This window comes from Macrotis lagotis, chromosome X (assembly GCF_037893015.1).
Source record: "Macrotis lagotis isolate mMagLag1 chromosome X, bilby.v1.9.chrom.fasta, whole genome shotgun sequence".
Classification (NCBI taxonomy): Eukaryota; Metazoa; Chordata; class Mammalia; order Peramelemorphia; family Peramelidae; genus Macrotis; species Macrotis lagotis.
The window spans coordinates 386,670,595-386,742,683 of NC_133666.1; the positions used below are offsets into that span (position 1 = coordinate 386,670,595).

Genomic DNA, 72,089 nt, shown 5'->3' on the forward strand with positions numbered 1-72,089 from the left:
AGATGAGTATAAAGAATTCTCACTCAGGATTTGCATTTGATACCAAAACTTCCAAATTCCTAAATTGGAATTTTTGGCATCAACAAGCACAGAGAAATCATATTGGTAGGGAAAACTTGTCCACTCTTGAAATCATATCCTACCTCACCCCCAGATAAGTAGAAAAAACATTCTATTCCATGGTTACTGAAATGGAGCAGTCTCAAATAGCAAAAGAAAAACAAAACAAAAAAATTTTTAAAGTGTCTCTAAAGCCTCCCTTTCAACCATCTTAAGAAAGGGAAAAGAAATCTTTGAAAGGCAACTTATAAAAGGACACAAATTATTTCTAAAAATGCAGCTCTAGACAGTATACTTCAGGCTTCAAGGTGGCACAGTGAATGGTGTGGGCTTGGCAACCTAATACCTAAGCTGTCTCTTACTTGTATTGACTCTAGGCAAATAACTTAATCTCTTAGCCTTAGTTTTTTCATCTGTAAAATGAGGATAACATTACCATCTACCACTCAGGGGTTGCTGGGAGGATCAAATGAAATTGAAAGTGTAAATGCTTTTCAAACATTTATATAAATGCTAGCCTAGCTATCCTTTGACTACTTAGTTAATAGTTTGAGCTTTTTTGTTTAAACATAAGATTTCATATTGGAAATGAAATTAAAGGACTATATCTTGACAAACTGACCAATAAATAATATAAAATAAATAAATTCAATGAGGTGTAAAGGAGAAATATGACATTATAAAAATGTGGTTAAAACAATGGGTCATTTCTGCTTATTTGGTTAATTCTGAATAATTTTTGTGGTTGATTCTAGGACATAAAGATATCAGCTGCCAAATCTCAGAGAGGAGTTCTGGGTGGGTTTGGGTTATTTTTTTATAGAATCACCTAACATATAATTTGTAACATGGTACAGATGCCACATTACAGTAGAAAAATATACCGTACCAAAACAGCAACCCACAAGCATCACAATTTGGGTTATATTCTTATATATTCTCCAGATGGGCATTCCTAGATTTTATGGGGAAAACAAGGCTATTTCATCAACCATAAGGCTTCATAGTCAACTTTTTTTCAAACTTGTTTCTTTCTTCAACACAAATATTTTTAAGAATTATTAGAATTCAAAAGCAGGTGCACAAGTTCAAATAATCAGAATTTAATCAGGATTATCTTCTAAAAAAAACTATATTGTAAGGACATTTGACCTGAGGTTTGTTGTTTGCTTCTTTCACATTAAATTAACTCTTGGAACATTTATCTCAAGAAGAAATACAAACCTAACAAAGAATTTTACATTAAATTGAACCAAAATATAAAATACAATGTTACAATTACAAATTGTATCTGAGAAAATATTCCAAAACCAGTTCCTATGTTAAAACTCATTTTCAAAGAAAAAGCAGAATATTAAATAAATTTGTAAAATCAAAGAAACACAGTCCTACAGAATCAATAATTCCTTCAAAAAAACAACAAAGTAAATGAATTATAAACATCTGGAGTTAGATAAATGTTCTATTTAGTGTCATTTAATTCTTTTAATAGTGAAAGTGAATTGGGATGATCCAAGAGGATCCTTTTAATACTAAGTTACATCAAGTTAAAATAAAGCGAATATCTAGTAAAGCCAGGAAGAAACCATAACAATTGTTCACCAAATGGCAAGTGTGAAAGTGGAGTGAGATGACTGCACCCCCAAAATTTGTGGGTAGACTATACACATGAATTTCAGGTAATTTTAGCACCAGTTAGCAAAGTAGCACAGTTCTTTCCCTACTCTTCCTCTGAAATAGGATTAGCATCTTGTATCATTGTCCAGAAGTCAACACCTGTGTGCGCGCGCGTGTGTCTTGGGAGAGGAAAAGCCTAGAGCCAATGGATCATTACCTTTATTGGACAAACCCTAGGAGCAGTTTTGCCTGTGAAATACTATGAAGCCTAGGAAAATCACTTTATAAGATCATGCAGAACTCTACACACTGCTTAAATTTATAATATTTGTTTCTAAGTGAATAAATAAAGATGTCTTTTATGACAGGAGTCAAATAAAGCATCAACTACTGATTTAATCATTATAATTGCAAACTACTTTGTCACATATTTTATTAGTTATCCTTGGCCTCTAGACTTTTTAATTTATTTGGTCTGGATTTCATCCCTCCAGAGAATTCCCTCCACCAAATGACAACTGTTTGCAATTCACAGCATGTATAGAGAATAGTCTAGGGCACTGAAAGGTTAAATGACTTGCCCAAGGTTAGAGGCAGGACTTGAACCCAGGTCCTCCTGATAGGATGGAAATTCTACATCCAATAATCCAGGGAAACTCTCTCTGATAGATTCATTTAATATAGTTTGGCTCATGTCCCTTAATGACTAATATATTATCCTTAACAAAAAAAAATTCCAAATATTTCAATCAGCAATTAAGACAAAGGATTTATTTTAAAAAGAAACAGCACCCATATGATACAAATTAAAATACTCTCAATTAATTTGCTAAGCAAACTCACCAGAGTTAGGGTTAATAAAATCCTAACATTAAAGCCACAACATTAAGTTTTTAACTAGAAATTCTTTAAGAAATGTGAGCATTTTGGCTTCCTTGGAAAGATGCATTGTTTGGGATACTTTCTCACCAATAGACATGAAGGTATTTCACAGGCTGAGACAAGATAAACATTTAATGCAGAAGTGTGAATATGTGCCACTGTGGAGTGGGCAAATTATATTTTGCCTTAAAGAACAAAAGTGCTCTTTCCTCAAGAATTAATTCAGGGCTTTAGACCAGTCATGAATGCTTGTGCCCATACACGAAGGATCAAGCAAAGCTTCCAAGTGAATTTCAAGGGAAGGCCTTCTACAGTCCCTTCTGTTCTGGCTGTTTTCAGAGGAACCTTAGCGGAATGAGGCTCTCACTTTCCGGCCCTTCAGAGGTTGTGGGGGGCGGTAGTTGCTCAACAAGAAGGCAGCTGCCTCACCCTCGGCTGTGTACAGGAGGCTTCGGAATTTGGCCAGCTGTTGAAGAAAAGAGAGACATTGCAACACCCAGATGCCATACTCACCAAGCAAAGGCCTCCAGACAGAATGCCAAGGACCTTGCTCTTAACCCCTGCCAAGACCTACACTACAGTTTTGTGCTCTGTAATGCACTACTAGCATCCCTTTTTCCTCTCTTCATGACTATCATTTAATATCTTTTGAATGCCCAAGGGTTGCATGGCATCCTTCCTGCCCTCTACAGAGAGAATGCCACCAGTTCCTTGAGGGCTGGCACTGCTTCTATCTTGTCTTGGAAGCACTTGGCATCCTTTCTAGCAGATGAAGTAGGCACTTGATCAATGTTGAATACAAGCTCTCTCATTGAGGTGATTTTCTATATATTTTTTTCAGCAGCATTAAAATGAAAGTCAGGGGAATCACCAAGTTGCACATTAAGATCTAGAAGGGAATTTACAGGAAACTGAGGCTAGAGAAGTTAAAGTCTATAACCCCAAATCCCTCAGGTATTAAAAGGCAAGACCAAGATCTAAACCCAGGTCCTCTGAGGCTGAGCCCAGCATTCAGACAAAGACTCAAGCTCTAAAGAGTGTAGACCATAGATAAATCACTTTCTCTCTCAGAACTCAGAACTTTTCTTGGAAAAAAGACAATGACAGTAATTGTAATGACTGGTCCTAATCATAAAGAAGAAGTGAACATATTCAATTCCTCTCAGTGGAGTGTTGGAGGATTCAATGACTCTGTGTGAGTTCTCCATAAAAGTCTTTTTGGCAAGCATAAGTTTGGCATTTGAAAAATGTGACCAGTCTATCAGTGCTGTGATTGTTTAGAGTACTATTAAGTTAAATAACCTGTGCAGGGTCACAAAGTCAGTAAATGGGACAATCTCTATCCTTAGAATTTTAGTTTCTCTGGATCTGCTTTCTCAACTGTAAAATTAGGGCTTTGAGCTAACTGATTTCTAAGATTTCTTCTGACTTTGTGATTCCATAAATAATATTTAATAACTGTAAAAGATATTAAGCTAAAACATTAGGCCCAAAACTTAGTATGCAATAAAAAGGTGTAGTTTTAAAAATATTTGTGTTTGTGTATTTATACACATATACAAACATATATATGTATAAATAAACATATAGGCATATATATGTATATATTATTATAGACGCATAGAAAACTAAGATCTCAGTTGTAGATTTTAAGAAATAATATGATGACAGCATCCTTGGTCTCATTTGAAACAAAAATTTAATCTTTAGTCTCCCTAGAAGAAGAATGCTCTATCCTAATTCTGCATCAGAAGCAAAATTTATGACCCTGGGCAAGGCCCCCAACTTTCTCAGTCTCAGTTCTCTCATAAAAGTACCTACCTCACAGGACTGTTATAGGATCAAATGAAAATATAGAGGTTAAGTATTTTGCAAACCTTAAAGAATTTTCTAAATATCAGCTAACATTATCAGTTTCAGGAAGAGATCAAATTTTATTTCATTCAAATTAGAAAGGTATCTCTTTGTTCACATTTGGCTATTTGAAAGGGGAATAGTTAAAGAAGGAATGATTAGTTTCTAAAAGACATTTTCTCCAAGTATGCCAGCAGCTGGCATTAACAATACAATTGTTCTGATTAATAAATCAAAAGACCTTTCACTAAAACTATGTTTCTCTATTTTACTTTGTTCTTTGTTATATGAGCATCATAAAACATAAGTTAGAAAGTTGCCAGGAAGAAAGAATACATTCTGATTAGTGGAAAAAACTCTGAACCTCTCTCCAAGCAGAAATTTTTCTACATTAATAAATTATCTCTGATAGACTATAGTTAAAAGAGTACAGATTGTTTTTGTCTGTCATATTGAATCTTACCTTTCATATTCTTTCAAATTTTAATTTAAGATTTTTTTCTTAACCAGAATGCATCCTAACTATGAAAATTTTTGTCATCACCATCCATGTGCTTTATAAAGCACTGGGTAAAACACTGAAGATGGAAAAGGCATAATGCCATTTAACTTTTAGTGATGTTATTTTCTTCAAAATCAACAAGGGAACTACAGCAATATTTGAGTAATATAATATTTTGAGGGGATGACTTTTTAAAATTTTGTTTATTTATATGTTTAATAATATGTCCAGCTTTTTAAGACTTAAGTCAAGTCTGGATAGTAAAGCAGAAAATTTTGTAAATTGTCTAAATAACTGAGAATGTAAACTCCTTATGAGTAAAGATTGTTTCATTCATTTCATTGTATTCCCTATTGCTAAGCATTGCCCCAATACATACTGAGTACTTACTAAATTTTTGTTGTTTCACTGAGTTACTCCAAAATCTTTTTTCAAAAATACATAGAAAAGCCTGTCCTTCACCAACACTGCGGAACACAATTAGAAATTTAAGAAAAAGGGAGTAACATAGAAGGGATCATAAGATTAAATACTTCTATTTACTAGTTTTACAAGTCATCTTATCACTAAAATCTAGTCCTAGATACATCAACTGAGTAATTTATCAAATAGGGACCAAAGCAGAAACTATATAGTAATAGCCAAAATGGGGAAGGAGAGAGGAAGAGGATCTTTCAAATAAATGGGCAACATTTTCTCGAAGTCTCTAGGGCCCATAAATAATTTAATGTGATATATTCGACCAGCCTTCATTAAGGCACTGTGCTAGACACTGATGCAAAGACAAAAACTAAGCAGTCTCTCCCCTCAGAGAGGAGTTGGGCACTGACATTCACATCATAATTAGCTCAAATTATAATGAGTCTTTGCAAATAATGTCAAGAGAAAGATCATTTCCAGTGAATTGATGATTTAGGGACATCTCACTTCATTTTTCTTCTTGATTCATTGTTTTGGGGTTTTTTTTAGGTTTTTGCAAGGCAAATGGGGTTAAGTGGCTTGCTCAAGGCCGCACAGCTAGGTAATTATTAAGTGTCTGAGGTCAAATTTGAACTCAAGTACTCCTGACTCCAGGGCCGGTGCTCTATCCACTGCGCCACCTAGCTGCCCCTTGACTCACTCTTAATAAATCCTCTAAGCTGTAATACACCAGTGAAGTTATTAGAATGCATCCTTATATTCTGTAAATACTTTTCATGAAATTATTTTTTTAAAGCTGCCATTTCAGTATCCTTCCAAGTGATTGTTTATGGATATTTCATGACTTTCCTATATTCTATAGATTTTATTCACAAAGTATATTTTTGCTAAACTTCACATTTATTGAATGAATTTTATCACATGCTGTGCCACATAGTAGAAAAGGTTAGATGCAATGAAGATATGGTGTTATTCAGGTTTGAACTAACAGTAGGCTCCAATATCCCTTACAGAAAAATGATAAAGTTCAAGAAAGTTGAGCAATTTGATCCAGTGAATTCCATATAGAAAGTCAATTCAGACAACTTAGGTAATCAAAATTCATAGCCTGAATCTTTGGCAATCAAGCTGCATTGATGAAGAGAATGAAAAATATGTTCTAGAAAGTGTTAGAAAACAGTCAATCTTCTCACTGGCATGTTAATTAGATCAAGACTTTAGCACTTAAATGCTAGAGTACAGGGAAGAAAAATGGGTTTGAGTCAGGAGAGAGGCTAAAACACCTGACCTGTACTTAAGGCCACAGCTTCAGTTGGCATGGTAGAATAGTGGTGAACCCCAAGGGGAAAATGTTTGGCATCAACTTCCTTCACTGCTCATAACATTACATGATGGAATAAGAAAGAGGTTCAATGCAAATTTGCTGAGTTTAAAAAAATAGTCCATGCCCCATTGCCTTGCAAAAACCTAAAAAAAAAATAGTCTATGGAAATTGAGATGGAAAAATACAAACTTTGGAGCAAGGATCCTAAACTAATTTTTACATTAAAAAAATTCTTTTATTTTCCATTTTTTTCTTTAAGGCATGATGGTGAGTGTAAGGTAACATGGTAATGAAAATGTTACCAATTTGACTTTGCTAACATTATGTACCACACATACTGACATATGAATAAATGTTTGTCTTTTATAAGTACTATATAAGTACAAAAACAAGTTTTTGCCTCAGTTATTACTTCTCCCTCATAAAAAGAATTAAATTAATTCTTAGAAAAATGCTATCAAAGGGGAGGCTAGGTGGCACAGTGGATAAAGTACCTGCCCTGGAGTCAGGAGTACCTGGGTTCAAATCCGGTCTCAGACATTTAATAATTACCTAGCTGTGTGGCCTTGGGCAAGCCACTTAACCCCATTTGCCTTGCAAAAACCTAAAAAAAAATTCTATCAACATTGTTAAAACATATTCAATCATGTTTTACATTTGTAAAACTTTAGGTGGCTTGCCTGCCTCCTTTCTTAGCATAGGTAGGGGACTATGGATATGGAATACTGCATACATTGTCAAGACTCAATTGATGTATTGGTTTAATTTGAATGAAATGTTTTTGTCCTTTCTTTTTTACTCCTTTGTTACAACAGATGAAGCAAGAGACATTTAAGAAAGGAAGGAGATACAAAAACAAACAATATTAATAAAATTTTGAAAAAATTGAATATGTATTTCCAAATATGGTTGCAAACCCTAAACTGTAATAGATTTAATATGCCATTCTTAATTCAGAATGAACATTTCTAAAAAGTTTAGCCAACATTTTTAATTACTATTAAAAATATTGATATTAAAGTGTTTCAAAGTGAAAGAACTGATCATACTAGCACTCTGTTTAGCAGCTCCTCTTTGGATAACCCATAATGAAGAATGGTCATTTTACAGGGTCTATCCTATCCATTAATTAATTACCCCTCAAAAGTAAGTTTTGTACAGACTAAAACTATCTCATTATCCTAAAACTGAAGAGTTGAAATTGAAGGCAATATTAGTTTTTCCACTTTGCCACTAATTACCTATGTGCCATTTTTATGTGACCTTGAGTAAATCATTGGATTTCTCTGGCCTTTGGTTTCTTCATTAAAAAAATGAAGCAATTAAGCTGGATGACCTCCAAGAGCTCCCAGATCTAGGTCTATGACACATTCTCCTCTAGATGACTGGCTAGCCATTTTCCAAAAGGCTTTAAAAAAGTAGGCACTTACTAAAGTATGGGAGAATCAGGGCCCTTTGACATCAATTAATTAGTCATATCCTGGTGAAAATTAACAAATAGGAGGACATGTGAGATAGGAGAAAAATGGAACTTCTTGAATCAGCTAAAGGAATCTGTAATGCTGCAATCAATTTGACATGATGGAACACATTCATTGAGTAGTTGCCATCTTAATCAAGCCTGACCCACTTTAGATTTCTAGTGAAAGGTTAAATAAATGTTCCTAGGTCTTTTGCCTCAATCAAGATCTTATATTTAGAGTTGGTGAGAATCTCCATTTTGTAGCAGAAATTGAGGTAGAAGGATGACTTGTCCAAGGTCACACAGGCAATAAAGATTTGAAACCAGGTCTTTTTACTCCATAGTTAAGTGTACTTACCATTGTATTTATCTTGCCTCTCATCCCATGGAAAATGGAGTATATTTGAAGCCAAGAGGAAAATGCCCCCTAATGTCTGTCCCTTGACTAGAGGTGGTCAGATTTTTTTAAAGCAGACAAGTCGAGATGATGTGAGAGTGATAGGCAGACTTCCAGGGATAAATAGACACTGCCAGATGGTCCTCTTTATCACCATTCTTAGTCATTTACAATTTATTAAGTGCCTTCTGTGAACCAAGCATTATACTTGCTGAGCACCAGAGAAACAAAGAAAGGCAAAAGATAGATTTTTGCTCTTAAGGAGCTCACAATCTAAAAAAATTACAGTCAGTCTAAACTGGAAATAATATAGAAGGAAGGCACTAGGAATTAGGAATATGGAGGGGAAAAATAAAGGGAAAGCACTAAGATTAGGGAAGACTCATTCACATAATGTTTTAAGGTTTATAAAGCACTTTCCCCATTATACCCCCAAAAGATGGGAAATATAAAAATATTTCAAAACATAAAACTGGGGCCTTAGAGGTCATCTAGGTTCAACCCTTGCATTTTATAGATATTTCAGAAATAGCTTAGTGTTGCAAAGGATGTACAGCATGGACCTTGGAACCAGGAAAGCCTAAGCTCAAATCTAGCTTTAGACATTTACTATCTGAGTGACCCTGGACAAGGTTTTTCACTGCTGCCTGCCTTAGTTTCCCCAAGCATAAAATGAGGACAATCATAGTTCCTACTTCCCAGGGTTGTATGAGGATTCAATTAGATAATATTTGTAAATCACTTAGCACAATGCCTTGATTTTTACAAGTAAAGAACATGGGTCCAGAGAGTTGAAGTCAGTAGTCAAAATGACATACAGGTAAATCAGGGAGCCCAGCCTGGAACTTAAATCTCCTGAATTCTGCTGCTCATTAATTTTCAAAAGGTTAAAATCATCTCAAAGAAAATTCAGACTCCACAAGGGCTTTATTATTATGCCTATTTTATAGAAAAAGTTAAAGAATTTGCCCAAGGTCACATGGGTAACACAGGTTCCACAGGCCAGGATTTGACTGTAGATCCTACATCTCTAAAACCTGAACTCTATTATAACATGATATCTAGGATACAATTCAGTTCAATAAATGCTTATTTAATATATGTTTTGTGATTTTTGTCTTTAAAGCCCAACTCTTAGCACATAAGAAACTCTGGCTCACTACTTGAACACCTACCTACAATGATCCAGGCACTGCTCTAAGAGCTAGGGAGACAAAAAAAAAAAAAACTAGAAACAATCCCTTTCCTTGAGGAGCTTATATTCTTGTTGAGAGAGGAAAGGCAAGGGAGCCCAGGTAAGTAAATATAAAATGTTTTTAAAATAAATGCATGTTAATTTGGAGTGGGGAGGGCAGTTACAACTGAAGGAAATCAGAAGAGTCTTTTTATAGGAAATAGAACTTGAAGTGAATCACAGAATTTTTGAGCTGGGTAAATTTTTTTGAAATCTTAATAATATTTTATTTTTTTCCAATTACATTTAAAGATCATTTTCAACATTCATTTTTGTAAAATTTTGAGTTCCAAATTTTTCTCCCTTCCTCTCTTCCCTCCCTCTCCTAGGTAGACTCTTAAAGCTCAGCTATTTAACCATTCTATTTCATGGATGAGGAGATAAAGACCCAGAAAAAATATAGTAATTTATATAAGATTATTCATGGCAGTTATGTTCAGAACCTTTATCTCCTAACTAGTAGTTCATTCTTTTGAATATTCCTTATGAGTGTAAGGCATGTGGAATACTTACCTCACTCTGGGGCATCAATTCCAATTGGAAATAAATTTCATCCCTAACAGGTGACATAAAAATTCTGTGCATTTGTATGATATGGTCTCCTTTCACATGCAGAAGACAGAGCTTAGGTAGGGGTTGGCTTCACCCTATACATAATTCCTTCTGATATTCAAAACAATGTTTTGAGTTGGGTAGAATGTGACTAGTCATCCTATTTTATAGATAAGGAACTGATGCTCAGATTTGTTACATGACTTGCCTAAGGTCACAAAGTTACTCAGTAGCAGGATTCTTTAGAGAATCCAGGTCTCTTGGCTCCAAGTCCTCTTTTAATGATACAAGGAAGACACACACACACACACACACACACACACACACACACACACACACACACAAACACACATACACACAAACAGAGAGGCTGTCATTCTCTGCGCCTTCTTGTATGGTAAATGAAAAGTCTATAAGCCAGATCCCTGCCTAAGGTGACAGGACTAGAGGCAAAGTGGGTGGGTTAGCCACAAGATTTAAGAGCTGGAAGGGACCTTTTTACATTTTCCAGAGGAATAAATTTAGACTCTCTTTGAGATTAATTGAATTGGTTAGTCACACAGCAAGTAAGAAGAACATACATAAAGGATGGGTCTTATTCTTATCATCCTCAAGATATATTCATAAGGAGTCAATGTATGACATCCCTCACAATCTGTGGCGCTATCCCAGGGCAGGGAGGCTGCCCATGTGATTTAATTCACACTGGCAAACATTTATTAAGCATCTACTTATACATCTATTATACCTAAGAAAGAAAAACAAAATTCAACTCCTCATGGATAGTTTCTCCTTCCGTGACTTGCATGTCCCTCCACTCCTGTTCCTTCCTGGTTCCCTTCACTTATTCTCATCCCTCCTGCCCCCTTACTGGAGGTGTGACCTAAGAACTTGTCCTTGACTCTGACTGGCAATTCAGTTTGGGATAGTAAGGAGCATATAACATGCCTAAAAATGAATCCACTTAAGATAATTTAAGGAGGGAGAAAACACAAACAAGGATATCAGGAAAGGCTTCCAGAAGGGATTGAAAAGAAGACATTTAAGGCTTATGCAAAAGGACCAAGACAGGGAATGGGATACTGATTCACGAGTAGCCCAGTTTGACTGGAATGCAAATTGCCTGACAGGAAATGAAATGAAAATAAGCCTGAAGGGGTAGATGAGAGTCAAATGTGGGGTAGATGTGGGGTTCTTTAAAATGCTCAAATGAAGTTTATATTTTATTCCTGAAGACATTAAGGATTTTTGATCAAAAGTACTGAGTCCTACTTTGTGTCTTAGGAATATTAAATTGGAGAGAAGAAAGACTGGAAGCAGAATTCCTGCCTACCTTTCCATGGTTACTACATTGTTACTACATTTAATTCTACTACATATAGTCTCTTCTCTATCCGAAGTGGTTTTCTTGCTATTGTTCTCCTGATGCTATGCCTCTGCCTTCATTCATGGAATATATTTTTTCCTCATCTACTTCTCAGAATCCATAGCACAAAGTGTCACCTTTTAGTGAAAGACTCCAGCCTTCCCCATAGCTGTTAGAGCATGCCCTGGAAAACTTTTTTTTATTTAATAACAACTTATATTTTATTTTATATATCTCATACTCAAATCTCCCACATCATCCCCCTCTTCTCTCTCTCTTAGCTAAGGAAATACTTCACCCCTCAAATAGACAAGAACCTACACTTCTTTCCTCCCCTTCATTTCATATCACTCCTCCTTTACCCCTAATATCCCATGAAGAGGTAGCCCTTCTTGTCAAGGCCAGCTCCTGTACAAACATCATCGATTCCATACCCTCCCTTCTTTACCAACAGACTGTCCTCACTATCATTTTCATTCTCTCCTCAACCACTGACTCTTTTTTTCCATGCTGCTTACAAACAAGCTCATGTCCACCCATCCTTAAAAAAAAAAATCAGGGGCAGCTAGATGGCACAGTGGATAGAGCACTGGCCATGGGGTAAGGAGGACCTGAGTTTAAATCTGGACTCAGACACTTAATAATTACCTAGCTGTGTGATCTTGGGCAAGTCACTTAACTCCATTGCCTTGCAAAAAAACAACAAAAAAAGTCACCTGATCGACCAGTCCTGTTGACTATCATCCTAAATCCCTCTTCCCCTAATTGTCTAAAGTCCTTGAAAGAACCTTGATTTACTCTCCTCTTATTCTTTTCTAAACCTTCTGCAATCTAGTTTTCAATCTTATAATTTAAATAAAACCATTCTCTTCAGTCACTTAGTTGCCAAATCTGATGATTTTTTCTCAATTCTCATGCTTCTTCCTAAGTCTGAAGATCTGTCATTATAGATGAACTTCTCTTGGTTACTCCTGTCAACTCTTTAGGTTTTGTGACATTGTTCTCTCTTGGTTTTCCTGTAATTTTATTGAATATCCTCATTTTTTTAAAACAGGTAACTGAAGGGCAAAGAAGTTAAATATCTTGCCAAAGATCAACTAGATATTAAATAGCAAAGGTAGGACATGAACCCAGGTTTTCTGACTCATTCTTTTCATTCCATCAAGCAGCTTGACTAATAAACATTTGAACCAAATAATTTCTTTTTTTTAGGTTGTTTTTTTTTGCATAAACTAAATAATTTCTGATGAGTTTCCTTTTAAAACAGAAAGACTAACTTATAGAAGGCAAGGGGAAAGTACCTGTTGAGAGCTAATACTTATAGGCTGCTTTAAAACTATCCAAGTGACACTCTCCAATAGAGGTGGAACAGTAAGGGAACCAGGGTATGTCCAGTAGTCCCAGGAAGGAGGAAGTAGAGTTGTTGGGTCAAAATTGGTGAAGCGGATTTGTTTACCCTGGAGATAGAAAGGGAAAGAAAGAAAGGGAGGGCGGGAGAGAGAGAGAGAATTAGTTTTATTAGAATTGCCAAAGATATAAAAGATTATTTGGCCACTAAATATATGTATTATAGTAATATAGTTAAAACAACTTCTCTTTTTAGTGTAGTACAGTATAAATAGTATAGTTTAACCATAATATATAGTTTATGTAATAGATTATATAAAATATATACACACATATATAAAATTTATGAACTTATTACATAAACTATATAGTAATGTTTTAACTACACTATATTAAACTTTCCAGTACAATATAATTAAATTTACTTAAATATTTGTTTTATTGAAGCAAATAAAGTTTGATTGCCTTTATGGGAATGTTCTTTAAAGCATTCCCACAAAAGTAAAATATGCAAAGATCTTCCATCAATATAATATTATAAATAATGAGATTCATTATTTATTCACTTTCTGTAGCTAATGAGTCTCATCACACTCTACAAAAGAATGATAGTGATGATTATTTCTCATTTACTGGCCAAGTATATTTCAAAACCGATCCAAATCTATGCTATTTTTTTCTCTTAAATATCCTTAGAAGAAAGGAACATGAATTAGCAGTGAGGAAAGTTCTAAAAGTATCCATTTAATATAAGTTCATCTAAGAATGCTCATCTTCTAAAACATGTTACTACCTACTTAGCAAAACAGATAATTTACCTTTTCCTTAATGGAGTCCAAAACATCAGTAATTTTCTGCAGTTGTAAATTATGTTCACCAACCTGAAAATAGCACAACTAATTATACATGTCAATACATTTCAGCTATAAAACTCAAATTATCTTTAAAGCAGATGTAACCCAGAACATGAAGTAATTGTTGACTAAATAATGACATTCCCATTTACCTGTTGATTCTACCATACAAGATGAGGCAGAACAAGAAGATAAAGTTATGCCATTACTTAGCCAAACAGTCAGTTTAGTTCTTAATCCAACATGCTTTTCTATTTTTTTAATGAGTCACTATGGAATGATGGAATTAATTCTAAAAACTCTGAGAGAAGCTTGATACTCCATCCTAAGTCTTAACACCTTTATTGTTCAGTCAGGATATAACTTCCTAGACCAAACCATCTATCACTGTAATCAAAATATTGGGCAAAGAATTCCCAGATTTCTGCCTATAATTTAGGGGCCCAAATTGATTTTTCAAGCTGCAATGAGAGCTGCTTTCTTTTATTTGTGTGTGGGTGGTGAGATTTCAGTGGGATTTTTGTTTTCTTTTGTTTTAACTAAAATGAAAATGACCAATCCTTTGGGTCAGAAGTCTATGAATATTATTCTAAATAAAGGCTATATAGATCCTATAGATCCTATCAGTAATTAGCTACATGTCTTGAACTGACTTTTTAAGGTTATGATGTTAAAGTGTGATCTGGTACCTCAGTTCCATCCCCACCCCACCTCCAGTCCAGGGAACCTATACAGATGTGGATGCTGAAAAAAAAAAATTAAAGAGCTATTGTACTCATTACTCAGTTGAGCCTTATCTCCTCTCTTTCTTCCATCCCCAGGTACCCCTTCTCCCTGGCTTTATAATGGGGTTTCAGACAAAGCCAAAGTACCATCCTTTTCAAAATAGGCTGCAAGGAACCCAGGACAACCATGCCTGTTTCATAGACATCACAACCATAAATATTACAGAAACATACTTTTCTGTCTGAATTCCTTGAAAGAAGAAAAATGTAAAAATATAAAAAGCCATTCTGTTTGTTTAGAGGAACTGGTACTATCCACCCACCATTCACTCTGAGAATTCAAAGTGTTGATTTATTCTTGGCTAGGTGCCTGGCCTTTGTGTAATGAAACATGGCTAGCAAAAGACTTATCTTCTGAGGACCTTGGGTCCTTTTCTTTTAATTTGTAAAATATTTAATAGGTATATAGGTGCTTTGAGGATGCTGAATAAATAAATTATAATACAAAATTTGTTAAATTTAGTTTTGAAAAGAAAAGAAAACATATCTTAAGTCTAGCTCATCACTGAAAAATGATTGGGCACCTACAAAGAACTCAAATAGTGTTAACAGACTCAATGAAATGTTTGTCCTCACCTGTAAAAAAATACCTAAAACAGCCAATCCGTCAGGTTCATGAGCCGCCTCAACAAAGCTAGGGTACTTGTCCGAATTCCAGTGAACCACATGGAGCTAAAAAAGAAGGGCACAACTTCAAATAGTAATGATAACCTCAAGTAAAAACATAATAAATCCTAATTAATTATATCTAGCATGCTATGTATACTCATATGCATAACTGATTCTTAAATAGGGCCCTGAAAGGAACTGGAAGACCATTTCAGATGAAAAATTGACCGCTGAGGGCTGAAAGATGGAATAAATACAATCTGACTGCCCAATTAAACCTGCCCTATATCTCTTCACCAGTACCCTTGACCCCACCTTCACTATGGACACATGCTACAAACTACCAACACAAAACCAATCTAAAGTTCCCCCTAGAAGTCTCCTGTGGTGTTGAAAGTTTAGTGATCTTATCTCCACCCACTGTTTAAGGCCTAGTCAGACTAATAATGCCTTGGTAAATAAGTGGCCACCTACATGAGGTCACTGAGAAAGCCTTTCAATGACACAGGCTGTACTGCTCTGCTGTACAAAATTACAGTTCCTTTGTTCCATGGCTAATAATATCCAACATCCTACAGTCAGAACTTCATATAGAATGTTTGAGCTGGAAGGGACCTTTGCAGACCAACTATCTGACAGCTCCTCAGGATCCTTTGCTGAATTTTCATCAATATCCTCTTCTCTTCTCCCTCTATACTATTTCACTTGATTATTGTTTAAACTTCCAGGATTTGATTGTTATCTCTGTGCTTAATATCTCTCAAATCTACTTATCCAGTCCTATGCTCTCTATTGATCTTACATCTCCAACTACCTAATGGATATCTGAAACTAGATGTCCTGTACACATTTTAAACACATCATGCCCAAACCTGAACTCATTATCTCCCCACCCCACTCCCAACCTCTCCCTCTTCTTAATTTCTCTTTTAATTTCTGTTGAGAACACCATCATCCTAACCCAAATTCATAACCTGGACATCAAATTTCACTCTCTCTCTTACCCCTCTCTCCCATATCAAATCTGTTGCCAAGACCTGTCAATCTTCCTTAAGTAACATCTCCTATATATGCCCCTTCCTGATGTTATCCTGGTTCAAGCCCTCCTTACCTCATACCTGGACTATTGCAATAGTCTGCTGGGAGGTCTTGCTGACACAAATTTTTGCCTCTTCCAGTCCACCCTCTATAACAGTGATCATAATGCTCTTCCTGAAGTGCAGATCTGATCGTATTACTCCCTTTCCTCCACACTCGCATGCTCCAAGTCCAAGGGCTCCCTAGCACTTCCAAGATCAAATATAAAATCCTCAGGTTCAGCATTCAAGAGCCTTCATAACCTAATCCCTATGCCCCTCCCAGCACCACCTTCCCAGTTTTCTCATGCATTACAGCCTTCCACATCCTCTTGCCATCCAGTGACAGCCCCCTTGATGCCTCTTCCAGAAGACACTCCAACTTCTGACCCTGCCTGATTACTGATATAAGAACATTCTCCATCTGCATCTCCACCTCTAGACTTCTCTTTGAGTCCTAGAGAATATCTCACCTTCCTCAGGAAATCTTTCCCAGTTCCTCTTAATGCTAGAGCCTTCTCCTATGTGATTATTTCTAATTTTCCCCAAACTTTGTTGTTACTGTTCATTCTTTGTTTTCAAAGAAGACTAATGACATCACAGGGTGATGACTTGCGTGTGAACTGGATTTAAGTGAGGCAATCGTCAACCTCATTCTCTCCTCCTGTCATCAAAAGTCCAGTGGCAGGACAAAAGTCAAGAAACTGGGGATGGCCTGAGATGTAGGGGATGACCTTGGCTTCTTTGATGTCTGACCAAACAGGGGCAGCTTTCAGTCATAGTTGGTGGTATGTGGTCCCCCTCTTTGAGGGCAAGAGCTGACTTTTGTCTTTCTCTGTATCCTATGGCATTGCTAGATAGCACTTCACACATTGAAGTCTCATTAAATGTTTATTGATTGAAAGACTGACCTAGACCAAAGTTCTCATTTTACAGATGAAGAAACTGAGACCCAGAGAGACAAACTGATATTATAGATAATGGAAATCATGAAGTCATTACAAAATTTGGTTTTACTCTTACCTTGGCACTTATAGCTGTGTGGCCATTAGCAAGGTCACTAAACCTAGTTTTCTTATAAGAAATACACACAGTCAGTCAATAAACATGCATAAAGTGCCTACAATGACTCTGTGTACTAGCTGTACTAGCTTTGGGAGAAGCTCATAGTATAATGAAAAAGACAACATACAAACAATGAAGACAGAGAAAGGATAAACTGGATATAATCAAAAAAGGAAAGGCACTTGAAATAAGGAAGAGCAGGAAAGATTCCCTGTAAAGAGTGGAATTTTAAGCTGAGATTTGAAAGAAGTCAGGAGGGAAATCATTCCAAGAATGAAGGGACAGCCTCATAAGGCCTAGCTTAGAGTTTTTGTGAGAATTAGTAGATAATGTTTATAAAATGCTCTGTAAATTTTAAAGCATTTGGACAACTATTATTATCATAAACATAATAAACAAAGACTTAAGAAAAATAACTCTGAGCAAGTCTTTTAAAAGATAAGAACAATAAGGAAAGAGTGAAGAAAATATACCTCCCTCCCATCTTTGTAGAGGTGGAGGCCCACAGATAGGGGATGCTGAATAAGCAACTGATGTACTAGTTGCTCTTTTTTGTAACTTTTGCTGCAACAGATAGTTTGGTAGCTAGGGAAGGAGATAAAGCTATATCTCTGGGAAAGAAGAGAATATAAAAGCTGGAAAGGGGAAGGAAGAGGAGATAGGAGGAGGTAGAAGGAGAGCACAACCTCAAAATAATACTCTCCTCAGAACCTCTTAGAGGATGCCTTTTCTTTTAATGAAGGTGCTTTCCTTTGAATGACTCCCTTCCAAATTCTGACCAAATTCTGCTCTACAGAGAAGTTTTTTAAAGAGGAAATTAACAATTTAAACACATAAGAGAGCAGTCTTGTTCTATACAATTTACAAGTGACAAAAGGAAACTGCTATAAAAGTCACTGGAAATTAAATGTCAGTTTTGGGTGGATGGATCAACAAAGAAACCTAAACAAATCACATAAGTGAAACAAAATACATTTGGATCATATGAGACACACAGATATCCTCAGAAAGGGAGGGGTTAGGTGGGAAATAAAAATTCTTTAAATGTCTTGGCACCTAAATAGAAGTTTACTTAGTAAGTGATTACATCAGTGTTAACAAGGAAATAACATTTTTATGGTCATAAAATAAATAGAATATGTAAATGAAACAGTACTTCTAGGTATTATGATTCTATTTTTCCCTCAGAAAAAAAATTTATGACATTTTAAAAAAGTGATAAGAAATGAGAAATACCACTTTAAAAAAGCCTTTCCCTCCCATATACCTTGCTTAACTTGTAGTGAGTACTACAGACAAACCAAACTGAATGATTCATTTTTTTATTGCCATACAGTGAGTCAAACCATATGGCAAGTTAAGACAGCTATTCTAATCTCAGTTATTAAAAAAAACTCAAGGATTGTCTTTACCAACTGAAAAGTTTTCAATACTTTTCAAATTATTTTCAATAATAATATTATTCACCTTTGTTTTTAGAAACCAATATATTAATGGAGAATGAAATTATTGCTGAATGAATAGATGAATGAAGTGAAAGCAATGAAGTTGCTTTGTTTGGAAAACTTAGCTTGTAATCACTATTTTTATTTATGTAATCATTAATGCTCACTCAACAACAGTCCTGTGCAAGATGGGGGGGGGGGGGAGAAAAAGTTTAACTAAGACCTAATCTCTGTCAGAAGCTTCTATTCTATTAGGATAAGATACAAAGATAAATAACTAATACAAAATAATACATGATTAGTATATCAGAGAGACAGAGCAAAGTTCAATATCGGATCCAAGGTGGGATCTATATGAGAGGCTTCACATAGAAGGTGGATTTTAAAGAATAAGAAGAAATTCATCAGGTAAAGAAGGTAGAAAAACCCACTGAACATAAGGTAATTTCAAATTGAGTTCTAAAAGTGGAAAAATTTATTCACTTAATTTTTCTTTTTTTAATTAATATCTTTCAATCAGAAAAAAATCTGCTTTCTTTTCCTTCTGCTTCCTCCCACTGTAATTGAGAAAGGAAAACAAAACCCATCACAAAGTGTCAGGTCAAACAAAACAAGTTTCCTCATTGCTCACTTCCACCTTCCTTCAAGCCTTAAAAAAAGTTTCATTCTATATTCTAAGCATTACATCATCTTCCTATAGGGATTAGATAACATGTTTCATCATTAGTCCTCTAGAATCCTTTTTGGCCAATCCTTTTTGGCCATTATGCTAATAAAAGTTCCTAAGTCTTTCAAAGCTATTTGCCTTTACAATATTATGATTATTATACAAACTGTTCTCCTGGTTCTGCTCACTTCACTTTGAATGAGTTCATTGTAATCATCCCAAGTCTCCCTGAAACTATCTCCTAATTAATTTTTATTTTTATAGCACAATGTTATTCCATCACATTTATATATCAGAATTTATTCAGTCATTCTCCAATTGATGAGTTATCTCTTAATTTCCAACTTTTTGCCTCTTTAAAAAGAACTATAAATATTTTTGGACATCCTTAAAATTTGTTTTGAGCAGTTAGATGGTACAGTGGATAGAGTGCTAAGCCTGGAGTTAGAAAGACATGAGTTCAAATCTAGCCTCAAATCTAGCTATATGACCCTGAGCAAGTCACTTAACCCTTAGTTTCCTCATCTGTAAAAATGAGCTTAAAAAAAAGGAAATGGTAAACCACTCCAGTAACTTTTTCAAAGAAATCCTAAAAGGGATCATGACAAGTTGGGCACTACTGCAAACAAAGTAAGCAATACCAACAACAAAATTTTTCTTGAGAATCAATGCCTCCCTTAATCTATCCTTCCTCTGAATCCCCCCTTCTCCCTACTCCTCTTTCCCTCCTATTTCCTTTGTAGGCTCTGAACTCTTCTGAAGGGACTAATTTAGCCAGTTCTGCTGCTGTTTTTTTGGAGTGTTTAAGTATCATGTTATTCCAGGATCTCTAGAACATATAATTCAAGTTGAAGACTTGGACGCTTATACTGCTTCCAAGGTAATCTTATCCAAGGCAAAGTCTTACCACAACTCTCCTGATCTGAGCAATGCAAGCTCCTGACTTGGGTTTGGTTCTGAACTACAGGTCCTAAACAATCTCATTATTCAAATTATTCAAAATTAACAAATTAATTAAACATAAGAAAAATATAAGTATTTAAACTTTCAATTTTTTATAGGTTTGTAGTATTTTTATTTCTAAAGTTATTGAAGCTAAAACCCCTGCTAGAACTTTTGGGATAGCCTATACTTGAACTCTATCTGTCTCTTTTATTCTGAAATAACACCACTTTCCAGTAATATTATTGACATGTAAAAAAAATAGCAAAGAGTCAAGCCCTGAATTCAACACTTGAATCTGAATCAATCATTTCAAAGCTCCTACTCTAATGTCTTGTGATGTGTGAAGTTTTCTTGATGACTCTGCCACTGGATAGCTTAATGTAGAGAGGTCCTTTAATTAGTAGGCAGGTCACAAGGGAATAAATTATTTGACACAACCCAAATAACAATAGAAAATACAAATGGTCCTCAGCATAGGTCCTTCCCCCACATCTTTCACCAATGTTTTGATAAAAACATTAATGGAAACAGCATTGTACAATAGAAACTGGGTTGGATTGGGAACCCAGATATCAGAATCAGAATTCTGGCTTATTTGCTATCTATGTTACTTTGGAATAGTCATTAAATCTAAGCATCAGTTTCATTATTTTTAAAATAAGGAGGGTAGTCTTTAGACCTCTAAGAAAACCATTTAATTTTAAATCTATGATCCAGTAAATTACCAAGTATGATCCAAAAAATTACCAAGTATCCCATGAAGTGGTACTTTCTCACAAAAGAGATGCTACAAGTTAGCCATGCAGGGGTTAAGAGCTAAATCTAAAATATAATAGATACTAATTACTTCTTTTTGTCTTAGGTTCAAGATAAAACCAACTCTGACAACTCTTTCATTTTCCTTTGTACAGAGGAACCTATGAGCCATCAAGTTAGAACATTAGTGCAATGCCTGATGCTCCCACTTCCTCTCCACCCTCTCCCTAACCATCATTCTTTGAAAGGGTAATTTCATTTTGCAATCTGGTTTCATTTCTAGCAAGAATATTAAAATTGATAAGGGATATGATTAAATATCTCTGCTAGTGTTTTCATGATTTTTTAAGGCCTTATATCAATTTTTACCTTAACTATTGGTAGGTATTGCAAATATGGAATTCTTATCCAGTGAAGAAATCTACATGTCACTGGTGAAACTGGATCCCTTCAATCACTCTTTTCAGTCTTGACATGCCTACTCTAAATTAAGGTTTCTTGACCTTTACTGTGCCATAGATCCTTTTGGTAGCCTAGTTAAACCTATGGATTCCTTCTCAAAATAATATTTTTAAATGTATAAAATAAAACACACAAGAAACCAATGATACTGAAATACAATACAGGGCCAGCTAGGTGGCATAGTGGACAGAGCACCAACCCTGGAGTCAGGAAGACCTAAGTTCAAATCCTGCCTCAGACAGTTAAAAATTGCCTAGCTGTGTGACCTTGGACAAGTCACTCAACCCCATTGCCTTAAATAAATTTTAAATAATAAAATGTAATTAAAAAAAGAAATATACAATAATAACAACAACATGGGGGGGGTGATAATCAACCTTAATGGACTTGTTCATTTCATCAGTGCAATAATCAGGGACAATTTTGGGTATCTGTGATGGAGAATACCATCTGTATCCAAAGAAAGAACCAAGGAGTTTAAACAAAGACCAAAGATTATTATCTTCAATTTAAAAAAAAATTGTCTTATGATGTACTACATAATTTTGGCTCTTTCTTATGTTTTATTTTTTCCCCAAAGATATAATTTTTCTCTAAATACACTCAATTTTGATCAATGCATAGCATGGAAACAAGGTAAAGATGATCAAACTCCCTTCTGTGGGGGGGGAGGGAGGTTGGGGAAAAATTGCAAAAATTCAAAATATTACAAAAAACGATAGGTAGAAACTACTATTGTAGTACAATAGAATACAATAGACTAAACAATACAATAGTTTTCAAAACATTTTTTTAAGTTCAAGGACCCCCAGATTAAAAATCCTTTCTATAAATGAAATCAGAATGCAAAAGAATATATACCTGAAGGAAGGATGATTAATAGGCCCTCCTCAGAGAAATAAATAAAGGAAATGGCATAGCTGCTTTTAGTTTGCATTTTCAAGGTGATAAGAAATTCCATTTCATAAAATATTTGGTAATCTTGATTTTCAGAGCTCATGATAAGCATTTGCAATAACAATAATGATAAAGGTCATCTATAATATGACAACAAAACTCTATAAGGAACTTGTTAATGCCTTCCAAGTTAAACAAAATAACTATACTGATACTTTTTGACTTCAAGGCAACAGTGAGCAATGGATAGGAAATATAGTAAAAAATGTGACTCAAAAATAAAATATACAAGCAGTCAAAGACTTGTAAAATACACAGTTGTCTCACAAGTATATATTATGAATATATATTGAGACTATTTTCTTTAAGAAGAATGTTGTTAGGCCGTGGAAAATTTAGATGACAAATAACATTTCCTTCGTTGGATCTTTGAGCTCCAGGTGAAAGGAATTTCAAAGGTCATCTGGTTCAACCTCTTCATTTTATAGATAAAGAAACTGAGGCCCTGAGAAGGAAAGTAATTTGTCCAAAGTCACACAGAGTAAGCACCAGGTTTGGAATTTGAATCTGTGTTCTCTCTCAATTGACATAATTTTTATAAAGCACTTAACACAATACCTGGCATATATTAGTTGATAAATAGATGCTTTCTCCCTTTACTCCCTCCCAGGAACTGTACTTTCCATTATACCATGCCAACTCTTTTCTCCAACCAAAACTTAATAATCTCTTAACAAAGAGAAAATAATTGATTACAGAAAGTCTTTTCCAAATCAATCACATATAAAGTCAGATCATAATCCTGTCATAGCAAAGATCAAAATCAAGATCAAATTAGAATATAAATCCAAAGATATCAAGACAGACTGTTCTCATTTCCCAAGAAAATTTAACCATTGTAAAGCAAAAACAAAGATGCTATTAAAAGAATCAATACATCAGCTAGTGAATACCTGATCTTGACAAGTAGAGAGAATATGAAAGATAAAAGAAGCACCAGTTAGAATATAAACTTGCCTATAAAGTCTTTCAGAAGTGGATTAGGAAAAGTTTATGAGCAGTGTTGTCATCGAGAAACAACAGAGGGAAAAATACGGTCTCAGAAAATTTATAGACTATTGAACTATTATTGACTATTTATAGACTATTATAGAATATCTGTAGAGAATTTAAGGTTAGAACTGGAAGACAGCAGACAAAAAAGAGAAGCAATCTATCAAATAGCCTAAAAAAACTATTTTTCAGTGATAGAAAAGTCCTGATGTTTAGCCTCTAACACCATAATCCTATATGTACTGTTTGAAGAAAAACCTGCACACACACACATAAAAAAAAAAAAAAACAGAACCAGGTTATACCAGCTGAAATAGACCAAGTATCCACTGAAGTTCATGGTAAAGCTACTCAGACTGTGGAGTTATTGAGGAACCAATCCTCAGAATATCTTTTTTTAGGGTTTTTTTTTGCAAGGCAATGGAGTTAAGTGGCTTGCCCAAGGCCATACAGCTAGGCAATTATTAAGTGTCTGAGGCCAAATTTGAACTCAAGTACTCCTGACTCCAAGGCTGGTGCTGTATCCACTGCACCACCTAGCCACCCTCAGAACATCTTAAAGAAGGAATGATGCTAACCTCACAGGGGAGAAAATCAGGGATGTTATTACTACTAGAAAAAAATTGACTAAGAAAACATCGATAATTATCAACCCAAATATCTATTTTTCCATCCCTACAAGGTTTTTAGAAATAGAACCTACATAATAATTAAGGAAGAGAACCCCAAATGAAAGCTGAAGAAGGATATCAGTAAGTTTTTTCCAACTGATAATTCTATAGAAGATCACATCTTATATCTGCACCAAAAAGTACAGAAAATTAAAGATTATTTATTGAGAACACCTAATTCAAAGATCACAGATCAAATGATATAACATATGCAGTGGGGGAAAAATCATATATGTAGTGCTTTACCAATTTTAAAAGTGCAAAGACTGTACTTGTTTTTTAGTTATTGTTGTTATGATTATTACTAAAAAGGACCTCAGAGATCATCTAGTCATCTAGTCAAAAATTCTCATTTTGCAAATGAAGAAAATGAGGTCCAAAGATATTAAGCAACTTGCCCAAGATCATATGGGTAGTAAACAATAAATAACTCAATAACCCAATCATTTACAATTGTTTATTGACTAAAAAACTATTCAATGGAAGAAAATGCTACATAAATCCTCTCCTCCAAAATGTTGCCCTCCAAGCACATTAAAAGATATATACAAGTGTTTGAAAGGTGCAGCTTGAAAATCAAGATAATTTTGTTAAATAGTCTGTGATTATAGACATCAGGTTTATAGAACAATGGAACATAAATACTTCTTGCTTTTTTCATTTGTGTCTTTTTTGTTTTGTTTTGTTTGTTTATTCTTTTTAGATTTTTCAAGGCCATGGGGTTAAGTGGCTTGCCCAAGGCCACACGGCTAGGTAATTATTAAATGTCTGAGGTTGGATTTGAACCCAGGTATTCCTGACTCCAAGGCCAGTGCTCTATCCATTGTGCCACCTAGCTGTCCCTGTGTCTTTTTTTTGTATTAGTTTTTATCATGGAGAATCCAATGTATAAATCAAATAGAAGAGAAGTTCCTTGAAGAAAGCAAAAACCCAAGATACTACTGCATGCAGAAGGCATTTTGCCCATTTTCTCAAGGCCCATAACACTGCGATGTCTCCTAAATGAAAATAATCACTCAAAAGAAGTGGTCTTAACCATTCACACCAAGAAGTCAAGTGAATGAAGACTTACATTATACAGACTATCTGTGTAGTTGGATTAACTCCCTTTTGAGTGAATTAGTCCATCAGTACATCTGTTTTGAAATGGTACTACACATGAACAATGAACTGGGTAAAAAATCAGATAGAGTTGAAAGAACAGGAGTTAAATAATCCCAGCAAAACTGTGTAGCACTTTTAATGACTTCTGAAATAAAGAGTCATTAATCTAAATACCAATACTATTCCAATGATGCTTTATAACTATGAATCATGAAATGCCATGATTTCCAAAGTATTCAATTGAGGGTCAACTAAAAAGCAATGGAGATTTGCATGGTTGACACAGATAGTCTGCAGCATACTAATAATGTAAAAATGTACAGAAGTGAGATAAAAGATATAATCCTAAAAATATATGATTGGAAAAAGAAGTGGGCTGGTCATGTAGCAAGAGAGGGGGAAAAAATTGAATTGACAGTAGTAACTACACATTCTCAGGAGCTCACAAGTCTCATGAAGCAGTTTCAAATAATGATAGCATGTTAAATCTTAAAAACCATGAGTTGAAAGCAAAGTTACAACTAATTAGTTCACTACTATAAACTAAAAATGGATATGTGACCTGAATATTAAAGGTTATACCATAAAAATTTAGGAGAAAACAAGATCAGGTACCTAAACTGGAAGAACTGACTAGGGAAAAATATTTGCTTTAAATATATCTGATAAGCCACATAGACATCAACTAAACAATAATTAATTAATTATTAATTAAGACCAAAAGCTATTACCCATTAAATTAGTGATGAAATGATATGACTAAAGAATATTCAAAGATATTATTAAAAACCATATTAAATAATGTTCCAAATTACTAATAATAAGAAAAATGCAAATCAAACCAATTCTGACATTTCACCAAACAACCATAAAGTCAGTTGACAAAAAAATTATCAACAGTCAGTGTTGGAAGTCTTGTAGAAAGATAAACCCATTATGTACTGCTAGTAGAGCTGTGAATTGGTGCAACACGTGTGGAAAGCAATTAGAATTATATAAAGAAAGTGACTAAGAATAGTAACAAAATTCATCTAGAGGAACAAAAGGTCAAGAATATCAAGGGAATTCATGAAAAAAAATGCAAAGAAAGGTGGTCTACCATACCAGATCTAAAACTATATTTTAAAGCAGCAATCATCAGAACTATCTGGTATTGACTAAGAAATGGAGAAGTGAATCAGTAGACTAGATAGATTAAGCACAAAGAAACAGGAGTGTCAAAGTTGTTTCTGACAGAACATATTTTCCTAAGATTGTGCAATGAACCTAAGGAATACTACTGTATAGGCTTATTTTTTTTTGGTTTATTTCGGTTTTGAGTTTGTTTTTTTTTAAATGAAGAAGGCTTTGCTTAAGGATTAGTACTTTATTGGAGTAAATCTGCATAAGTGCTGCTTTGGGGTAAAAACTAGTGCTTGATTCTTTCAAATTTATATTTAGCTTTTGGGAAGTGGAAAAAGATCTAAATAAAACTAGGCAAAAGCTAAAAAAAAAGAAATTGACTATAGAAATCTATTATTTAATAAACCCAAATTCTCTATTCTAAATAAATTCCAAAGCTTCTGGGATAAGAACCCACTATTTGACAAAAACTGCTGGGAAAACTAGAAACAGTATGTAAAAACTAGGACTAGATCCATATCCCACCCCCCATATCAACATAATATCAAAATGAGTACAGGGTTTAGACATAAAGGGTAATACCATAAGCCAATTAGGAGAACAAGGAATAGTTTAATCTGTCAGACCTATGTAGAGGGTAGGAGTTTATAACCAAGCAAGAGACAGAGAACATTATAAACTGCAAAATAGATAATTATGACATTAATAAAAAGTTAATAAATAAATAAATACTAAATAATAAAAAATCATCAAGATAAAACTCAATCAAGATTAGAAGGAAAGGGAGAGGGGAAGCTAGGTGGCGCAGTGGATAAAGCACTGGCCCTGGAATCAGGAGTACCTGGGTTCAAATCCGGTCTCAGACACTTGATAATTACCTAGCCGTGTGGCCTTGGGCAAGCCACCTAACCCCATTTGCCTTGAAAAAACCTTAAAAAAAAAAAAGAAGGAAAGGGGGAGCAGACCCTCAGACCCCCTTTACAAGTTAACCTTTGAGCCTCTGAGTTTCTTCTTTGCAGCTCGCATCAACCATGGGGTTCTCCCAAGACAACTGGCACAATTACAACAAGACCAGGGGAAAAAGCAAGCCCTATCACAAGAAGGACAAATATGAGTTGGGCTGCCTGCCTGCAACACCAAAATCAGTCCTTGTGGCATGCACATCATGCAAGTCTGTGGAGGCAACAAAAAGCACTAGTGTTAGAGGCTGGAGGTGGGCAAATTTTCCTGGGGCTCCAACTGCTTTACCCAAAAAACAAGAATTATAAATGTGGTCTGCAATGCACCAACAATAAGTTGTTCAGGACCAAGACATTGGTGAAGATTTTCTCTTAATGATCATAGATTGTGCTCCTTGTGCTCATAGACAGCACCACTTAACACCAAAGGTATGAGTCCCACTACACTCCTATCACTGGGCCAGAAGGAGGGAACAAAATTGACTCCTAAGGAGGAATAAAATTTAAATAAGAAGAAATATGAGGAACAGAAGAATGCCAAGATCAGCTCATTTCTGGAGGAATAGTTACACACAGGGCAATTTCCTTGCTTGTAATGCATTGAGGCCAAGCCAATGTGGCCAAGCAGATGATTACATGCTGTAGGGCAAAGAACTTGAGTTCTATCTAAGGAAGATCAAAGCTCAAAAGGACAAATATGTTCTAACTTGGACATTTCACAAAATAATAAATCCTCAGATTATTTGATTGTTAAAAATAAATTAGAAAGAATGTAGAAAACTGGGAAACAATATTTGCAGTTAGCATTTCTGTTGAACTCATTTCTAAAATATATAGAGAACTAAATCAAATTTATAAGAATGCAAGTCATTCTCCAATTAATAAAGTTCAAAGAATATGAACAGGTAGTTTTCAGATAAAGAAATTAAAGCTATCTATAGTCATATGAAAAAATGCTCCAAATCATTACTGATTAGAGAAATGCAAATTAAAACAATCTGAGGAATCATACATCACACTTATCAGATTGACTAAAATGACAAAAAAGGAAAATAATCAATGTTGGAGAGGATGTGAGAAAAGTGGGATACTAATGCATTATTGGTAGAGTTGTCAACTAATCCAACCATTCTGGAATTCATTGTAGAACTATGCTGAAAAGGCAATAAAACTGCATGCCCTTTGATCCAGTAATACCACTACTAGGTCTACAACCCAAAGAGATCATAAAAAAGGAGAAAAGATCCACAAGTACAAAAATACTTTAGCACCTTTTTTGTAGTGCAAAGAATTGGAAATTGAGGAGATGGCCAGAATTGGAGAATGGCTGAACAAATTATCGTATAGAAATGTGATGGAGTACTGTTGTTCTGTGAGAACTTCAAAGTTGAAGTTGAACTTCAAAGATACCTAGAGAGACTTGCATGAACTGATACTGAATGACATGAGCAAAACCAGAACACTGTACACATTAACAGCAACACCATGAAATGATCAATTATTAAGGATACAGCTCCTCTCAGCAGTTCAGTCATCAAGGACAATCCTGAGAGACCTGTTACAGAAAATACTATCCACATCCAGAGGGAAAAAAACATGAAGTCTGAAAGAAGATCAAAATATATTATGCTCATTTTTTAAATTTCTTTTATATTTTTCTTTCTTATGGTTTTCCCCCTTAGTTCTATTCCTCTTTCACAACATGACAAATAAGAAAATGTTAAACATGCTTATATATGTACAGCTGATATCAAATTGCTCAATGCCAAGGAGAAAGGGGGTGAGAAGGGAAGATAGTAGAAAATTGTAGAACTCAAAAGACTACAAAAGGATAAATGCTGAAAACTATCTTTGAAAATAACTGGATAAAAATAAAAGAAAATTAAAAAAAAAAGAAAATGACAAGTGTCTTAACCCTGATACTAGGCACATATATCAATGAGGTTAATGGTAAAAAGAAAAGCCCCACATAAAATGAAATGTTTATAGCAACATTTCTGTGGTAGCAAAGAAATGGAAACAAAACTGAGGAAGTGCTGAGCAAGTTGTAGTACAATGAAACATTATTGTGCTATAAGAAATTATGAATAAGATTATTAAGAAGCATAGGAAGATTGATATGAACAGATCCAGAGTAAAGTAAGCAAAACCAAGAAAACAATATATACAATGACTCCAAAAGTATAAATGTAAAAACAACATAATCAACATTGAATGCTTTGAAATCATTATGACCAAGCTGAGCTCCAAAAAAGTGAAATGAAAAGGTATCTCCTCTACTTTTTTTTCAAAGGTGGGAGACTCTGGGTGTGTAACACTTTACAATACCTGACTTTTACAATCTGTTATTTAGTTTTGCTTGACTTTTTTTTTCTTTGTTTTAAGGCCAGGGAAAGTGGGAAGGATACACTGGGAAATGTAGATCATGTAAAAATGAAAGAAGTAAAAGAAAAAATTATTTTTAAAACCCCAATAGTAGTTAATGTGATTTAGTACTCTCTAAGGTAAAATGCTAAGATCCAGATAGGCAGGCAAATGTTTCTTAATCATCTGATATGACCAAAATATTCAAGCAATCTCCAACTCATTTTGGTTGTACTCCAACATACACACTCCACCCTCCATCCCCATCAAACCCCCAATTTCAGCCTTTCAATTAGATCATAGGAATAGAAATTTAGACATCATCTAATTGAATTCCCTCAATTTACAGATGGTAAAACCTAGGTCTACAAAAGCTAAACAATTACCAAGGGTAATAGGTGCATTTATTTACCAAGTTTCTTTTCCCCTTTGACTTTCTTCCTCTTTCTTATTCATTTCATTACTAAAATAATCCAGGAAATTAGGTGCTAAAATTTATTTCAATGCAACATTAAGCTTTCCAAATCTTTATTTTTAAAGAAAGCACCTACTCTACAAACAATAAGCTATTTTAGAGAATATTTGCTAAGTAAATCTCTAATTGTATGCAATCTGACAAATCAATTTCACCAGTTTAGGGAAAGAAAATTTTCTAAATGCCTAAATCTGAATTAACTTCTAAAACAAATACTATGTTTATCATGTTGAGATTCTTATTGTGTTTAGATAAATTATGGTATGATCTTTAGTATTACGATAAATCTTAATTAAAAACATAGAACTACTTATAGAACAAAATTAAATCTAGCAATTAAACAGTTAATATGAACATCACTGATAGATAAACTGGACGATCCAAACCCCAAAGTGGTGACTATCTTCAGTCATCAAATTAACTATACGAATACACCCAAAGAGCAGAAAGAATGACTAAAATGATAAAGGATCAAGTTATATTAAGGTTTATGAAATGATAAAGAAATTATATTAAAAATAGATACCACAATATTACTGAAGGTCTTGAAACCAATCATGATGAAATCACAACCAATAATTAATTGCCTTGTTCCCCAAAACAATGAAGAATAGCCAAGATGTTGAGGATAGAAATGAAAAGGTGTGCTCCTCAGTTTATCTTTCTTCATTCCCTAGATCCTCTTCATTCCCCAGGTCAAGCTTTTTGCTAGATTGCCCAATATGTGAACTCATTTTATGGTTGTACCTCTATCACTATGGTTCTTGGTAATGAATAGTATATTAATATAACCTATAGATATCAGTGCAGGCAAAGGCATAGATTGTTAGAGTTAGAAAGGACCACAGAGATCATCTTGCCCAATCCAATCATAATATATAGACAGGGAACTGAGAGCAAAAGAATAAAGTGACTTACTTAAGGTTAAAAAAATACAGGAGGGTAAAGAGGGGGACTATAACTTGAGTTTCTGAAGGGTTCTTCCCATAATTCCACATTGTCCCCCTGAAACCATAGGATGCTTATGAGTTACCATTTAAACATTTCTGGTCTATCATACTTTGGAATAAAACCTCCTCTATGTACCTAAGCAGGATGATATATACTATCATGGAATGGGTTTCCAAGAGGTCAACAGATTAAAAAAACAGATTAGTAATGATACTGGCCCTTGCTTCTTTATTGTTGACATTGCCTGCCTTCAAGATCACCTTAAACAAAACTTTTATACCAGTCAATATAGATTGACAACATCAAAGCACAGACAAGAGAGGTCTGAGTTATTCCTAACTGCAGAATAAGGGCTTCTTTGAGCCCCAGTTTCTTTATTTGTAGAATGGTGATACTAATATGGATATTGTGATACATACCTCACAAAAGTGTCATAAGTTTCAAATATTGAAAGGATTGGGTACAGAAGTTCTGAAAGAAATTTGAAACAGCTCCAAAAAAAAGAAACAAAATTGTCCAAACTCTTTGAAACTGGTAGGTATACTCCAGAAAGTGAAACAAATAAAGGTTCCACATATATCCAAATATTCATAGTAACTTAACTTTTTTGGGAAAGATAGCAAAGAATCAGGAACAAAGTAGATACCTATTGACTGGGCAATAACTAAAAAATTCTGGAACTAAATGAAATATTACTACATCAAAAGAAATTATATGGGGCGGCTAGGTGGCGTAGTGGATAAAGCAACGGTCTTGCAGTCAGGAGTACCTGGGTTCAAATCCAGTCTCAGACACTTAATAATTACCTAGCTGTGTGGCCTTGGGCAAGCCACTTAACCCCATTTGCCTTGCAAAAACTAAAAAAAAAAAAAATTATAAATATGAAGAATTAGGTAAACAAGTTAAAACTTAAATTCAATGATGCAATGAAGTGAAGAGAATCAGGAAAATATTACATACAATGAGTATGACAATGCAAACAAAAAAGAAAAAAGTGGGCACTGAAACATAATGACCAAACCTGAAGTAATGGTAAGAAAATATCTTATCCCTCTCTTTACAAAAGTGGAAGACTATGGAAATGGAATATTACCTCTACTGTAATGAATGATGGACTAACTAGTTTTACTGCTCTGCTTTTATCTTTGTTACAAAGGCTAGCAAGAATTATATTCTGAAATTATGGCAATTTAAAAACCAAAAAAATCAATAAAATTACTATTTGCAAAAATTCTATGTAAATGATTTTCTAATTTTTCTTTAAGGAGCAGGCCACAGTTTATGGGGGGGGGGGGGAAATAGCTACAATTCAATCATGAAGCCCTGCTATGACTCCAACTCCTCTTATTTTCTGTTACCCCTCATTGTCAGGACATCAGCTCATTGCATAGCCATTGTACTTTTTTAATCTGTAAATAGCTTTTATCTGAAAGAATGAATGCAAAAGGAATCCTTCCCATTTGGCCCCTTCTCCACACAGATTAAATTTAAGACTTGTTAATTCCCTATCATTCTTTTTTAAAATTATTATTATTTCTCTTGCAATCCTAGTAATTTTGTTCCTGCTAATGTATTATTATTTTTCTAATTCCATAAAGTAATCCCTAGATAATGTGATTGTTATAGCTATTATAGCTAAGACTGAATTAATTTAAGTAATATCATTTTTATTATCTTGACCCAGATCAACCATGAATAATAAATGTCTTTCCAATTACTTAAGTCTTCCTTAATTTTTTTATAAAGAATATTTTGTAACTTTACATATATAAGCCTTGCATGATTCCTGGTAGGTTAAATTCTAAATTTATTTTGTAGTTATTTTGAATAGAATTTCTCTGTCATTTCCTCCAAATTTTGTGAATATTCTGTAGTCATACTGATCATTTTTGTAATTTATTTTCTGCATCCTGATACTTTACTGAAGCTACTACTCATAGCTCATTCTCTGAGTTTTCTAAAGCATTTTGTCTTCTGAAAATAGCAGTAATTTTGTCTTCTTGCCAACAATATGTATGCCTTGAAGTTCCTGAAACGGGTGCTACCTCACCCAAACGTAAGAATCCTGGATTGTAAAGTGCTGAAGAACCTGGGTTGGGCAAGAAACTCTTCATAGTACCCCTCAAGTCATACCAAAGAGAGAAATAGCTTCCCTATCTTCAGCCCTAAACACATGTATATGTGTGTATATATATATATATATATATATATATATGTATATATATATATATTCAGGTATCTTACCTCTGCTGCATATTTTGTTCCATCTACTGTGTGCTCAGAGCCCTGATCGTCAGTGGAGCCCCAGTGAAGGTGAAATTGTCGTAGCCTGTAGCTTCCAGTGAGGGGACCTCCTCTCAGAACTAAAAATCAATAAAATTTAAATTGTTAACAAGAAATACCTTTTTGAAATCTTTTTTTTTTGCAAGGCAACAGAGTTAAATGGCTTGCCCAAGACCACACAACTAGGTAATTATTAAGTGTCTGAGGCCAGATTTAAACTCACGTACTCCTGACTCCAGGGCTGGTGCTCTATCCACTGCACTACCTAGCTGCCCCTTTGAAATCTTGAAGATCAGTGATTTAAAAGGCTATGGAGTCAACATAGTAACTTTTTAGAGAACAAGTAGGAATGTTTTTCCCTGTTTAAATACAATAGAAGTCAAAATGGGTAGGAGAGTAGAAATCAGAATCAGAAATGAAAAGTCCTCAAGCCTAAACTAAGTCATTCTCTCTTCTCTCATTGAGATGTAAGACTTCCAAAGAAAGGATTTCTTCCCTCTAAACAATATTCTAGTTTGTGTGTGTGTGTGTGTGTGTATGGCAAAATTCACTCTTTAAAAAAAATTCATATTTTGTAGTATTAATCCTCTTAGGGGAAAACATATAGAACCAGACCACTTCAGGGCCCTGAAAGAAAAATGTCATACTATCTAACCTTCATATTTTATAGATGTTACAGCCAGGTCAATAAAATGTATGCAAAGGAAATATAAAAAAGTTTCAAAAGGAAAGGCAGTCTTAATTTGTCTCATCACAATTCCTCTAATTTTAGCAGTTTTAAAAGGAAATGGAAGTAATGAAGATGAATAATATTATAGAAAACCTGTCAAAAACATTTGTGTCAGTCTGATTGTGAAAAGTGGCAAAGAATTCAGCTCAAACCATCCTCTTCTTAAGGGCTTTAAATAGGATTTTATAAGGAACCAAATACAACCTACAATACAGGATGATGGAAAAGTGTTAATGGATGTATCAGGTTTAATTATATGTTAGCAGAAAGAATAATCAAGGAGCATAAAAATCTAACTTTTTACCCAATACATTTTCTTCTTTTTGCTTCATATGGGAAAACAGGAATGCACTGACCACTGTACAAATTTACTTGTTCTAAATCACTTTTCCCTTGCTCAGATGGACTCTTTGATTCAAGTTTAAAATTTATGACTACAAGTATTACCTTAAAATGACTATCAATTAAAAGAACTCATACTTTTATACCATGATTTGAGAATATTTAATCAGTGTGGAAGAGGTCAAATGGGAAGAATTCCTTTTGGATTCATTCTGTCAGATGTCTTTATGGTGAAGAAGATAGCAATCTGACAGAGTCTTGCCAATAGTGGCAGACAAAAAAACAAACCAAAAAAAGTCCTGAAAATAAATAGCTCCTAACTTTATATATTAGAAAAGAAAACCTCTCTCACCCTTTTAAAGACAGTTGTGTTTGTTTCTACAAGTACTTTTGAAGGCCAAGTAAAGGGCAATTGATTTAAAAGATACATTTTCCTAAATGAAATCATAGTCTAGATAAGTAGAGTGCTTAGCAAACTGAACCTGTCAATTAGTGTGAGCAATGAAACACTTCAAGGAAAGTAATCAACAGTAATATTGTCTCTTTGCTTCTTCCTGCTGCATAAAGAGACCAGAGCTGAACCATAAAACCATTCCTGGGCAGATTAAAAACTAGATTCCGGAATTTAAATAATAATTGTGGAATGAACCTTGAAAAAAGGAGAGGACAACTGGTTCAGGAAAGTGGGAAAGTGATAGAACAAAAACACATTCCTAAAGTAAGTCAAGTTTAGAATCTAGGTTTGAGGCAGGCTCTACAACATAGAAGGCCACTTGAATGAGCTTTAGGTCTGAGTGTTTTAGCCCGGATATGAAATCTGATGCTATGATCAGCAAGAGTGTGGCTCTGAAGAGATGTAGAGATGTCCTTCAGAATAAACAAAAAGAGAAAAAAAAGGTAAGAGTAAGGCTTGAGTTTCTTAATATCTGGCTATAAGAAATAATAAAATAAAGGCAGTTATGACAAAATAAATTGAGAAGACACAGACATTTATTCAATCAATATTTATTAAACGTAAAGTATTATCCTAGGCTGTTGTCAAAGACCTTGCAAATTTCAATCACAGGGGGGTGATATTCATTTAAATTAATATGTAATAAAAGGACCCAAGATATCTTTCAAGATTGAAGGAAAAATGGGAAAATAACAATAGAGCCCTATATAAGGAAAAGTAGTTCAGAGAAAAGCTGTCCACAAAAAAAAAAAAAATCAACACAGCATAGAACATCATTGTGGAAAACAAACCCCAGTTTCCCCCTTACTGAAACTCTATCCAGGACAATATTATAAGTCAGAATGAGAATAAATCCTTTCAGAAAAGTAGCCCATCAGAGAAATGAAGAGGTCTCTAATCTATGAATTTGGACAGGGATCCTTTCTGTATTCTTTATTTTGAAAATTAAAAATATCAAATATTTTGAAGACTTGTAAGACTGAGTACTTGTAAGAGGACCTGAAAGCTACCATTGGGGAATACCGGATACTAAAATTTCCAGGTTATTCCTCATTGGGGACAGTAAACCAGGTAACCTGCATATTCTGCTGGGAAATAAAGTCATAGCACTTTAGAACTGAAAGAGATTATATAATCTCATCCTCTTACTTTACAATGAAGAAAACAGAGACCTGGTGAGGTTAAATGACTAAACCAACTCCTGGAAAAGAATTTGTTTCCTGACACTGCTGTTCATTTTCACTCCACCACCATTGCCTCTCTAATAGCTGCATTTCAAAGATGCATTATAGTAACCCACATGATTTCAATGTTCTCAATTTTGGGCTTAGATGAAAGTTTGAAAATCCTTTAAAATATTCTTATTTGGATCAGGAGGTGAAAAGAATTGTGTTATTTGAGCCAAAATAATTTTTCTTTATACTATAATCAATAAGAATCTCCCCTTAAAACTTTCTCATATCCCCCTCTACTGTTGAAGAAGGGAAAAAGTAAAGTCTGCAACTGGGGAATTCAAACATAATCATTCACTTGAATATGCAGTTAACACAACCCATCTGCCAAGTTTAAAGCCTTCAATCTTCCAAGTGAGAACTTTCCTTTACTGTTGTTTGCCCATGATCAGAATGCTGCTCATAGTTACTGGCAGTTTTAGAAAGTCAATTTTCCCCTCTATCCTCCCAAAGGAATTGGTATAGCAAGATCTTTTATATCTTCCCTTTCAACGTATATATTTGCATCAGTTTTCTTTGTTCAATAAAATCTCTGTGAGAAATCTAATTTCTTTGTTAAATCCCCATACACATTTTTTAATTCACAAAATTAACCTAAAGTGTTATCTTTTAACTTATCTTAAGAAATACAGAATACTGTTGACCCACTTTTATATAGTTCTTATCTCTAAGGGATTCAAAGCGTTTTATAGACATTTTCAAATTTTATCCTTGAAATTTCCCTGTGATCTAAATAAAAGATCTACTTTTCTACAGACACATAACTAATAAACCCTGACAGAGAATATCACATCCGAAAAATTCAATTCAATAAAATATGCCTTTTAAAATCTTAGCAATGGAAGGATCCACAATATTTGTGGTTCAAACATCTCCAACTAGTGGTCATCTAATCTGAGTTTGAATTCCTTGAGAAAGGATTACCTCTTACCTCCCAAAGCAGCAGATTACTTATAATGGGCCTAAATATGCCTCTTTAAAACTTTTACCTATTGATTTTTGTCCTGGCCCTTATCTAGACCCTCTTCCACATGCCCTTCAAATACTTGATAGTTACATCTTCCCTATGTATTTGCTATATCTTTCCATTTCTCCTAGTCCTGACATTGAATGGTATCTAAGTCTCTCCAATTTGTCCTAATATATAGCACTCAAAATCAAACCCAGTAATACAATTGTGCTCAAATGGGACAGAATGAAGTGAGATTATAATCTTGCTTGTTCTATTCAGGACACCTCTCTCAATGGGATTCAAAGTCACATTGATTTTTTTTTTAACTGCCAAACCACTCATATTATGCTGATGATCCACTACAACTCCTATTTTGCTATTTCTGACCTTGTTCTTCTAAAGTTGATATTTTCAGGTACTCATTATTTTTATATTTATCTCTATTAAATTTCATCATTAAATCTGACCATTTTCCCAGCCAAGTTAAGATCTAATTAGAACCTGATCCCTTCATCCAAATCTGAGAAGCCTCTGTCTATGCATTATCCAAATATATTTTAAACAGTATAGACCCCAACTTGTCACTGTCCCATTAATGACTATATTTTGGATCTGTTCAATGAACTAATTCTGAGTACCTCTAACTGTATCATCTGAACCTTATCTCTTCATCCTATTCACAATCATAAAATCAAAGATTGTGTCAAATCCTTTGATGAATACCTAAATATTTTAACTATAATTCATTTGACCAATCAGTCTTATCTAAACTACCTGTCTGGCATGCCTTCTTTTTTAATGGAGCAGTGCTGGCTCTTAACCAACATAAGGGTGGGGTTGACTAATTTGCTCAACCCCACCCCACTTAAAGTAAGTGATAAGTGGGCCTAATCAATTCAATCATAGGCCATAGAGTTAGAGGGTGCAGGGTGACTTGGAATACTAGAGTTCAGGATTTGGAGTCCAAAAGATTTGAGTTTGAATCTAGCCTCAGGCACTACCTTAGCTGAATGATCAAGAACAAGGCTTTTTAGTTCTCAAAGTCTCAGTTTCCTTATCTGTGAAATGGTGATAACAAAAGCACCCAACTGCACAGTTAATGTGAGAATTAAATGAGTTAACATATTTAAAGTACTTTGCAAACTTGAAAGCTATAAATGCTAACTATCATTACTCAACATAAAAAGTATTTTTAGGAAATTTGGTCATGCTCCAAGGATTAGTTATAAATTACCAAACTAGTTGAGCAGGGATTCAGTTCAGAATGCAGTGTTATTGAAGGGATTCTTATCAAATTCTTATTCTTATTGAATCCCTAGAGAAGGAAACACCTGAGAGGAAAAGAGTCTTCCATCTTAGCTTTAGACAGGTCTCTTAAGCTATGCCACCCTGGCCAGAAGATCTTATGAGCTCTGACTGTGGAATCCTCACCCCATCTGCCCCTTCACTCCCTTGTCTGTTCATAGACTCCACAGTTACAGCAGTATCCATTTTGGGGTCCAAGGACAGAAAAACACAGATCCATTATGCTTAAGAACTTCTTGAGCATGCCACAAATGAGAGAAGACTTTCAGCAACTAGGAGCTGTGGGTTATACTTTTGTCCTACATACAAGTTAGAGCTTACTTTCCCCCGGTCTCTACATGTATTTGTGAGTCACAGACATTTTGAGGGGAGGAAGAGGAGTGTTTGGTACCTACTGTTCCTACTGTATCTATCACCTTTGTAAATATCCCTTTCTATAAGCTAGGATCAAATTTTTAAAAAATCCTACATTTTGTAGAAAACTCTTCACAAACTGGCTCAAACTTATCTTTCTAGCCTTTTATTTTATTTCTTTTTATGCACTCTACAATCTAGTCAAAAAGTCTCTTCCTGTTCAGAAATATTCTATTCCCCCACCTTTGTGCCTTTGCATAGCCTGTCCCCTATGTGGGCAGTATATTTGCTACTAGATCTCAGTTCAAGTGCTACCTACAACATTTTTTGTTGCCTTCTCCCTCACACCCTGTTAACTTCTTGCTATTCATTCATTCAGTCGTGGAGTCTTTGTGACTCCATATGACAAGATGAATATTGTCCATAGGATTTTCTTGGTAAAGATACTGGAGGTGACATTTCCTTCTCCAGTGAATTAAGGCAAACAGGTAAGGTGACTTGCTCAAGGTCACACAACTAGTATTTATCTGAGGGTGGATTTTAATGCATGTCTTCATGACTCCAGGCCCAGTGCTCTATCTATGGTACCACCTACTTCCTTCAAATGGTTGTTGCTAACAAGTAATTCATTACCTTCCCATTTCACAAAGTAACTGCTCTCTTTCTGACTGCAATTACAGTAATTTCCCTTTAGGCTTCTTCCTTACCACTTCCCTTTCTGTGGAGTGAATGACCAGCTTTTTACTGTACTGCTGGTGGAAGAGGGTGGAAACCATCTGAGCCCTGCAAAGATTCCTCACCACTGGACAGAACAAATCAGTGGTGGTCCACTGCTTCCTCCTGTGTCTGTGAGTTTACATATATTACAGCCTGCCTCAAGGCAGGCCTGTCATTGCACTAACTGCTTAGGGTGGTCTTCTTTCCTTGCCTCTTCCAAGGGAATTATTTGTGTTACTTTCCACTGCCACTGACAGCTCCTATATCTTCCTCTTCTCAAGGCTTATTAACCCCAGCAGAGGCTTGAATTTAAACATCTTATCCATCAGAAACTTTTCTTCATCCTCCTAAGTTTCTGTACTTCAATCCTTCCACCTACAGGTGGAGAACAGAGTCAAATGATCTGAATTTAAGCCCTTGTTCTAACACTTAATAGTTATATGACCTGGACAAGTCACTTAATTTCTCTAAGCTTCAGTTTCAATATTCCAGTTTTATACTGGGGTAATAATATTTGCACCATCTACCTACCTTATAGGGCTGTTTCAAAAAAGGGTTCATACCAATATAATATTGCTTGCCTTTTTGGTGGTTGGGGTGGGGTTTGGAGGAAGGGAGGGAATTTGAAATTCAACAATTTTTAAAAAGAGTGTTAAAAATAAATTAATGATTTTTTTAAAGAAGAAAGCTAAAAAAGAAAAAGAAAAAAATGAAATTCTATATCCCCTTTTGTTTTCCTGAATAGTCTTTACTTGCCTGTGTAAGTTAACTCTCAAAGGCTTCTGCTATTTTAAAGCTACCGACTATTCAGGGGCTGCAAGTAAATGTTTAACAACCCAATTCTCTTCCTCAAAAATATTTAAGTGTAACCTGCATTATTAACATTTTCTCCACCACTTTTTTTAACATCAAGACAATTAGCAAAATAATATTTTTAAAAAAATAAAACAAGGGTCTGTAACCTTAAAATTCTTTATAAATGTGATTTATTATAATCATAATTATTTTATTCCCCCTATGACTTGAGGCTCTTACTAAGATTATAGCCTCAGGAGTCACTAGTTATAATAATGATAAAACATGTGCTCAAATGGGTTTATCTGTGATCTCATCAATTTGGAGCCCTTTGAGTTAGGAGAGTGGGACAGGGTAAGTGATTTAGTCAGAGTCATATAGCTAACAAGTATCTAAGAAATACAACATTCTCCCCTCCTAACAAAAAGCACCTTCCCTTTCCAGGGTCCCAGTTCCACAAGCTCTGGAGTTACAAGGACAAGGGGAACCTCCTTGGTAAGCTTATGATTGCTTGCTAGGGTTCGTCAAATATTGGATATCCTGATTTATGACACAATCATGTTTGAAAAATAGTAAAGGGCTAAAAAGATGTTCAATGGAACAAGTATTTATTAAGTGCCTTCAAGGTCCCAGTCATTATGCTAGGAAGGGAGATGGATATAAAAGTTAGAATGAAAATATTCTCTGCTCTGAAAGAACTTGTCATGGATGCAAACCTTGTGACACAAAATAATCACTGTTTAGCACTTGGGTGCATTCTGTTCCTAGGACCAGATAAATGCAAGAGATGCTTCAGAGAGAAACATGAGCTTAGGTATACAGGGAAAGAAACCTGGTAATAGATTCCCCAGAGCTGCATAATTCTGTCACTAGATTCTCTTTGCTTTCATTCCTTATAAAGCAGAGCTGTTGAACTTGCAGACTTGAAGATTAAAAGTAACTGGGAAAGGTCTGACAAAATGATGTTATGAGGCTCATAATAAAACATCAATTCTGAGATAATACAGCCTCTCTCCAATGAGATATAATGTGTCTTTGGACAGAACTAAATGCTGATGTTTAGGTCATCTACAATCTAAGTAATTATTATCCTAAAACAAAAAGGGGATAACCAAGCTTCTTTAAGTGATCAGTGACTTTTTCAACAGCATTAACAAAATTATTTTTGAAAGTAATAATAACTACAACAATATATATTGTGTATTTAGAGACTTTATTCAGAGACCTTGGAGAATGTCTATGATATATATCAGTTATTCATTGCATACCAATTAGCTTAAAAGGTTGAGGATGAAGGCTGGAAAGGAATTAGATTGATGCTACAGAAATAGGTGAGAAATAAAAATTGAAATGAAGTCTATAGTAAGAGTTCAATGCTCCTTCAAGTAATTCATGCACTGGCAAAACATTTATCACCACTGCAAATTTGGAAAATATGGGAAAGAAATTTGTGAAGGCTGGCAACTTTTGCCAATTGCAAAACTATACATAAATCTAGGACACTGCTGATAACTTATAGCAATTTTCCTCTAAAGAAGAGAAAATTTTTTTCCATAGAAAAGTATCTTTTAAAAACTTCTATTTCTAATTAAGATAGAATTTTATTTGATTTGTTAAAGCTATTTTTTTAAATGGATGTCAGAGATTCCCCCAAAATATCCTTGGGTATAATTTTATACAATTTTTCTGTCATCTTTAGACTCATTTTAATGACCCATTTTCTTGATAACACTTATAATCATAAACACACACACACACACACACACACACACACATACACACAACACACAGAGCTTTTGAGGAAACCACAATTGTTCATCTAAAGGAAGATAGCACTATGTAATATATTCCATATTTATTTGAATTTGCAAAAAAGATATGAAAGTGCCCTCTAGCAAAGGCAGCAAACCTTGAGCTCCTAAACAACTGGAACCAAACTGGAAAGTCTTCAAAGACGCAGCCAGGGATGGACACTATGTCTGCTACTTGAGAACCATGAAGCTCAAGGAGAATATCATCATCATTGAAAGAATTACCATCATGGGTTATATATAGATACATGCACACATTCATATGTAGACATATATGGATATGGGTCTATAACCCACATACATATGGATGTAGGTTCATGGAGACTTAGAACCATCCTCTAAGGAGCAAAAAGACTTTGATTTATATCAGAGGAGGGAGCATACAAACTGAAAAAAATCATAGATATTAAAGAGCTGACTTGGACAATGAAGTTTTTACTGATCAGTCTATCAACAAATACTTATTAAATGCTTGCTGTGAATAAGGCACTGTGATAATTAAGTGCTAATCAGAACAGGATCTTTAATTTCATTTTATGTTCTTATCAATACATGTTAGAAAGTTGCTTCATATCCTTTTAAAAAATTAAAATCCTAACTTTCTATTCAGATGAAAGGTATGTGTTTCATATGTGTTAATGTTCCATATGTGTTACATGTCTTAATGTAACAGTGTTTTGGTGGCACAAGGAAAAGAGAAGTGGCTGGTCTGCAAATGGGAAGATGGGATTGAGTCCTGCCCCTACTGCTTATTGGCTCTGCAACTTTGGACAAGCTATTTAGTCTCCCCAAGTCTGCTTCCTTACCTGTAGAGTGAGATGTCTCCAAGGTCCTTTTCTTCTCTAAAAATTCTAATGTAATAATTTGAATTTTATAGGAAAAAAATCAATCATTTTATGAAGTAATATTGCGTTGTCAACAGTTCGCATGGTACTGAATACTAAGTGACCATAGATACAAATTTAGATTATTAATAAAACTTAATATAAATATAATTGCTTATACACACACACACACACACACACACACACACACACACAAACTATGGTGGATTTTTTTTAATTGAATGATTAACTAGATGGATAGAGCACTAGGCCTGGAGTCAGGAAGATCTGAGTCAAATCCAGTCACCAAAATTCACTAGCTATGTAATACTAGACAAGTCACTTAACCTTGTTTGCCTGAATTTCTTCCACCTGTAAAATGAACTGGAGAAGGAAATAGCAAATAATTCCAGTATCTTTGCCCAAAAAACCCCAAATGGGAATCACAAAGTCAGATACAACTGAACAACAATCATAAAATAATTTTAATGTAACAGTATTTTCCCTTCTCCCCCCAAACCAACCTGATTTATCTTCTGAATCATCAAAGTCCACACTGAAGGAATGACCACTATTGCTGATTATTTTAGCTGAGGTTGGATCATATTTGATACTGAGAGGCCGAAGAGAAGAGTCATATTTCACTTCTTTGGTATTGATCTCAATTGGAGACTGATGATCCCCATCAGCAATTGGGAAAAGTTCACTCCAATGAATAGGACCTATGATGACAAGAGAGAACTAAGTAAATTGATTTGTTCATTTTTAGATAGATAGACAGAGAGAAGAGAGAGAGAGAGCTAGGGCATACAGAAAGGAATGAAATGGTCCCTGACCTCAAGGAAATTACTGTCTAGTTGTAGTTTACCACATTTTTTCATTATCAACATAAAACCCTTTGGTTTTACCTAATAAAATTTCAAACACAACTTGAACAATATCTTCCCTTTGTATATGAGTATAACAGAAAGAGTTATGAGATGCACAGACTTTTTGTGTGATCAGTTTGGATCTGTCCCCACAATGATATACTCACCCTGTCTTAAATTTTTAAATGAGAACTTAATAAAAATAAACTTATAACCCAAGAGATACATGATTACTTAAATGCATATACATGAAGGGAAACATCAAAATAATGAAAAGGAAAGATAACAGATAAAGAAGAGAAGAATTACCTAACTGAGGAGGCTCCAACAATCCTGAAAATCTGGCTAGGGAAGTCCTTTGATGTCCCACATAGCCTTCAGAGTCTCAATTGGGAAAGTCCCTTCAGCAGAGTGTCCTCTCTGAAGGGATGGATTTCCAAAGCCCACTTTTCCAAGTAAGACCTTTATAATGTTTACACAAAAGTGGCACAAGTCCAAGGGTTTACAAGACTGAACTCAGTGATCAATGGGTTCTCTAAGACCAAACACAATGATCCACGAGTTTTGGCCAAAATACCCTCAGATCCTGAGTACAATCATTTTCTCTAGGTGTCCTGTGGATAAACACCAAGGTGTAGACCCCTAAACATGTTTACTAGGAATGTTCACCAGTGCTCCCTGCCCTAAAACATGCTTTGATCAGCATATTTCATCTCAGTGTACCTAGAAAGTTCCTTCTCTTTGGACCATAATGGCTGATAAGGAAGATCTCAATTTAACCCTTCAATGAGGAAGTCATTAAAGTTTAATCTATTCTTTAAAAGCAGTCCAACTTCCAAAGAAAAACCATAAGTCATTATTGGAAAAAGACATGCTTTCTTTTCTGTTCTAAGGAATGGAATATGAAGACAAGAAATAAAAGATAGGACTGAACAAAAATAGCAGGCATCAATTCATAGGCTTAAAGAAGGTGAGACAATAGTGGATCCTCACTTTATAGGGTTGGACTTGAGAGGAAAGATTTTCAGAAGATATTTATTTTCTCCTAGACACTATGCTTTCAATTTGCATAGCAACCACCAGATGAATGGTGGCAACTAATTTTAATTCTTTTTTTCTGCTAAGTGACTAGGCTATTTCCTAGTCAAGATAAGTAATGCTTCTCTTAAAAAAAACCAAACCTTCCAACTCTTTATTAAAATAATAACATATAATTCATGATTATGATATTTTCATAAAAGAAATTACAAATTAGAGCAAGATTTAAAGAAAATCAAAAACCATAGCTAGACTCATAACCTTCAACCATATTCTCACACTGCCTTATTTCACTATGATTTTTTTTATCCTACACTAAAGAGGGATCTTTAATTTTTCCTTTTATGTTTCCCCAAGATCAATCCAGCTATTCATACCATTTCAAGTTAAAAGACTTTTTAACTTACTTCAGCTCTGTATCCAGCCGGTGAGTTTAACTACAAGCCTCGTTTGTCAAAAACCTTCAATTACCTGCTTGCAACTTATCAGAGAGAATAGATTAAGTTAGCTTATTAGCGCTTTCATTTAGCTCTCTAATCAAATACCACTATATAACAGTCTAGTCTTTTTGTACTTCTTTCTATGTGACAGACACTTCCAAAACTGCAGCTCCAACAGTTAACAAGCTTTGGCATAAGTGGAAGAAAATTTGGCTGTAGATGGATCATGAAAATAAACAAAGTATATTTTTATACATAGTATATAATTACTGTCCTGTATCCTTTTCCAATCAAGAGATTGCCCTCTTCACTTTCTTCTCTCCTTATCCAAAGCTCTTTGAAGCTCAAATTTGACATAGAAGCTACTTTGCATTAAATATTACAGGTTACCTATTAACTATTGTATTGTTAGTTGAACCAGCAATCCTTCTTAAAGAAATCATACTTTTTTTAAGTTTGTGATTTAAAAGTGACATACACAGTTTCAAAACAGTTATGAAGTGATTTCCTTAGAACAACTCAAGAATGATCTGTTACGTTTACATCAAAATCTTTGGTTTAAGAACTGTTTATCCAAGACCAAAAACCAAGAAATACAACCTATTAAATTCCCTTTTGGTGATCCACTTTCAGATATTCTGTCCAAGAGTATGATGAATTTAAAAGAGTGGGGAGGGACATATATATTACAGTCCCATGTGGAGAATAGAGCTCTTCCTTTTCTAGACCTAAGAATGAATATTAGTTTCTCTGGAGGTCATACATTTTCATTCATCACAAACTAATCCATATCATACTGAGTAGGGATTTTCTTTATTCCCTTCGGCTCAATAAGCATACTGTTGGCATCTAGTAACAAATCCCTAACAATAATAAAAACGATTCCAGCTGAAAGGAAAATGAAGAGAAATGCATTTTTCCTCTTTCAAAGAAGGAGATGAAATTAGCCAAGTATAAAATTGTGATTAAGTCTTTGGCTAGGAAGAGATTCTCTAAAATAACAGAATTCATTAAATTATACTTCTAAATTTCACCTGTTGCTATTGCATTAACTAGTGCATTTATTACAAACTTCATGAAGCCGGAGTATAACACTAATTAGAAAATAAATCCATCTTTCCATTTTCCCCAGTGAGCATTTTACAGTTTCTTATTGTTTACCATACCACACAAAGCACAACATAGGAAATGATGTTTTCAGTTTATGTATATTTTAGTTTTACCTTTGACAAAAATCATAAATATATTTATATAAAACATAAATTTTATATAAAATATATCAAAACACAACCAATACTTGGTTTATTATGCAATGACCTGATTGACAGCCATCCACAGCATGAATTCTTTGGGTGATTAGTACTTACTGGCATTTAAAGCAGAAAAACTAGGATTATTGTCTTACTCCATCAAGTTTAGTATCAACTTGAATAAACATGCCTATTTTTGTTGGAGTTGTTTCAATCCATGAAATCTGGAGATTTACAAATAGTAAGTCATTCTCAATGGGAGGTAGTAAGTGTTAAGAAACTACTACTACACAGTGTTTTATTTTAATAAATAGAGTAATGGAAGAACCCCCAAATTACATCTGATAATGTTTGGGGCCATGCTCTACTTATCACAACTGTTACTTTTCTCTTGAATTCATAACTTAGTGGAGTTAGAATAAACATAAATAAAAATAACTAGACTGTTGATATAACTCATCCAACTAACTAAACAATAAAATAGTTTGTCATTCCACTAAAAAAAGAAAAGAAAAGAAAGAAACTACTGCTCCTTAACAGAGTTGCATCAATTCACAAGCCCATTCTTAGTAAATAGGGAATAACTGTTAACCAGACTTGGGAGTGCTCTTCTCCTCGGCTGCCACCAAGGATCCCGCACCTTCTTTTCATGCAAAAAGAACCCCTTAAATCTTCGCATTTGGCAATGGTCTGGAAACGTTACATCTGACCCAGCTCGAAGTGCCTGGCTCATGGCAAGCCTCAATTCACTTAAAAAAAAAAAACCCAAAAAACCAGGATCGTTGTTTGATTCGATCTGATTACTACTGCTGACTTTAGTAAGCAGTTCCTACAAAGCAAAGGCTAGCAAGCATTTCAGGAAATTATTCAGTGATGGGTTTGGTAACCATGATGATGATGACACACCAATTCTAACCAAAAAAAAAAAAAATAATGCTTTCCACTGCAACACGTCACAGACCCTGCCGGCCCTGCCAGGCTGTGGGTTTTTGCAAACCAACTAATGAGGAACCAGAAAGTTTCCTCCAAATGTCTAGAAGGAGAGGGCAGCGCCTTTCTGTGCCCAACCTCCGCCGCGGACCCCCGCAGCGAACCCCCGCGGACCCCGCAGCGCGTGCCCCGGACCCCCAAGAGCAGAGTCCGCCGCGCGCTCCGCAGAGCGGGAGATCCCAGCCGGGGCCCCGGTTTCCTCCGAGTCCGCCCAACTCTTTCCCTCACCGTTGTGTTCGCAGTAGCCCCAGCTGAGCCTGGACATGTTTCCCTCGGGATGAGAAAGAGGAAAGGCCGCCTGTGACTCCAGGGAGGACGGAGAGAAGCCCGAGGCAGGGGGCGGACGGACGGACCCCCGCGCGCCGCGGCGGCTCAGACACAACTTGAGGGCGCGCGGCAGGCGGGGCGCGGGGCCCCTCCCGGCCGCCTCCGCCAGGGGGTGGTGCTGCGGGGCAGGGCCGGGCACCCCGGGAGGAGGAGGAGGAGCGCCGGAGGGTTCCGCGGCCCCCACCCCCACCCCCACCCCGTTAGAGCTGAGCCGGGAACTGGCCCGGGATCTGGATTCCAGTGCGGCTCCGCCTTGGAGGACGGGAGGCAAAGTACTTTCACCTCGCTCGGCCTCAGTTTCCCCAACAGTAAAATCAGCTAGAGAGCGTCTAAGGTCCCAACAGGAATAACAGCAGAGTGACTGCACAGAAACTACAGCCCTGGGTCCTCGCAGCAACCCTCCGAGGGGTAGATGCTATTAACTGACCCATTTTACAGATGAGGAAAACAGGGGAAATGGGTTCAGAATGTGCCCAACAGTCACTTGAAGTCACTTTAGAACTCAGGACTCCCTGATTGACGGCCCTGGGCTCTGTCCACTGTGTCACTTGGGAGCCCCGGGAAAGCCAGGGGGCTAGAATAAGTCGTCTCTAAGTCCCAGTAATTAATAATAACAATAACATCAGATAATAGCTAAAGTTTGTAGTGTCTAATGTAGAAAAGTCGCTTCACATTTTTTTATATCCCTTGAGCCTCACAACAACCCTGTGAGAGGGAGGTGCTAATATTTCTTCTCATTTTACAGAGGAGAAAATTGAAGCCAACAGAGGTTAAGTGACTTGCCCAGGGTTACACAGCCAACAGTTCTTTGGGGTCACATCAAGCCCAGGGCTCTATCCACTGTACACCTTGAAGACCCAGTGAAAATAAAGGGGTTGGAGTAAATGGTTGCTAGATCTCTTGCAGACCGCTTCTCTCCTCTGACACTTTTTTAGCCTGCTGCTTGGTCTTCCTACAGCATCTCTCTCCACTCTAATCCATTCTTTTACTTAACTGTCAGCGATCTTCCTAAAACTCAGGTCTAACTATACCTCTTCCTTGTTCAATAAAATCCAGTCACTTCCAGGATGAAATATAAAATCCTTTATTTAACCTTAAAAGTTCTTCATAAAATGCCATCCACATCCAGAGGGAAAAAAGTATAGAGCCTGAATGCAGAGCAAAGCACATTATGTTCACTTTTTAAAGCTTCTTTTGTTTTTTCTTTCTTTCCCCCTTAGTTCTAATTCCTCTTTCACAACATGACTAATATGGTTATATGTTAAACACGACTGTACATGTACAACTTTTATCAGTTTCTTCACCACCATGGGCAGAGGGGGTGAGAGGTAAGAAAGAGAGAGTGGTAGAAAAATGTGAAACTCATAAACTTGCAAATGGATGAATGTTGAAAACTACCTTTGCATGTAACTGGAAAAATAAAATAATAAAGAAAAGCTCTTCATAACCCAGACTACCTCACACACAAACCTTTACATTCTTCTTATACTTTCACTCCCACATTCATTCACTGGAATCTAGTGACAATGGCCTCCTTGAATTTCCTCCCACAAACTATTCCATCTCCTCCCTCCCAGAATTTTCAATGACTATCCCTCATTCCTGGAATTCTCTCCTTCCTCATCTCTGCTCCTAGGCTTCATAGCTTCTTTAATGTCCCAGGGAAAACTCCTTATTTTATGAAGAAACCTACTAAGATACCCCATCATATTAGTTTCTTCCTTCTGTTATCTCTAACCCTCTGTAAAGCGTGTTTGTATAGCTGTTTTCATAATGTTGTTGTATGTTCCATTGTGACCACTTTGGGATTCTTTTGTCAAACATACTGGAGCAGTTTTCCATTCCTTCCCAACTCATTTTACAGGTGAGGAAATTGAGGCAAACAAAGTTAATTGGCTTGTCCAGAGTCACGCAGCTAGTGTCTGAAGCTGAATTTGAACTCATGAAGATGAATCTTCCCAACTTGAGACTGGACACTCTATCCCATAAGTCATCTAACTGTCCCAGAAAATATTTTCAAATGAAATTTAATTGACTTAGAAGAATTCCTGATTACATATGCCTATTAACTACATATGACTACAAAATCCAGTTAGAAACTTGAGGACATAGTCATGGAGTTTGGGAATTGGAATGGATTTTAATACCATATAATTCAATCCTTTTATTTCACAGATGAAGGAACTAAGAATTAAAGAGAAGAGATTTCTCCGAGGTCTTACTGTTAAATGTGACAAAGGCAAGGCTAGAATCAACGTCTTCTGATCTATATGGTCTCCAATGTAATCCCCCAACAATGTACTACAATTGTCTAAATACCCAAACTTCAAATTGGGTAACTCAGCTAAAAGTGAACATCCAGAGAACACCATCTTCCCTGCTACCACCCCAGATTGCTTAGCATTGTTAGGCAGATAAGCCCCCAAAGTATAGGGAATAGCAATCCATCTCCCATTGCCATCAACAATCATCCAGGGAATGAATGAATGAATGAATGAATAAGTAAATGAATGAATGAATGGGAAAGCATTAATCAGATGCTCATGTGTCAAACTGTGCTAAATTCTTGGGATACAAGAAAATACAAGGGAATAGTACCATATGTATCCTCAAGGAGTTTACCATCTAGCTCACATAAAGGGGAGTTAGAAGTGCACATGTGGTTTGGAGATGGTCAGATAATGAGGTAAGTGGAGACTTGGTTCTAAACAAAGTAAAATGAAAGCTCACCTGTCAGAATCCAAGGTGGTCTCAGAGTATAAATCCAAGATTTGGTGAGATGTGCAGAAGTTAATTAAACATAATGACTAGAATGCAGTATGGTTTAGAAATGACTTAGAAGCAACCAGAGTTATTGTGAGGTACAAATGAGATAACATATAAAATACTTGGCAAATCTTAAAGCATTATACAAATACCCTGTTATAATTATCATCATCATTTTATTATGGGATTGTAATTATCAGGTTATCATCATCATTACTGTTATTGTTATACAAATGTCTATTATCATCAATATTATTATCTTGTGATATTTCTATTATCAGATTATTATTATTATTATTATTGTTGTTGTTGTTGTTGTTGTACAACCATCAGATTTCCAGGCCGGTAATGACTCCCATTCCCTGAACTTTTCTGCAATGTTTATAGGCATACAGGGTTGTGCTGGTAGATATTTAACAACCAGACTGTGGGTGGGGGATGGAAATAGGAATATGTATGCATACACTTTTAAATCTAATCTACATTACTAGCACTTTCTTGAGTCTAGACAATCAACAAAGTAATAAATCTGATTCCTATTTCTGACGTATAAATGCTCACAATTTAGAGTTTAACAATTCCCTCTCACCGTTGAAAACTGGCTCCAAAACACCATTCTAGAAGCAATTCTAAAGGAACTGCTATCTCTGGGAGTTGCTTCTACAGATGATACATCCTCCAACTCAATAGCCATAGTTACTGAAGACCTAGGAAAGAGAGTTCTTAGAGCTTTGGAATCGTTGAATGGTTCAACATTAAAAATGGATCTGGTTTTACCCATGGAAATAAATGACAATCTGTTTGACTTTAAAGACCCTGGGGATTTTCCATATGATGCATGTACAATAAGGTCTATGGGATGTTTACATGTGACTCATGCTTTAAATGTCCTATAAATGCTGCCTCCCGCAGAAATTAGCAAATGCTTTACATATAGTAGGTGTTTAATATTTTTTCCTTTCATTCATTCTAGACCAACTTTGAATTGTGGGAAAATTCTAACTATATTATCTCCTACAAGGGATAAGAGCCTCTGGAGGGCTGGAGTCTATTTAATGGTGAAGGATTCTCAGTATCTTCCTAAGCAACCCATTCTTCTTGTGGACAATTTAGAAATATTTCCTTATACAGTACTGAGCTGAAATCTATCTGCAACTTTCTTTCACTTTTTCTTAGGTCTACCCTTGGTTTCAAGCAAAACAAATCTCATCTCTCTTCTTCACCAAAAAAGGTTTAATAATAAATAAAATAAAATCTATTTTTTGTCTAATGGTAGTCATTTCTCAGGTGGAGAGGAGGAAAGAAAAGAAAAATGAAATTTATATGATAACTTTATCATATATTTAAAAGGAATAACAAGTTATACTTAATAGATCTGCAGTTTCTTGCATGATCATTTTTATTATACTATGTTACAGAAATGCTTTTTATTCCATAAATTAAAAATAAATAAAAATAGAAGTTTTGTGCTCCTTATAAGTCTACTGTTCTCCAGTTCACTCATTCCCCTTGCCATCATCCTTTGACTGTTCTCCAGCTTTTCACTATCTTCTCTAAAATGTGGTAGCCAGAGAGGAAGGCATTGACACCTTGAAGTTATACCTGAATCTTTTCCAAATGAATTACTATCTAGCCAAATATTCTCTATTCTGTATTTATCTAGATGATTTTTAAAAACATAAATGTAGGGGCAGCTAGGTGGCACAGTGGATAGAGCATCAGCCCTGCAGTCAAGAGGACCTGAATTCAAATCCAGACTCAGACACTTAAGAATTGGCTAGCTGTGTGACCTTGGGAAAGTCACTTAACCCCATTGCCTTAAATAAATTTAAAAAAACATAAATGTAAAACTATATCCAGATTGTTAACTAAAAAAGAAAAAGTTTATCCCAACAGAATTAAGTTTAGGACTCTTGTGGCACTCCACTGAGGCTTTGGCGGTCTGGTCATTTAACTTGTTACACCTAACTGTACTATAAATCTCCATTTTGTCCACAAAACAAAGTTATGCAAAACTGTCAGATGCCTTGCTGAAATTCAGATATAATTGTGGCATTTCCAAATTCTATCAGTCCAGTCCTAAAATAGGAAATAAAATTAATATGTCAAGAAGGTTCCATATAGTTTTAAATCCTATGATGTTATTGATGAACTCATGCTGACTCTTAGTGATCACTATCATCCTTTTTTAAGTGCTCATAAACCATCCCTTTAATAATATGTTCTAGAATTTTGCCAAGAATCAAAGTCAAGCTCATAAACCTGTAATATGAATAATGTGCCTTGGCCCCCTTTCAAGAACTGAGATGGAACCTCTTATCTCTTAGAATAGTTGTCTTCTTTCAGGGCTCAGTTCAGGTACTATTGCCTTCCCTGAAACATCTACAGAATCACAGAATCTCTGCCTCAGAAATCATCAAACCCAACTCATACTCAAACTAGAATACTCTCTTGTTTAGGGGATCCTTATCATACCAGACAAGCAGTTATACAGCCTTGGACTGACAATTTACAAAAAAAAGGGAAATTTTATACCTCCCCATAATTCCTAATTGTTAGAAAATTTCTTCCCGAAATGAAGGCTTAATTTATCTCTTTCTGAGGCTCAGGAGAATATGTCTGTTCCTTTTTTCACATGACAGGTTTTCAAATACTTAAAGTGAATCATGATGGCCTTCCCTAACTCTTTACTTTGTTCAGGGCCAAATTTGCCTAATGTGGGCCAAATATACCTAATTTCTATGATAAGAGCTCCTAGTAGCCCTCCTCCAGATGCTTTTGAAATGATAAATGTGCCACACAGCCTGAATATTCAAAAACTTTAAAATTTGATCTAACCAGGGTAGAGTCCAGCAGGACTGCCTCTTCTTATTCCTAGATTTTACACCTGTTTCAATATAGCATATGGTCACCATATCACACTGCTGATTTCTACTAAACTTATAGTCATTTTGAGAGTTTTTTCCAAATGAATTGCTGTCTAGTCATCTTTTACAGCCTATATTTGTGAAGCTGATTTTTGGAAACCAAATGTAAAAGTTTAAATGTAATCCTAATAATGTCACATTAATGGGATTTGGGCCAATGGTCTAGCATTCCAAGTTCTTTTTGAATCCTGACTATTAACCAGTGTGATAATTACCCTTCTCAATCTTGTGTCATTCAAGAATTTGATAAGCATGCTATCTATGATTTTATACAAATATTGAGGAAAAAATTAAACAGAATAGGATGGAGTACAAATCTTTAGAGCTCTTCAAAGATGACTTCCAAATTGACATCAACTAATTTCTGATTTATTCTTTCAGTTTGACCATTCAGCGAGGTCTAAATACGTTTAATTGTACTATCTTCAGCCCACCAAGCCCTATCATCATGTTTGTCCTTCATTCTCAAAGAAGACCAAGACATCAGGGACGTGATGCCATGACAAACAAGTGGATATGAGTGAGGGACTGCTTGTATGTTGATAACTTTTATCAACCTTACTTTCTTCTCTAGAGCCATTTAGGTCCAGTGGCCAGATATGAATCAGGACAACTGGAGATAATCCTGGATACAGGACAATCAGAGTTAAGTGACTTTCCCAAGTTCACACAGTCAGTAAGTGTCAAATATCATAGCAAACACATATAATTACAAGTCATAATAAAAAAAATACTTTGCCAATGTCTAAACTCAGTGCATAAGAAATTTCCAAGAGTAAGAAATTTCATTTTAATTGAAGCAGTCTATGCCAACAGAGAGAACCCTGGACTGTTTTTTATATGCACTCTATGTTGTTTCCTTGTTATTTATATACATATTGTATATTTCCCCCCATTAAATTATAAACTCCATGAGCTAAGCATCTACATCATCTTTTATCCTTATTACATTAGCACCCAGCAATGTCTAACACAGTAGGAGTTTAATGGACATTTGATAAATTGCCTATCTCCTTTGAGCTTCAGAGAAGCTCATTTATTAAGCTGTGCAGGTATATTATTATTATCCTTAACTTGCAGGTGAAAAAACTAAGACTCAAAAGAGGTTATGTGATTTACCCTAAGCATAGTCTAGTTATCAGGATAGCTAGAAAATACAAAAGTGATTACCTACAAAACAGCATCCAAAACCAACACATATGGAGAAATCTACCTATGAGCTTAGGAACAAGAAATTTCACCTCTTCCCCAAGTGTCCTTTTGCACAATTCATTGTACAGCATTTGATCAGCTGAGATATTACAGTCTCTCACTCAGAACCAAAAGAATAGCCTAAGAAACTTCATCAAATATTTTGCTAAAATCTAGAATTCCCCTAATGTAGTAAAACATTTTCAAATTAGAAAATGTGATTAGTCTGGTATAACCAGTTCTCAATGATGCCATGCTGTCTCATTATGATCAGCACTTCCTTTTTCAATATTTCGTATTCATTCTTTTAATAAAATAGTTTAGAATTTTTTCCAGGAATTGAAGTTAATCTCATTAATGTATAGCTTTTAGATTCCACTCTCTTCTCTTTTTTCTTTTTTTTTAAATAAAGACATTTGCACTTTCCTAGTCCTTATCGCTTTTTTTTTAGTTTTGTTTTGTTTTTTTAGTTTTTGCAAGGCAATGGGGTTAAGTGGCTTGCCACACAGCTAGGTAATTATTAAGTGTCTGAGGTCAGATTTGAACTCAGGTACTCTTGACTCCAAGGCCAGTGCTCTATCCATTGCGCCACCTAGCTACTCATGACACCTAGGAGCCCTCTTACCCCTTTTTAAAAGATCATTTATCAGCATTCTCAATTTTTTCAGTACACTGGAATACAACTCATCTGTAACTCATGAATGGCACTAATCTAGAATTAGTTAAATGATCTTTTATTATCTCCCTGCTTGTCTTGGACATCAACTTCTTTTAAATTCAATTTTATTTTTATGTCCAAATTTTCTTTCTCTCACCTTTCCCTCAACCCCATTGAGAAAACAAGAAAAAGAATCCCATTATAAACAAGATTAGTTAGGTAAAATAAATTCCCACATTAATCATACCCAATATATGTAGGTACATGTATAGTATATATCTATATATGTAGAAATGTTTTAAACATTTATTTTTTCTGTGTGTGTGTGTGTGTGTGTGTGTGTGTGTGTGTGTGTGCGCACACTCCCTAAGTCCATCACTTCTCTATGTGGAGGTGGTTAATAGGCATCATATCAGAGACTCAGTGAAAAGAGAGTCAGGTGTGGAGACAGGAAGATCTGAGTTCAAATTTGACCTCAGATAGATACTAGCTATGTGACCCTGGGAAAATCCTTTCACACTGGTTCCCTCAGTTTCCTCATTAGTAAAATGAAATGGAGGCTCCAGTGTTTCTGCCAAGAAAATTGTAAATGGAGTCATGAATAATTATACATGACTGAACAACACTAGAAAAAATATGTTTTATCAAGCATATATCCTCTAGAATGGTAGTTGGACACTTGAACAGAGTCCCTAAGTCTGAATTTGTTTGTCTTTATATTTTTATCGTTATTGTATAAATTATTCTCCTAGTTCTGTGCACTTCACTTTGCATCAATTTATACAAGTCTTTCCAGGTTTCTCTGAAACTTTCACCATCATCATTTCTTGCAGCACAGTCCCAATACCATCAGATTCATAAACCATAACTGAAAGTATGGAATGTTTGGGAGACCAGGTATTAGACTACATACCTAACTGAAGGTCTACAGAGTCATTTGTACTGACCTCATTGTTGTATGCCTGTGAAACTTGAATAGGACACCTGTACTTGTTTCCATTTGAATTGTCATAGGAAGATTCTGATGATCACCTGGCAAGATAAGGTCCTGGACTTAAGGTCCTTTCTTGAGCTAAACTGACAAGCATCCAAAGTCAGAGAGTGCAACTTTGATTCACTGACCCTGATGTTCCAAAACCAGTTTGTTTAAGGGAGAACTACAGAAGGCAAATGCTCACATGGAGAGTGTTTGCATCAAAGAAGATACTGTTCTCTAGGAGCATAACAGAATTGTAATAGCTCAAAAGAAACATGAGATAAGAAAATTTAGAGACACTCCAAATGTTTTTAGGTCTATTCATGCCCAGCTTGTTCCAAGTTCATACGGACCAGTCATAGTTGGTCATAACCACCCTGACATAATGAAGTCATGTTGTTTCTCTTGGAGCATGAAGGATATCAATCTTAACTAGTATTTCTCCAATTGATGGGTATCCCCTCAGTATACAATTCTTTGTGATCACAAAATATGTTTGGATCTATAGTCTTTTTCCTCTTTTTTTTTTAATATCTTTAGAGTATAGAGGTAATAGCGGTATAGCTTGATTATAATATATTCACAATTTAAGAGTTATTGGGGCATAGTTCCAAACTACTTTTCAGAATGGCAGAACCATTTCACAATTCACAACACCACCAATAGTTTTCTACAGCTACTTCAACATTTTGCTATTTTCCTTCTTTGACAGCTTTGACAATTTGATGAGTATGAAGTCATATTTTTTTTAGTTGCATTTCTCTCATTGCTGGTGATTTAGAGCATTTTATGTGGCTATTAGTAACATAGATTTATTCTTCTAAATATTACTACAGAAATTTGCTACAAAGATTTTTTCGCACTTTCCTGGTTCTCTAATTTGAAGTACATGCATTTTGTTTGTGCAAAGACATTTTAGTTTTATATAATCAAAATTGCTCATTTTACCTCCTCTGAATCTCTCTAGCTTTTGTTTAGGAATAAATATAAAGCACCCACCACGACAGTGCTACACGCTGTACTAAGTACTTTTTACAAATATTATCTCATTTGGTTTGTTCATGAACTCTTCCCCATTCATAAATATGACTGGAAATTTCTCTTCCATTTTTCTCTAATTTGTTTATGAAGTAACCCTTTATATCTAAATCATTTGGAGCTTGTCTTGGTTTAAAGTATAATATATTGTACTATGTCTAATTTTTGCCATACAGCTTTCCAGTTTTCCAAACAGTTTTTTGCTAGATAAAGAGTTCTTAATCCAACAACCAGAGTCTTTGGATTTTTCAAACCATAGGCCACTATGCCATTTGTTTCAGTATATCATATATTTGTTTCACTGCTCAAACTTTCTATTTCTTATCCATTACCAAATTGTTTTGACTATTTTAGAATAGCTTGAGATCTGGTACTGCTAGATCTTCCTACCTTTTTGTCATTACTTCTCTTGGTATTCTTGACTTTTGTTCCTCCAAATGAATTTTATTGTTATCTTTTAGATCTATAAAGTAGTATGATTGGCATGGCACTGAATAAATACATTATTTTATATATTACTGTTATTTTTATAATATTGACTTAGCCCACCCATGCTGGCTCTTAGTTTAGTTTTTAGTTGGCCTCATTAAGAAAGATAATTAAGGGGTGGCTAGATGGCACAGTGGATAGACCAGCCCTGGAGTCAGGAGTACCGGAGTTCAAATCTGGCCTCAGACACTTAATAATTACCTAGCTATGTAGCCTTGGGCAAGCCACTTAACCCTATTTATCTTGCAAAAACCTAAAAAAAAAATAATAATTTAAATAGGAATAGGTGTTACATTTTTGTACAAAGTTTTTTTCTGAACCTATTGATACAGTCATGTGATCTGGATCTGTTACTATTAATGTAGCCAATTTTGTTTATAGTATTCTTAATATTGAACTAGCCCTGGATTTCTAGAATAAATTCAGCCTGATCATAGTGTATAACCTTTTTACTATGTTACTGTACTCTCCTTATTAATATTTCATTTAATTTTTTGCATCAATATTCACTAAGAATATTAGTCTATAATTTTATCTGTTTTGACTCTTTCTGGTTTAGGCATCAAGATTATATTTGATCATAGAAGGAATTTTATAAGACCCCTTCTTTTCCAATTTTTTTCCTTTTTTTAATTATTTATTTTATGCATTCTTTTTCTTTTTAGTTGAATTCCAAATTCCCTCCCTCCTACCTCTTCCTCACCTACTATAAAGACAAAAAAATTACATTAATCTTAGTGAAATCATGTAAAACATATTTCCATATCAGTCATATCACACAAAAAAAGAAAAGCAAAAAATAGAACAAGAAAATTATATTTCAATTTGTATTCCAAGTTCATCAGTCCTCTCTAAACATGGCTAGCATTTTTCCATCATGAGCCCTGGAATTGTCTTAGATCATTGTCTTGATCAGAGTAGCCAAGACTTGCACAGTTGCTCATAATTACAACATTGCTATTATGGTGCAAACACAGTGATTCTTCTCATTTCATTTTGCATTAGTTCATACAGTTTTTGCCATGCTTTTTCTGAAAACATCACCCTCATCATTTCGTATAGCAAAATAGTATTCCATCACAATCATATGCCACATCTTTTTCATCTATTCTCCAATTCATAAGCATTCCATCAATCTCCAATTCTTTGCCACTAAAAGAGCAGCTATAAATATTTTGTACTGTGAAAGTACCCCTGAAATTGTCCATTCTTTATCCTAACCTCACCCTAAAATTCCCCTTTGTGGTTTTCAAGCATAAATTTCCCCTGCCTCTCCTAGACTGTAGTCTTCTTTGTACTTTGGACTGGGGTGCCTTGGCACCAGTGTCTGATTTTCACCCTAATAAAACTTTTACACTTTCAACTCAGCTTGTACTTCTCTGCAGTTTGAGTGGTGGACTTCGCCTAGTTGACAGTACATATCCTTTTGCTTTGATCTCTTTGGGTACAAACCTATTAATGATATTGCTTGGTCAAAAGGTATGCACAGTTTTATAGCCCTTTGAACATAGTTCCGATATTATGTGATGATCAACTGTTTGTTATAGCTATTGTTTTCCTTTTTCTGTTTCCCTCAGTTGGCATCAGCTTATACAAGTTATGAATCATAGCTCTGGAGCTGAAAGGGACTTCAGAGACCAGCTTCCTCATGAGTTAGTTTATGTTTCAGGGATACATCTGAGGTCATATAGTAAAGAAGCAGAGTAGGAATTTGAACCTAGTTATGGTTCCCAAATCATTTCTCTGAATTTTTCATGGTAACATGCTTTTACATCATAATAAGATTTTATTCTATTCACATAAAACAATTTGCAATCATTGGACATTACTTTCTTCTAACTTTTTGCTGTTTCAAAAATTTCTGCTTTAAATATATGGGGGTCTTTCTGTCTTTAATCTCCTTAGAGTAATGGCTCAGGGGGGAATCTTTGAGTCAATGGGCATGCACATTTTTGTCACTTTCTTAGTATAATTCCAAATTACTTTCCAGAATTCTTAAATTCCAGGTTTTTTCACCTACATTTCATAAGGAAAAACTAGATGTTCCAAATCACAAGAAGAAAAAGCTACTAGAGCATATCAATCCCATAAATATTTCCACTCCCCATAAAACACCCAAATTCTAGGGCATTATACTGGTTAATTACCTGCTGAAGAAATTACATGAATTGGGCAATAAGGCAGTACAAGAATGTGTTGTGGACGTTGTACTCAATCAATTAGGGCTATATCCTTGACTCTACTAATCAGATTGTGAACTAGGAAATATTCACTTCAAATTTTTTATTGTTGTTCAGTGATCTTTTTCAGTCATGTCTGACTCTTTCTGACCCCTTTTGGAGTTTTCTTGGCAAAGATACTAGAGTGGTTTGCCATTTGCTTCTACAGCTCATTTTGCAGATGAGAAAACTGAGGCAAACAGTATTAAATGGTTTTCCCAGGGTCACATAGCTAGTAAGTGCCTAAGACCACATTTGAATTCAGGAAGAAAAATTTTTCTGAGAATATCCACTGTGCCATTTAACTGCCTCTATTAACTCTCTCTATTGCCCTTAGTCACCAGTCACCTCAATTTAGCTGACTCTTCTCATCTCTCAGGATAGTAAAAGGAAGAATGAGATCATGTTCTCCATAGAGAAAGATGTTTTAAAAACTATAAAATATTCTATTTTTTCTAATTTATGTTAATTTCATTGGCACTGTACCTCTAACTATGAGTCTTCTGAATCCATTCTACCAGTTCCTGGAATGTTAATCCTCTCCTTGAAACTCTTGCCTTTTGGTTCAGCCATAAACTAGCAAAGGGTCTATTACATCTAGCTGATCCTGGTCTTGAGACAATATTTTAGCTTCATATCCCATCCAACCATCTATCTAGGTCATCTTGCTATCTGGTTACTACCACACATACAAATTCCCATCTTTCTTTAAGTCACAGTCATAAATTGATAATACAATGTCAGTTGACTGACATGATCATTTTTGTAACTCACCAGACATAGACTTCCTTCCATGACCATCATTCTTTTATGTGATACCTTTTCCAATGAGAATATAAGCTCCTTAAGGGCAAGGACTATATTTTGCTTTTGAATGCCCAACACTTAAAATAATAAGTGTTTTAAAATGTCTTTCCCCCATTCATTCATCTATTTATGAAGTATATATTTAGTGTATTTAACAGAACTTGTTTTATACTTGATTTTTATCATGAAAGGTATTGTTGAGTAAGAATAGTATAAAGAAATTGGGGTCAGACACTCTGAATTTGTTCTTGATGAGACTTGAATTAGCTGGAGTATCAGTTTCATTGATTGTAAAATGGATATAATACTTCTTGCACCCATTATCTCCTCTGTTCCTTATATTAAATTCCTTTTTTTTAATCAACAGCATCACCATCATTTCTATCCCTGAGGTCCACAGTAATGAAATTATCCTCCACTCTGAACTCTTAACTTGACCCCCATATTCAATCAATTGCTAAGTCCTTTCAATTCCATATCCACCCAACACTTCTAGTATCTGTTCCCTTCTCCTTAAGCACATTATCATCACTGTGTTCAGACCATAGATAGGGGAAATCGCTCCTGAAGGTGTTATCTATTGAAGACCCAAAAAAGAAAGTTCTTTTTGGTATGAGAAACTGATTTTATTTTTGTCCATGACATTACAGAAAAGGCATTATCATCTGTTTTGCTGTTGCCCCAAGAACCATGGAACCTATCTGAGTTGCAGCTGAAACCTCCCATATGTTTTGTGTCCCCTAGTAGAATGTGAACTTCTTAAGAACAAAGCCTATCTTATTTTTCTATTTGTATCCATAGTGCTCACTAAATATTTTTAATTTAGTAATTCATTCAAACTAGAGTATAGTACAAATTCCTCTGTCATTTAAATCTCTTTACAATATGTCTCCATTACAGCTTTCCAGACTGATTTCATAATAATTTGCCTCACACAGTCCACACTCTGACCAAATAAGGGATTTGGACCATATTTTAAACATAGTTGTTGATACTGTTCTCTATATAAAATATTATATCTTCCATCTTGGTGAAAGCATAAGCTGTTTCTCCTGCCAAAAATGCTTTCCTTTCTCATCTCTGTCTCTTGGAATCAATCCCCAGATCCCTTTAAGACTCAGCTTTAGTGCCATCCTTAGAAGGGCCTTTTTCTAGACTGGAAGAAATTAGTTTTACATCAACCACTTACATAATATAAGTTACAAATGAATATATAACCTAGATATTAAGATTCATATCATAAGCAAAGTAGAAGAGTAAGGAAAGAGATTTCTTTTATAACTATAAACAAGGAGAAAGTGTTTGACTAAACAAGGGATAGAGGAAGGAGACCACTAGTGACAAAAGATAGTTTTGATTATATGGAATTGAAAAGATTTTATACACACAAAAAAACCTATGCCACTATAATCTGGAGAGAATTAATTTTGAGAAATTGTTGCAGCAAATTTCTCTGATAAAGATCTAATATCTAAAGTATATCAGGAATTGATGCAAATAAGTTGGAACAAGAACCATTCTCTAATAAAGAAATAATCAATTCTCAAAAGAAGAAATGTAGGCTATCACAAAATGCAAATTTAAAAACTCTAAGACAACCTAATACCTATCAGATTAGCAATGATAAAAAATCTGTTAAATGATAATTTCTTTAGAGAAACTGGAGAAGCACACTAATACCTACTTAATGGAGTTATGAATTGATTCAACCTATCTGAAAAACAATTTGGAACTATGACCTCAAAGTCACTAAACTTTGAATACTATTTTACTTAGAAGAAAGTCATATTCCACAAATAAAGAAAATGAAGAAGTGAAAGACTCACACATACAAAAATACTTATAGTTGAACCTTTTCTTTTTTTTTGTCAAGAATGAGGAAACTAAAAATCAAAGATTCATAGATCTTAGAGAAGGAAAAGACATCAGAGATTCATCTCTCATTTTCTAGAAAAGGAATCTGAGACCCAGGGAGGCTAAGTGATTTGCCCAAGGTCATAAAGGTAGTAATTCTTACAGATCTGAATCTGAACACTGAATCTCTGTTTCCCGTCAGTCTTCTCCTCTCTACATCAACTGATGGAATTGGGTACTTGAAAGAAATGAAATATTATTGGACTTTAAAACAAAATGAAGAGAAAAAAACAATGAAGAGGATAGGGTCAAAGAAACTAGGAAAAACTTAATATGAACTAATCTAGAATAAAGTAAACAAAACCAGAAGAATATACAACATTATAGAGGAAAACAACTTTGAAAAACCTGTGAACTTTAATAAACAATTATGACTTCAGCAGAATGCTGATGAATAATTCTTGCCATCTTTTGAGAAAAGTGATAGAGTAGAGATGCAAAATAGGACATACATTTTCAAACATGAAGAAAGCATTGTTTTGCTTGACTTTGGGTTATTTGTTACAAGAAAGAATTTTTGAGGATAAAAGAGAGAACAAGGTAGGGCTAGTGATGGGAATGTTAATAAAAAGAAAAGAGTATCAATGAAATATTTTAAAATAAACCAAAGATATTAGGAAAACATTAAATAAATTAGAGATAAGTATTATACTTTTGGATCTGATATTTTGAATTTCTTACATAATAAAAAAAATCTAAAAAATAGAGATATATGGTTTGATGTTATTCAGTTGTTTTTGTCATGTCTGACTCTGAAAACCCATTTGGGATTTTCATGGTAAAGATACTGGAGTGACTTGCCTTTTTCTTCTCCAATTCATTTTACAGACGAGGAAATTCAAGGTTAAGTGACTTGCCCAGGGTCACACAGCTGGTAAATACACAAGATTGGATCTGAACTCAGGAAGATGAGTCTTCTTGACTTTATAGCAGGCACCCTATCCACTGTACCACCTAACTGCCTTATGATTTAATGCTCATTTTCCATTGTAGAAAACAATATTCATGTTTGTTGGTGTTTTCCAAGAAGATGATGATGATCATGGTAATAAATACTGATTTGCTTTTAAAAAGGCCTTTCATAAAATGAGATATACTATATTAGTGCCAAAGAGCAGTTAAGTGGTACAGTGGAAAGAGCTCTGATATTGCTGTCAGGAAGACGAGAGTTCAAATCCAGTCTCAGACACTTGACACTTACTATCTGTGGGACCTTGAGTAAGTCACTTAACCCTGATTGCCTAAACCCAGGGCTATCTCCAGTCATCCTGATCTATATCTGGCCATTGGACCCAGATGTCTCTGGAGGAGAAAGTAAGACTGATGACACAGCACAGCACCCCCCCCCCAACTCAAATCTAATTCATGTGCTTGTCATGATGTCATGGTCTTCTTCGACAATGAAGGACAAGGGACTGCCAAGATGGCAGCTCAAAGCTAACATGCTCTTGGAGCCTTTCCCTGCCAAAGATAAATGAAGCCTCTACTCTGATATTCATACTACAGGTTCCAAGAAAAAAGAGAATATTCAAAGAAATTTTCAACAGTAGACATCATGGAGGATCTTCATTAAAGGTCTGTCTCTTTGGGGGAAAAGGTGAAGTAAAGTCGAGGAGATAGGAGAGCAGGAAAGCCAGTAGGAGGCTTTTAGCCACAGTGCAATCCAGGTACCAACAACTTAATAATAACAGAGGTCCTGGCAGTTGGATGGCAAGTCAACAGGGAGGATCCCAACCCCAAACAAAGTCTGAACCCTGAAAATACCAGGGTAAAAGATAGGACTGGGTTGGGAATAATTCTCTGTTAAGTCAGAACCTGGACATAAGGGAGGTGGGGACAAACCTCTTCAAAGGCCTGGACTACATAGGCAACATCTTGACCAACAACAAGCCAGGGATAAGACCTCTGTCCCAGCAAAATAAAAGCTTGGTACTATACTCCATATACCCCAGGAGCATAACTAAAACAGCAAAGATGAGCAGAAAAACTAAAAGAGTGCTCACTGTAGAAAACTACTTTACAAAGATGACAGTAATGGCAGGTGTGAAGAAGAAAGCAGTGAAAAATCAATCACAGGAGAAGTATCAAAACAGTCTATAAATTGGATTCAAATACAAAAGTTCATCGAAGAGCTTAAAAAAAGAATTTAAAAACCAAAGAAGAAAAATGGCAAAAAGAAATTAAATTCATGCAGGAAAATTATGAAAAGTTGACCAAAGAAATCAACTCTGTTAAAAGTAAAAATAACCAACTGAAAAAAGGAAACAAAGAAGGTAATTAAAGAAAATAAAACCCTAAAAATTAGAATTGAACAAGATTCCATCAAAGAAAAGAAAAAAAGCTGAAAAAATTGAAGAAAATGTAAAGTACCTTTTAGGGAAAGCAAATGACTTGGGAAATAGATCCAGAAGAGACAATCTACAAATCATCAGACTACCAGAAAGCCTGGACCAATAAAAGAACCTGAAAAACATCATGCAGGAAATTATAAGGGAAAACTGCCCAAATCTCCTAGAACAAGATAATAATATAACCATTGAAAGAATTCACAGAGGAGCTATGAACTCATCCAACCTTTCTGGAGAGCAATCTGGAACTATGCCCAAAGAAAAACAAAAATGTGCATACCCTTTGATCCAGCAATACCACTACTGGGTCTATACGCTGAAGAGCTGATGAAAAAGGGTAAAGACCTCACTTGTACAAAAATATTCTTAGCAGCCCTGTTTGTAGTGGCAAAGAATTGGAAATCAAGTAAATGTCCTTCAATTGGGGAATGGCTTAGCAAACTGTGGTATATGTATGTCATGGAACACTATTGTTCTATTAGAAACCAGGAGGGATGGGAATTCAGGGAAGCCTGGAGGGATTTCCATGAACTGATACTGAGTGAAATGAGCAGAACCAGAAAAACATTTTATACCGTAATAGCAACATGGGGGTGATGATCAAACTTGATAGACTTGCTCGTTCCATCAGTGAAACAATCAGGGACAAATTGGGGCTGTCTGCATTGGAGAATACCATCTGTATCCACAGAAAGAACTGTGGAGTTTGAACAAAGACCAAGGACTATTACCTTTAATTTGGAAAAAAAACTGATACCTTATTGTCTGATCTTGCTATCTCTTTTACTTTATGTTTCTTCCTTAAGGATATGACTTCTCTCTCATCACATTCAATTTGGATCAGTGTATACCATGGAAACAACATAAAGACTGGCAAATTGCCATCTGTGGGTGGCGGGGGAGGGAAGTAAGATTAGGGGAAAAATTGTAAAACTCACAATAAATGAAATCTTAAAAAATAAAAATAATTCACAGAATCCTTCCAGAAAGAAACCCCAGGATAAAAGCTCCAAGGGCTGTAATAGTCAAATTCCAGAACCCTCAAATAAAGTAGAGAATATTGCAAGCAGCAAAAAAGAGAACAATTCAAATATAAAGGAAACACAATCAAACACACAGGACCTATCAGCCTCAACACTGAAGGATCAGAAGAACTGGAATAGCATATTTTGGAGAGCAAAGGACCTGGGATTATAATCCAGAAAGTACTACCCTGCAAAATTCAGCATATACTGTCAGGGAAAAAGTTGAATGTTCAACAAAATGGAGGACTTGCAGAATTTCCTGACACAAAGACCAGAACTGAACAGAGAATTCAATTGCCAAATACACAATGCAAGAATTCCCTTTTTTTAAAAAAAGGTAGATGAAAAGCGGAAGGAAAAAGAAAGCAAGACAAAACAAATGTTGGTCAAGACTATCAAATTGTATAAAAGTCTAAAAGGAAGATATAATACTTCTAATTCTTTAGAACTTTACTTCTCTAAGAATAATTAGAGGGTAGGAATATAATTGAAGAGAATGATCCTAAAGGATATGGGTATAATTGAACCTTATCTCTCCATTGTAGAGGTCCAAGATGACATCACTATGTTTAAGACCAAAAAGCCCTGAAGAAAAGCAGGGGTGTTAACTTTAAAGCCTAAGTGTCTCATTATTCTTTGACTTACTGTAATAACACGGTGTTAAGCACCTTTTTTAGTGAGATCTCCAGAACTTCCCAGTACTTGGAGAGCTTTAAGCATCATAAACTGCAAGGACCTGAGTCAGTATTTCTATAATTTACAATCATCTGTAATCCAGAACCTCCCAGTACTTACAGTAAATTAGATCAGGGTTTGACTTAACAGGTGTTTCACTTAAGAAGGGGTTAAGTACCCTGGTGGAGAGGGGGAGGTAAAGTGTGAAAGAAAATTGGCCTGGGGGAGGGAGGAGCACAAATAGTTCAAGAAATGATATGGTTTGTGAGGAGGAGAGTGTGGACTTGAAAAGGGGGTAAGGAAAAAATGATTATAATTATAATTTGATGCAATCTGAGTCAAGGCTGCTTATCAAGCAATCAAGTAAACAATATGTGATGTTATCTTGATAACAATAGGGGCTTATCAAGCAATCAAATAATCAAACTATGATTGATGATACCTGATTACTAATATTAAAGAAATAAAAAACACCAAATGGAACTGTTATTGATGATATCTGATTATTAATATTAAAGTACCAAGGGAAGAGGGAAAGAAGGGAGAATGTGAATGCTGAGTAAATTCTATTCCATAGATTTAGCCCAGTGAGGGAATAAGATACATTCCCACTTGGGTTTAAAAAACTAACAATCTACAGGGAAGGGGGGACTGGGAAAGGGAAAGATGAGGGAAGAAGGGACTGATAAAAGGGAAGAGAAGGTATAAGTGAAAATAAACTGAAAGTTAAATTTTTAAAAGAAAAGTCAAAGGGAAAGGTAGTAAAATTTTGCTGAGAAAGAATGAGAGAAAAGGAAAGAGATAAATATAAAGGGAGAAAGATAGCATGGAGGGAAATACAAAATTAGTAATCTTAACTGTAAATGTGAGTGGGATGAACTGTCCCATGAACTAGAAGTGTATGACAAAATGGATTAAAAACCAGAATCCTACAATATGTTTACAAGAAATACATTTGAAGCAGAGAGATAAACACAGGGTAAAGGTAATAGGTTGGAGCAAAATATTTTATGCCTTAGCTGAAGTAAAAAAATCTGAGGTAGCAATCCTAATCTCAGACAAAGTGAAAGTAAAAGTCAGTCTCATTAAAAGGCATAAGGCAGGAAACTACATCTTCTTAAAAGGCACCACTGGTAATGAAGCTATATCATTACTAAACATATATGCACCTACTGGTATGGCATCCAGATTCCTAGAGGAAAAACTGAAGGAATTACAAGGAGATATAGACAGCAAAACTTTAATAATGGGAAACCTCAATTTCCCTCTCTCAGAACTAGATAAATCTAACAACAAAATAAACAAGAAGGAAGTTAAGAAGGTGAATGAAATCTTAGAAAACTTAGATATGATAGACCTCTGGAGAAAACTTAATGGAGATAGAAAAGAATATATCTTTTTCTCAGCAGTACATGGCACTGTCACCAAAATTGACCATGTACTTGAGCAAAAAAAATAATCAAATGCAGAAAGAAAGAAATAATAAATATACACTTCTCAGACCATGATGCCTTAAAAATTACATGTAATAAAGGGTCAGGGAAAGACAAACCAAGAACTAATTGGAAATTAAACTAATTTATTTTATATAATGGGTGGATCAAACAGCAAAAAAAATAGAAATAATCAATAATTATGTCCAAGAAAATGATAATAACTAGACATCAAACCAAAATTTATGGGATGAAGCCAGGCAGTTTAAATGCCTATATGAATAAAATAGAGAAAGAGGAGATCAATGAATTGGATATGCAACTAAAAAATAAGCTAGAAAAAGAACAAATTAAAGATCCCCAATTAAATATCAAATTAAAAATTCTGAAGGAAAGCAAGAAAACCATTGATCTCATACATAAAACTAAGAGTTGATTTTATGAAAAAAAGCCAATAAAATAGACAAAGCTTGGTTAATCTGATTTTTTTTTAAAAAAAGAAAGAAGATAACCAAATTAACAGTATCAAAAATAAAAAGGATGGACTAACTACCAATGAGAAGGAAATTAAAGAGATAATTTGGAGTCACTTTGCTGAACTGTGTGCCAATAAATTGGATAACTTGAGTGAAATGGATGAACATTTACAAAAATACAAACTCCTCAGATTAACAGAAGAGGAAATAAATTACTTAAATAATCCCATTTCAGAAAAAGAAATTGAAGAATCCATCAATAAGCTCCCCAAGAAAAAGTCTCCAGGTCCATATGGATTTACAAATTAATGTTACCAAACATTTAAGGAACAATTAATTCCTATTCTACATAAACTATTTGGGGGGGGGGATAAGTTTTTTATTGATTTTTTTTCATTTTAAAGATTTTATTTATTTTGAGTTTTATAATTTTCCCCTAATCTTACTTCCTTCCCCCCACCCCCCACAGAAGGCAATTTGCCAGTCATTATTTATTTATTTGTTTGTTTGTTTGTTTTAGATTTTGCAAGGCAAATGGGGTTAAGTGACTTGCCCAAGGCCACATAGCTAGGTAATTATTATTAAGTGTCTGACACGGGATTTGAACCCAGGTACTCCTGACTACAGGGCCGGTTCTCTATCCACTACGCCACCTAGCCACCCCAAATTTGCCAGTCTTTACATTGTTTCCATGTTATACATTGATCCAAATTAAATGATGAGAGAGAAATCATATCCTTAAGGAAGAAAAACAAAATATAAGAGATAGCAAAATTATATGATAAGATATAAGTTTGTTTTTGTTTTTTTCTAAATTAAAGGTAATAGTCAGGGGCAGCTAGGTGGCACAGTGGATAGAGCACCTGCCCTGGAGTCAGAAGTACCTGCATTCAAATCTGGCCTCAGATACTTAATAATTACCTAGCTGTGTGACCTTGGGCAAGCCACTTAACCCCATTGTCTTACCAAAAAAAAAAAAAGGCAATAGTCCTTGGTCTTTGTTCAAGCTCCACAATTCTTACTCTGGATACAGATGATATTCTCCATCGAAGATAGCCCCAAATTGTCACTGATTATAGCACTGATGGAATGAATAAGTCCATTAAGGTTGATACAGTGTTTTTCTGGTTCTGCTCATCTTGCTCAGCATCAGTTCATGCAAATCCCTCAGATTTGTTTTGTATCCCTTTCTGTTAATTGTAATTCTTCATACCAAAAATTACTATTTTATAAACACGTTTAACAAAATATGTATCTAAAATACTCCCCTGCTGAGCATAGGGAGGTGTGAAAGGAGGGTGGAGGGATATACATATGAATGAAAATAAATAAATAAATTTTTAAAAAGAGAGAAAATGAAGGATAAACGTCACCATCATCGAGAGTCAAGAATGAGAAAGCTAAGAATACCTCTCCTTTGTGACAGTCCTTCAGGAATTTAACAACTGCTGTTTGCCTCCAAAATGTTATCTTCTCCAGGACAAACATCACTACAGTAGAAAGAGCCCTGGATTCTGAGTCAAAGGATTTGAGCTCAAATTGTGAATCTGGGTAAGTCTTTTACAGTTTCTGGATCTCAGTTTCTTCACCTATACAACACAGACTTTGCCTCATAAGTCTCATTGACAGACAAGTCAATACTTCACCCCCAGGACATCTTAGAAAAAGGACAAACGATTCACAGACCAGGAGGGAGGGCAGAGCCTCACACACACTGAGATCCTTGTGCGAGTGTCCAAAAAGCTCAGGAAGCACCCTGTTTTGTGATTTTATTAAGGTTCAGATTCATTCCTGTAAATGATGTTCTCACTCAGTTAAAAATGAAAGTATTTTAATTATACAATACAAGGAATAGATTGCTTACAATAGCATCCAATACAGCAGATAATACATAAAAGACAAAGGATTATTAATACTATAATCAAAGTAGAAGAGAAAGATAAAGAAACATCACCAATTCAGAGGAGCACCAACTCGTTTTCTTGGGGCCGGGGGATCCCTGGGGTGTCAGCCTTATAAGTTCCAATTGGGAAAGAGTTCCAGGCAGGACATCTCCTCCATGGATGAAATCCCAAAGAGGAGAAGGGGCTTAGAACTTTTATACCTTTGAGGACAAAGATGACTCAGAGCCATCTAAGTTGAATGGGATCCAATTACCTTTTGGCTTCAGGTATAGATTGAATCAATATGTTATTTTTTTAAGGAAATGCCATTATGGAGCTGTAAGGTTTATTTTTATTAAATATCAGCATTGGGAGAATAGCCAGTTCCTCCCAATCTTGTTTTGTCTTTCCCAGGGATGGCTAGTTCCTGGGATGTCAGAAATACAGCCAAATCACATAAGGCATACTCCAAATGGTGAGTTCAGATACTGGTCATTGCCTAGTTCATATACCAGTCATTGCCTCAATTACAGCCTTCATACATATTGAAGAGGCCTTACACTAATAATTTGGTAATTATTAATTAGGAATTAGGAATTATCAATTCACACCCTAAAAACAGGCTTAGGCTGAGAAAATGAGCAAAAGAGAAAAAAGAGGAACACCATTGAGAAATGACTTGCATATGAGCCCAAGAAGGATCAAAACAGTCTGAAGATGAGGAAGCACAAGCTCCTGCATCTAAAGACTCCAAGAAAAACACAAATTGAACCCAGGCTATGACAGAGCTCAAAAAAGACTTTGGAAAGCAAATGAGGGAGTTAGAAGAAAAACTGGGAAAAGAAAGGAGAGAGATGCAGGAAAAACATGAAAATGAAGTCAGCAGCTTAGTCAAGGAAATCCAAAAAAAATGCTGAAGAAAATAACATGCTAAAAACCAGCTTAGGTCAAATGGATAAAACAGTTCAAAAAGTTATTGAGGAGAAGAATGCTTTAAAAAGCAGAACCGGCCATATGGAAAAAGAGATAAGAAAGCTCTCTGAGGAAAACAAATGCTTCAGACAAAGAATAGAACTCAGGGAGATTGCTGAATTTATGAGAAATAAGAACTCAATACTTCAAAACCAAAAGAATGAAAAATTAGAAGAAAATGTGAAACATCTCATTGAAAAAACAAATGATATGGAAAACAGATTTAGAAAAGATAATTTAAAAATTACTGGAATACCTGAAAATCATGATCAGGAAAAGAGCCCTGACATCATTTTCAAGGA

General features: G+C 35.2%; 1 protein-coding gene and 1 pseudogene across 1 annotated transcript; one reads left to right on the forward strand and one right to left on the reverse strand.

Moving 5' to 3' along the window:
• Positions 1-1,391: 1,391 nt before the first annotated feature.
• On the reverse strand, positions 1,392-48,031 carry LOC141498029 (carbonic anhydrase 13). Its single transcript, XM_074200943.1, has 7 exons — positions 47,892-48,031; positions 43,601-43,798; positions 33,522-33,640; positions 15,233-15,328; positions 13,836-13,898; positions 12,972-13,127; positions 1,392-3,025 (listed from the first exon to the last, which is right to left on the reverse strand). Exons 1-7 carry the CDS (start codon positions 47,926-47,928, stop codon positions 2,906-2,908), a joined length of 789 nt encoding a protein of 262 aa, XP_074057044.1. The 5' UTR covers positions 47,929-48,031; the 3' UTR covers positions 1,392-2,905.
• Positions 27,560-28,421, forward strand: LOC141499919 (small ribosomal subunit protein eS8 pseudogene; annotated as a pseudogene).
• Positions 48,032-72,089: the final 24,058 nt, after the last annotated feature.

Bases quoted from the DNA above. Each gene is read 5' to 3' on its own strand.
- LOC141498029 (XM_074200943.1), bottom strand. From the start codon at position 47,928: ATGTCCAGGCTCAGCTGGGGCTACTGCGAACACAACG. The intron at 13,899-15,232 runs GTGAGGACAAAC...TGCTATTTTCAG, and splicing joins TTTTAGGTATTTTTTTACAG to GTTGGTGAACATAATTTACA. The intron at 3,026-12,971 runs GTACTTTCCCCT...TTTCTTCAACAG, and splicing joins TAAGTATTAGCTCTCAACAG to CTGGCCAAATTCCGAAGCCT.